The 64,909-nt window shown below is 43.6% G+C and overlaps 1 long non-coding RNA gene across 4 annotated transcripts; it reads left to right on the top strand.

Annotated features, from left to right (window-relative positions):
• The first annotated feature begins 41,763 nt into the window (after nt 1–41,763).
• LOC138917006 (uncharacterized) lies at nt 41,764–58,262 on the top strand. Of its 4 annotated transcripts, none has more exons than XR_011424317.1 (3): nt 41,764–41,939; nt 53,035–53,250; nt 54,770–56,046. It is a non-coding gene; the product is annotated as an uncharacterized lncRNA (long non-coding RNA). The 4 variants fall into 4 exon arrangements; XR_011424316.1 differs by lacking the exon at nt 54,770–56,046 and adding an exon at nt 56,764–58,262 and having other exon boundaries at nt 41,779–41,939; XR_011424319.1 differs by lacking the exon at nt 54,770–56,046 and adding an exon at nt 56,764–57,345 and having other exon boundaries at nt 41,781–41,943.
• Nucleotides 58,263–64,909: the final 6,647 nt, after the last annotated feature.

A 64,909-nucleotide genomic window follows, 5' to 3' on the forward strand; every position in this document is an offset into this window, starting at 1 on the left:
AAGACCCCCCTCACTGTCCAGTGGAGAAACCAGCTGTATTCCATCCTATTCTTCCACCTTCCATGCTTAATTAAACCTTTAGCCCAGAGCTTGGAACCTCTGGCGCATCTATGAAAGATGGTGGGAGGGGGTGAAGTTTTAGGTGAGCAAAGGGCTGGAGGTAGTCAAAACGTCCTCCCTGTCCCCATCTGAAAACTCACTGCCTCCCTCCTAACCATTTACCCATCCCTGATCTCCCATTAGCTGGTCACACTTCACCATCCCCACACCCCCAAACAGACCAGAGGCCAGGCCCCTGTTGCACCCACTTTTTAAGAACGCTTCCTACCCTCCAATTTCATCGAAAAGGATCATATGAAAGTATTAATCCACGAGTAGGCGTGGATCTCTCCAGCACCATTTGAACTGAATTTTGCTGGGAGACAGGGGAAAACGCTCAATATCCCTCTTTTCCCCCTCTGATTTCATTATAAATTGTGAGGATTAAATTAGTATAATTATATCATTTAGGGAAGGTTTTCAGGAAGTTGACATTAAAAGGGAATTGAAGAAGAAGAAAAAATCCTGTCCGTTTTTTATCTATTTAGCAAAAATTTGGAGAGAATAATGCTCTGTACCCAGACTTGCCTGTTATCTCGAATTAGATTCTTTTCAACACCATTTAGAGAGTAGATGACTTCAGTATGAAAAGGGGAAATGTATACCATACAAGTATTCTCGCTATTCTAATCAAAAGAAAGAGAGTTTGGCAAAAGTTTAAAGCGGGGGAGGCAATTTGGTGGTTCTTGGGCTGGATCTGGTCCACAGATGCGGTTCATTTGCTCTGCCTGGTGGGAACTTTTCGAAAATTAGTTGCTGTGGTCGGTTACCCCGATAGCTACTCCCAGTTCCCTTCTCTCTTGCCAATCGTCCACTAGACAGATTGAAAAACGCCAGATATTTTTTCGAATACCACGTCTACTCAGGCAAGGCAAACAAAAGAAAAAAATAAACAAATGGGACTACATCAGACTAAAAAACTTCTGCACAGCAAAAGAAACGATCGACAAAACGAAAAGGCAACCCACCATCTGGGAGAAAATCATATATCTGACAAGGGGTTAATTTCCAAAATATATAAACGACTCAGACAACTCAACAACAAACCAATGAACCCCGATTAAAACATGGGCAAAGGACATTTTTCCAAAGAAGATATACAGATGGCCAACAGACACATGAAAAGATGTTCAACATCGCTAATTATTAGGGAAATGCAAATCAAAACTACAATGAGATATCACGTCATGCCCGTCAGAATGGCTATAATTAACAAGACAGGAAACAACGAGTGTTGGAGAGGATGCGGAGAGAAGGGAACCCTCGTACTCTGCCGGTGGGAGTGCAAACTGGTGCAGCCACTATGGAAAAGAGTATGGAGATTCCTCAAAAAATTAACAATAGATCTATCATACAACCCAGCTATTCCACTGCTGGGCATTTATCCAAAGAACATGAAATCAACAATTCAAAAAGATGTATGCACCTCTATGTTCATTGCAGCATTATTCACGATAGCCAAGATGTGGATGCAACCCAAGTGCCCATTGACAGAAGAATAGATAAAGATGTGGTATATATACACAGTGGAATACTATTCAGCCAGAAAAAAGACAAAATCATGTCATTTGCAACAACATGGATGGACCTTGAGGGTATTATACTGAGCAAAATAAGTCAGACAGAGAAAGACAAATACTGTATGATTTCACTCATATGTGGAAGATAAACAAACAAACACATAGATAAGGAGAACAGATTAGTGGTTACCAGAGGGGAGGAGGTTGAGGGGAGGGTGAAAGGGGTAAAAGGGCTCATGGGTACAGTGATGGATAAAAACTGGACTATTGGTGGTGAACACGATGCAGTCTACACAGAAACTGAAATATAATAATGTACACAGGAAATTTACACAGTGTTGTAAGCCAATATGACTTCAATAAAATAATTTTTTTAAAAGCCAGATAGTTGCATTAATGTGTCATTTCCTGATTTTGATTATTCTACTGTGGTTACGTATAAGAATGAACTTGTACTTGGGAAATACACTCTGAAATGTGTATAAATAAAGAGCATCCTGTTTACAACTTATTTTTAAATAATTCAGAAAAAAAGTAGAGTAATATAAAGCAAGTATGGCAAAATGTTCATGGGAGAATGTGGATGAAAGATACACAAAAGTTCTTTATATTATTCTTGCAACTTTGCTGTGTTTGAAATTATTACAAAATAAAACTACCGAAAAATAAAAATAAGGAAAAATTTTTAAAAGAAAAGGAAAAAAGTCAGGTACTCACTGGCTTAGCCTATCTTGAAGCTAAAGGTGGTCACATGACCAAAGTTTGGCTCATGAGCTGTAAGACAAGAACTGCTGGGCTTTTGTTTAACCTGATAAAAGGGACAGCCTCATGAGGAGCAGCATTCAGGGATGCCATCTCATCCTCTTCTTCACAACTGGAATGCACATGCGATGCTGGAGCTGTGGCAGCTATCTTATGACCATGAGACAACAAGACTAAAAATATACTAAGGGCAAAAAAAGCCAGTATATGAAGGATGTCTGTGTAGAGAGAAAGAGCCTGGTTATTGATGACATGGAAGAATGAGAGCCAGCTCTGTGACTGCTAGTCTCTGGTTTCTTGTGTCCTTATGTTTTAAGCTGTTATTAGTAACTTGCAGCAGAAAGCATTCCTAACACAGTTGCTGTGCTCAACTGTTTTCTTTTAACCTCCCAGCATTTAAACTCCCTAAACAGGTCCTTCTCCCATTTCAAAGAATTCAAAAGGGGCAGCTATTCGCTCTCTCAGTTCCCTGAAAGCCCAGGGTGCTGGGAACATGCAATCCAGTTGCTGCCAACTTAGGCACACACCCAGCATTTTGAACATAGGGGGTGGTTGGAAGATGTCAAAGGCAGTGGGCTTGGTGGGCTGAGGGGCACTACTCAATGTCCTGTGGCAGTGGCGCCAACACCAGCTTTTTACCAGGCTGCTCCCCTGGCATGGTCTGGCTGTGTCCCGGCCTGCTGGGCCTCTTCTGGTTCCTGCCCATTTCCTGAGCCCAGTTCCTTGCCTTCAGGTCAATTTTCCGCACTACCTGATCCACCTTTTCCATCAACCCTTTTTCTGCTCAAGCCAAGCAGAGAGGATTGGGTGAGCAGTCGGTAACCCTGCCTGGCATAATCGCACACATCTAAAAATCAGAAAGTTCACATCAAAGTCCACATTTCTGACTTGTGTGGAAAAATCAGAGGATTATGCAACAGTGGGGCTTAACTCCCGTAGGGAACAATAGGCTGGTGCTGACCAGCAGCCACCGCCGCCACCGGTCCCCTTTAAATGGTGTATTTTGGTTACCTGGCTGGCATCTGCGCTTGTGTCTTCCATTCCTCGCTATCCATATGAAATGTTTTACTTCCTCTATTTACACCTCATCAGAAATACTCAGAAGTAAAGCATCCAGTTAACCCATTTTAATTCTGTGTCAGATTTTTTTGAGATGAGTCAAGTTCAGCGACTGGCTATGAAAGGTCCCAATAAAAATAAACTAAGTGGGTGAATACATGAATATAAAGGCTGAGGCAGCATCTGGAGGCGCTCAGCCTGGAGAAAAGGACGCTAACTCTGTAAATAAGCAAAGAGATATTAGATGAAAGAGGAATATGTGTATTTTGGATTGACCTAAAAGTCAGAACCAGAACCACAGTGTGGAATTTATACAAAAGCAAAATTCCACTTAGACTAAGAAACACGGCAAATAATTGAGCTGCTCATCCTGGAAGGGGCCGGCTGATGAAGCACAGAATAAGACCCCCTGGCTGAAGGTGTTCACGGGAAGACAGAGTGGGTGTTGGGCGGCGATGGAGGAATTTCTGCCCTGTGTGGAGGGCAAGACAAGGCTTCTCGACGCCGAACGTGTGGACGGCGACTCAGTAGGTCTGATGGGGCCTCAGGGTCTGCATTCTTAACAAGTTCTCAGGCGATGCTGATGTTTCTGGTCCACAGGCCACACTGCGAGTAGCGAGGGTTACATTCTCTCTGGGCCCCCTTAGGACTCTGACATTCTTTGAATTGACTGTGGATGTCTGTAAGCTCCAAAACAATAGGGCCCACATCTGCTCAGTCTTTGGTTATATCCCCAATAGCTAGCACACAGTAGGTGCTCATTAAAAAAAAAATCCCTCCTGGCACACAGTAGGTGCTCAAAAAACAGTGTCATTGAGGAATACTGCTTAGCAATAAAAAAAACTAACCGCGAGACAGCAGACAGTCTCAAAAGATTACCTAACGTATGAGCACATCTATACGACATTCTTGACAAGATAGAGCTGTAGTGGCACAGGGCATGTCAGTGTTTGCCAGGAGTTAGGGGTGGGGGAGAATGTAATATAAAGGGAGAGCATAGTGGAGTTTTTTGGGGGGTGATGAAACTGTTCTGATGGTGGTGGTGGTTATAGAAATCTACAAGTGTTAAAATTCATAGATCTGCACACCAAAAAAGATCAATTTTAATATACGATCATTTTTTAAACAAAATAAATATTTTAAAAACAATGCTATTGAAAACAGACATCTTCTGAATCATGTTCATTGAGTACCTACCCTGGGCCAAGCCAGAGCCAGGTACTCAGGATGCAGAGACGAAGACAAACCCCCCTCCCCCATGGTTGTTAAAACTGCTCCACGGAAATACTCATCCAAGAGGCAGACGTGACAAATGGAAGCGCAGAAACCATCTAAGGCTTCATCAGTCTGTAATCACCATTGTTGACGCTGGGAATTAAGAGGAGTACTAATAATATTCTGTGCTCCGGTGGCCCTATTTATTAGCCTGTCCCCACTTAACACTTCCACATGTTTGCCTCTAGACTTTACCTTGTAGGTTGTCAGATCCATCCAAGGGAGAAGCCAATTTGCATAATCCGGTCTAGCGGCCGATTGACAGATGAAACAGATCCAGCCCAGAGCAGAGGGACTCTTGACTCAGAACTTGTAGAAATTCAAATACAGAAATCTAAAATGTAGCCATAGCCACAGCTGACAGTCAGGCACATATTCCTCCAGGGGTTTCTTCCTATGCACACACTAGCGTATGTACCTAAATTATCTGTTTTGCAACAATGCGATCATACTGAATAAACTGTTCCACTACTTGCTTTTTTTCACTTAACAGTAAGGACAGTTTTTCCATCTCAGTAATCGATAGACCTTTTTTTTTTTTTTTTTAGCAAGAGCTGCACAAAGATGCTGTTGTTGAAATGTACCGGAATTTATTAATCTGGTCCCCTACGGATAGATATTGGCATTACTTCCAGTTTTCACTGTAACAAATCCTATCAGTCGGGGTGGGCTAGGTTAGGCTGCTGTAACAAATATTCCAAGTGTTAGTAAATGAAAACAAGAAAGGTTTATTTCTTGCTGGTGACATTTCCGTTGTTGGTCAGCTGAGGCTCTGCCCCACGGTATCCTCATTCCAGGATTCAGGCTGATGGCGCTGCCACTATGTGAAAGTTGCAGGACAGGGTGGCATGGAGAAAAGAGAGGGTGACAAGACACATACTGGCTTAAAGCTTCTGCCAGGAAGTGACACGTTTGACCTACACACATTTTTTGGCCAAAACAAGTCCCATGGTTTTGCTTGAGTTCAAACAGCAGGAAAGTACAACCCTCCCACAGGGTGGGGAGCAGAATATTGGCAAAGAGTCGGTCTACCGTTGGACAGCCTCCCATGCATCTTTAATTCCTTGGGTGGAGGGTTCAGTAGGATAAAGTTCTACAACCAGATTGCTGGTCAAAACGAACGCACACCACTACACGTGCTCACTCGGATTGAACGATGGGTGAATGGACAGCAATGGTGGAAACCAACGTTCTCATTGTTGGAGGGGGAGATCCTAGATAAGCAAGGAGAGAAGGTTACAATGATCCGTGTGGTAATGGATTAGCATTGTAGGCATCAGGAGGAAGTCATGTTTAGCTCAAGATACATTCCGATGGTTCCCTTCGGAATTTTTACTGTTACGGGTATATACACAGGTTCGTATACAGACACTTCTCTTTTCACCGTCTGCTTAGAAGGCCTAGCAAGGACACCTCGGTAGCAATGAGCACATCTAGCTCTCAGACCCAGGTTCTTAATACGGTCGTCCCTCCTTATCCACGGTTTTGCTTTCTGCAGGTTCAGTTACCCATGGTCAACCTCAATCTAAAAATATTAAATGGAAAATTCCAGAAATAAACAATTCATAAGTTTTAAATTGCATGCCATCCTGAATAGTGTGATGAAATCTCCCGCCACCCCGCCCTGTCCAGCCAGGAACGTGAACCACGCCCTTGTCCAGCGTATGCACACTGTATACACACCTGCCCCTTCGTCAGTAGCCGTCTCGGTTCTCAGATCGACTGCTGTGGTATCGCAGTGCTTGTGTTCAAGTCACCCTGATTTTACTTAGTAAGGACCCCAAAGGATGTGAGTAGTGGTGCTGGCAATTAGGATCTGCTAAAGAGAAGCCATAAAGTGCTTCCTTTAAGTGAAACGGTGAAAGTTCTCCATGAAATCAGCAATTCAAAGAGACTTATGCGCCCCTATGTTCACTGCAGCATTATGCACAATAGCCAAGACGTGGATGCAACCCAAGTGCCCATCAACTGATGAATGGATAAAGAAGATGTGGTGTATATATACAATGGAATACTACTCAGCCATAAAAAAGGCAAAATCATGCCATTTGCAACAACATGGATGGGGCTTGACGGTGCTATATCAAGTGAAATACGTCAGACAGAGAAAGACAAATACCAGACGATTTCACTCATATGTGGAAGATAAACAAACACACGGACGAAGAGAACAGATTAGTGGTTACCAAGGGGACGTTGGTGGGGGGAGGAGATAAGGGGTAAACAGGCACATATATGTGGTGACAGATTAAAAACAAGACTATTGGTGGTGAGCATCATGCAGTCTATACAGAAACTGATATATAATAGTGTACACCTGAAATTACACAATATTATTAACCAATATGACCTCAATAAAACAATTGGGAAAAAAAAAAGAAAAGGTGAAAATTCTCAACTTAAAAAGGAAAGAAAAAAAGTCGTATGCTGAGGTTGCTAAGATCTACGGTAACTCTCATTACAGTATATTGGTATAACTGTTCTATTTTATTATTAGTTACTGTCGTTAATCTCTCACTGTGCCTAATTTATAAATTAAACTTTATCATAGGTGTGTATGTATAGGAAAAAAGACGGTATACACAGGGTTCAATACTATGCGTGGTCTCAGGCATCCACTGGGGGTCTTGGAACGTATGCCCCATGGATAAGAGGGGACTATTGTACCATCTCCAATAAAAAGAAACAGGGCTCCTTGGAGAGATGGCTGATCCTAGGACAGAGGCAAGAAATACACAGGAGGAGCCTGGGGGCATCTTATAGTGCCGGAAAGTAAGGAAATGCTCAAAGAAACAAAAACCACAAGGAAAGGGTGTTAAAGAGACATAAGAGCCAAATGAAAGAATCCCAGTGGCCAAAGCGGGAATAATTTGAGCGAGAAAATAAATACGGTAATATTGGATTATAACCCAAAGTGAGAAAACAAACAAAACCTCATGAGTCCATATTGATATAAATAAATCATTTAATAAAAGAATAAATAGAGAGAATAGACATGAGATTCTCCCGGGCAAGAGAATTCTGGAGAATTCTAAACAATTTACATAGATGCTTTGCCCCGAGGAGGCAGAGCATAACGCCACCCTCTGTAAGTATGAGCTGCGTGTACTGACTTCCTTCCGAAGACTACAGTACCAAAAGCGGGGAGGAGGGACCGAATACCCTTCCAGCGGAGAAACCTGAGTCCGACCTCAGCCCAGTGATAAAGGTCAATGTCCACAGTGATGTCATGGTGACAGTAGGCACCCTTGACAAGATATGATGAGGACGACACGTTATCTGTGTGGTCTTCCTCCCCAAAACCCATACCCACAGTGTAATGATGAGAAAAACCTAAGACATACTCAAAGACAAGGGACATTCTACCAACACTGGTCCAGTACCCCTCAAAACTGTCAAGGTCATCAAAAGCAAGGAAAATCTGAGAAACCGTCGCCACCAAGAGAAGCCTAAGGAGACCCTGTCTCTAAATATAATGTGGTAATTCTGGATGAGATCCTGGAACTGAAATAGGTCATTAGGTTAAAAACTAAGACCATCGGAATAAAGTACAGACCTTAGCTAATAATAATATATCAATATTGGTTCATTAATTGTAAGAAACGTATGAAACGACCATAAGATGCTCATAATAGGGAGACCGGGGTGTGTGATATATGAGGACAGTCTGTACTCTCTTCGCAATTTTTCTATAAATCTAAAACTAAAATTAAAAAGTTTATTAAAAAAGAAACATGGGAAGTGGGGGCTGGCCCCGTGGCCGAGTGGTTAAGTTCGCGTGCTCTGCTGCAGGCGTCCCAGTGTTTCGTTGGTTCGAATCCTGGGTGCGGACATGGCACTGCTCGTCAGACCACGCTGAGGCAGCGTCCCACATACCACAACTAGAAGAACCCACAACGAGAAATATACAACTATGTACTGGGGGGCTTTGGGGAGAAAAAGGAAAAAAAAAAAAAAAAAAAGAAACATGGGAAGAGATGGTACGCAGGACACCAGACTAAGCTGGGGTTCAGAACAAGTGGCCAGTTTTAAATGGAGACAGGGCAGTGGATAAGATATTTGGGCCAAGAATTGAGTATAGCTGAATCCAAGTCTTAGAGAGCGTGCCCACACCTCAGCTAGTGGATTCTGCAGCTCAGAGAGAAAACAGCCTCTCAGGTGCATCTCTGTTCCAGAATCCTAGTCTGACTGGTGGCCTGGTGGATTGCGAGACTGAGCAAACAAAAACATAAGAGACATAGTTAAGTTTGAATTTCAAATATACAGTGAATAGTTTTTAGCAGAAGTGCATCCCATGCAATATTTGAGACATGGTTATGCTAGAAGATTGCTGTTTACCTGGAATTTGGGTTAAACTGGGCATCCTATATTTTATCAGGCAACCTGTTCTCGGGCTTCATTCAAAAGCCCACTGGACATTGGTATTTCCACGCAGGAATCCCGTCTGAGTATTTCTTGGAAATTGTATACATTTTTCTGAATCCCTAGAAAAATTAGTCAAGAAATTGGGGAAATGGGAAAAAGCATTATAATTCTCCTGTGAGAGTTAAAGCTTGACAAGCGACATGTTGACATAACTGGTTTGAGAGAATCTTTTTTTTTTTTTTTAAAGATTGGCACCTGAGCTAACAACTGTTGCCAATCTTTTTTTTTTTTTTTCCCTGCTTTATCTCCCCAAGTCCCCCCGGGACATAGTTGTATATCTTAGTTGCAGGTTCCTCCAGTTGTGGCATGTGGGATGCCACCTCAACGTGGCCTGATGAGTGGTGCCATGTCCACACCCAGGATCCGAACCGGGGAAACGCTGGGCCGCCGCAGCGGAGCGCACGAACTTAACCACTCGGCAACGGGGCCGGCCCCAGAGAATCTTCTGACATCCAGGGTTGACCTCATAGTGATTCACAAATGAATGACTAAGGTCATCTGCATGTGGCTTTCAGTATCTGCTTCATTTACAACAAAATTTTTTTAAAAGAGAGAGAAGGAGCGAGAGAAACATTTAAGAGGCGCACTAGTCAAATGCGACATGTAGACTTTGTTTAAATCCAGATTTTGACAAACCAATTCTACACTTTAAATGGGTGAACTTTATGGTATATAAATTATATCTTGATACAGCTGGTTTAAAAAATCCAAAGCAAAAAAAAAATTCAGTGTTCTATTAATTAGTGTAATTATTTTGGAATTTACTCATTATCTGGAAAAATATTTAGGTATTTATTTACATAAGTAATGCATACATGTGGAGAAATGTCCAGCGGCACAGAATAGGGACCAATGGTCTCCCATCAACTGCCCAGCTGCTTTTCTTCTGGAAAGTACCGCAGGTGGCAGTTCCTGTCAGCCGATGAGGTGAAGACGAGGAGTCTGGAACTGGACTGCCTTGATTTGAATGCCAGCTCTGCCACTTACTCGGGCTAGACCCTTTGGCAAGCCTCTAAAGCTCTTTGTGCCTCAGTTTTCTTATCTGTAAAAGGGGGTGTTAACAGAGCACTTACCATTGTCAAGGCAAATAACCAATAACCAATCCAGAGATAAGAGCGAGAAGGTGAGATTTGCTTGCACCAAGCTGAGGACTAAAGCCCAGGAAGACAGTCTCCACAAAGGAGGAAAGGGTTCTGGAGAAACATGGTTTTCAGTTTAGTTTTCTACCTTTCTAGAACAAAGAACAGACCTCACACACACCCAGGATGCATATTCATCAAAGTTTGAAAGAGATAGTTACAGATCAGCAGGTTAACATGGCCCTGAAGTCCGGGAAAGGAAATTTACTGTTAAAGAATTACCAATACTGGCTTTAACGATACTGGCATTGTAGGAAAGGAAGCATCCTTATCTTCAAAGAGTGCGTTCCTCTACTTTGAGATAATGCTAATGCATCTTTATCTTAATGGTTAAAGCAGATGGACAACGTATGTTTGACAAGGCCATACATCAGGCTTCCTGAGTTCAAGTGGAATCAGATTTAAGCCAGAATAGCGACCCACATACCTCAATATGCGAAAATCTCTTATTGCTACATAGATATTTTTTATGAATTAACAGAGTAGAGCTAAGGACTGTGCCTGGCACATGATAAGCCATTCGTATTATTGTCTCTTACTAAATGGACCCCTTCCTGCATTTGGAACAGGTGAGGCAGCTTCCCTGGGCAAAAAAAAATGGTGTTGTACAGCTCAGATATTTACTGTGTGACCCTGAGCGAACATTTCATTTCTCTGAGCCTAAAACTGTATTTACAGGGCCTGGCATGAAGTAGATGTTCAATAAATGCTCTGTTGTGTTATGTATAATTAGAGACATCCTGGGGCATTGCAAGGGTGAGAATCAGTGGTTTAAGCTAGCGATGCCATCTCTGCTCTTGAGACAGACTACAGCAATGGGAGAAACTGAGGCTGGAACTAGGACGTGTGAATCAGCAGGGCTGGTCCCACCTGTGAGTAAGAGGAAACCCAGCCGCCAGAGGCTTCAACATAAGGATTCGGGCAGCAGAGAGCATCCAGGGCCAGTTAGTCCAGTGGCTCGGCAAAGTCATTGAGCCCTTCGGTTTCCTGCTCTGCCATCCCCGTGCCTCCTCCTCTGCTTAGCCTGCTGTGGTCACGAGATGGGTGCCTCAGTTCCAAGCATCGTGGGCAGGCAGGACGACTGCCAGAGGGAGGAACAGGAGCCTTTTCTTCTCTGTGTATCTCTTTCGAAGAGCAAAGAATCTTTCCCAGAAGCCCCCAGCAGACTCCCCTCATGTCCCATTGGCCAGACCAGGACCACATGCCCATTGCTAAGGCTGGGTGACACCACGACGGGCTTAGGCCAACCAGGATTTACCCTGGAGTCACACAGGGAGGGCTGAACACAGGGTAACAACCAGGACACAAGCCACAGTGGGGCAAACATGGTCTTCTCCAGCCTCGTCTTCTGAACACAAGCAAGAACTGAAAGAATGCTTTCATTCATGTTTAATTAGGAAACAAAGTCAATAATCACGTTCCCATCACCACCACGTGCACCCCCAAAGCCAGATTTTCTCTGTAAACTGAGCGATGTAAGGTCTTACCCAAATGCAGAGAGAGGAAAAAATGACCATTTCAAGACCCTTCTGGTCTGAAGAGACCAAGATTCTAAAACCTCATCTGGCTGTGTGACAGCAGACAAGTAACTGCCTTCTCTCTGAGCTCCAATGTCTCTGATCACAAAATAAACATGGTACTGTGTCTAATTCCCCACTTTCTTGAACGCCTTGCTGACTGATATTCCCTTTATTTTTTTTTTGCTGAGGAAGATTCGCCCTGAGCTAACATCTGTTGCCGATCTTCCTCATTTTGCTTGAGAAAGATTTGCCCTAACATCCGTGCCCATCTTCCTCTATTTTGTGTATGAGTTGCCACCACAGCATGGCCACCAATGAGTGGTATATGTTAGTGCCCGGGAACCCAACCCAGGCCAGCAAAGCAGAGCGCATTGATCTTAACCACTAGGCCAAAGGGCCAGCCCTGATATTCCTTTTAAATGTACAAGCGTAATCTTCTTCTAATTAATATTTCATCATCAACATTATTACATTTATTAACAATAACATATGTAATAAATGATAATAAATAATAAATGTCATAAAATATAAACATGTATAAAATGTAATAAATAAAATAAATGTGACAAAAAGCCAATGGATTGAGCATGCAGACTATGAATATAAATCTCAAATTTACAGCAAACCCATCCTTCCTGGCAGCGTGACATTGAACAGGTTAATCAACCACTCTGAGCTTCCATGTCCTTGGCAGTAAAGTAACAGCACGTACCCCCTAGAAGGATGATGTGCGATGAGGCCTGTGCTGTGCTTAAAATGAGTCTGGCACATTACGGACACTCAATAAACCCGAACACTTACATTCGTACGAGAATCAATATTGGCCTCCGTTCTCACATGATTATCCTCTCTCCTGCCATCATGTGGAGATAAGTTAGAACGATCAGGTAAGGACTGGAAGGGACCTGTGGTGGGCAGAATGACGGTCACCCCAAAGATGTCCATGTCCTCATTCCCTGGAACTTGTGAATAAAGGACCTTACCTGACAAAAGGGACTTTGCAGATTTATATTATAGACCTTGAATTGGGGAAGATTAGCCTGCATTATCCAGGTGGGCCCAATCTAATCACACGAGCCTTTAAAATGGGAGAAGAGTGGGTCAGAGAGTGGACATCAAGAAGACCCAACTCACCGTTGCTGCCTCTAAGATGGAGGAAGGGACCCAAGGAAGGTGAGGGCCTCTAGAAGCAGAGAATGGCCCTCAGCTCACAGCCAGCAAGAAAACTGGGGCGTCAGCCCGATAATTGCAAGGGACTGAATTCTGCCCCCAACTCAAATTAGCGGGCAACTGAATCTCGCCAGGCAACTCCAGACAGGAATGCGGCCCTGCAGACACTTGATTTTAGCCGACAGACCCATTTCGGACTTCCAACCTACAGACCTGTAAGGTAATAAATTTATGGGGGTTTATTATGATGATGATGATGACAAAAATCAGGTACCATAAAATTTACCATCTGAAACATTTTTAAGTGTACAGTAAAGTAGCGTTAACTACATGCACATTGTTGTGCAACAGATGTCTAGAACTTTTTCATTTTGCAAAACTGAAACTCTGTACCCATTGACTAACAACTCCCCATTTCCCCCTCCCCCCAGCCTCTGGCAACCATCCTTCTACTTTCTCAGAATTTGGCTACTTTAGGAGTCGGCCCAGTGGCACAGCAGTTAAGTGCACATGTTCTGCTTCAGTGGCCCGGGGTTCACCAGTTCGGATCCCGGGTGCAGTCATGGTACCACTTGGCACGCCATGCTGTGGCAGGCATCCGCATATAAAGTAGAGGCAGATGGGCATGGATAGTGGTTCAGGGCCAGTCTTCCTCAGCAAAAAGAGGAGGATTGGCAGTAGTTAGCTCAGGGCTAATCTTCCTCAAAAAAAAAAAAAAGAATTTGGCTACTTTACATATCTGATGTAAGTGGAAACACTTCTGTGACTGGCTCATTTCACTTAGCAGAATACCCTGAACCTTCCTCCACACTGTCGAATGTAACAGCATAGCCTTTCTTTTTAAGGCTGAATAATATTCCACTGTATGTATACACCACAGTTTGTTTATCCATTCAGTGATCCATCGATGCCTGGGTTGCTTCCATCTTTTAGCTATTGTCAATAATGCTGCGATGAACATGGGTGAGCCACTATCTCTTCCAGATCATGATTTCAATTATTTTGAATACATACCCAGAAGAGGGATTGCTGGATCATATGGTAATTCTATTTTTACTTTTTTGAGGAACCTACGTACTATTTTCCATAGCAACTGTGCCAGAAATTTGTGTTGTTTTAAGCCACTGAATTTGCGATAATTTGTTATGGTGGTAATAGGAAACTAATATTGGACCTTATTGATTTTGCTTTTTTTTTTAACCTTTCTGAAGTATAACATACACACAGAAAAGTGCACCTATTATAAGCACACAGCTTTATAAATTTTCACAATTTGAGCACACCTGTGTAACCAGCACCCAGATCAAGAAACCGAACATTTCAAGCGCTCCACCCCTCACTCAGGCCCGCAGCGTACCTGGAAGGGGAATTTGGGAACCATCTTTTCTGACTCCATTTTACAGAAGGGAGAACCGAGGTCCGGGAAGGTGCAGGCAGTACCGCCATATATTTATTTTTAAAATTTTCACGTTTCAAATAGCAAGTACTCTTCAAAAGTACTTAATAGATGAGATCGTCCCAAGAAATGAAACCATCCCTCTTCTAGGGAAATTCATTTGATGTTTCCATTTTAAAATGTTTTAAAACGATCCCCAAGAAGGTTTTCAACGTGCTGTAAACAGAAAGCGTTCCATAATTGGTGAAATTGTTCGTGAAAATCATTTTTTAAAATGTAAACCCACCCACGATCTAAATTTCGGGGAAGAGGGGAACACGAGCTTTTGAATTCTCAGTTGTGGCCTAGCCTCTTCCGCCACCTGCTGGTTGATTATGGGAACCTCACCACCACATCCTGTGGGCAGTCCTTTATTTCTCCAAATACCTATTTGAACAAGCCATATGTGCCCGACACATCTTATGCCTATAAGGCTCAGGATCTTGCAGCGGAGACAGACATTCATCCACATATAATTAATGTAAAATTACAAGTGTAATAAGTTCATCAGTGACAAGGGATTCCCCAACCTGGCTGTTCATCAGATCCCCTATAAATATCGTTTGGAATAATCTTTAGCAAAAACCCCACTCCCAGAGATTTGTGTCCAGTGGCCTGGGGTGGGGCCCAGGGAATCTATATTTTCCACCAACACCCAATAAGATTGTTGATGCATAGATGAGTTCGGACACCGTAGGTTGGTTTGGGAAGGGTGAGGTATAAGGGGAACTTTGAAAGTTGAATTATGTTTTAAATGCACTAAGAGTAAAAATCTGAGTAAAGCCAAGATTTCGGGTGGAAATCATCAAGGGAGGAGGGCAGTTATAATTGCGGAAAGCTGTAGAGTATTTTGAGGGACACAGAGACAAAGAAGGAAAATTAGATCTTGAAAAACACAGCCCTTTACTGCTTGAAAACCCAACCCCCACCACCGTAAATCACCGCATCATGTATCTTACAAGGGCTCAAAAGGATCGAAACCCCCTGGAAGATGGTCCCATGAGAGGAAGTGAGCTCCAGGATGACATACCTTGGAATTTCCCTACGATACTATATGCCAAAGTCTGGCAAATTCCCCAAGGCCGCTGTAAGCCCCCCATTCAGGCACTCAGCTGCCATTTTCACCACTGTCTGCAACACGTGGGTGCCTGCATGATAGGCCCACCAGCGGCTGCCGAGCTGCGGGAACGCGCTCCGGGACCTCCCTGCCGCAGGGACCGGCCCGCGAGCCAGCCTGAGCCCAGCTGCAGCATCTCAACTTTCTGACCCGGTGATTGGGCCAAGGTGTGGTCATGTGACTCAAAATGAGCCAATCACAGTCCTTCTCTAGCCCTTTGGAAACTGAGGCTAGGCAATATTTACCAAGCGCTTAGCCTGAGGGACTCCCCTTTTAAAGGTTTCCCTCCAGCTTGGGCAATCCACGAACCTATAAAAATAAATCCGCTTTGAATGTCCCCACTTGAGAACAATTATTCGTTAAGCACTTATTAGACGCTAAGCAGTATGCTGTATGCGTTCTCTCTCAACCACCTTACAAGACAAGTAATTTTTTTGTCTCCACTTTTCAACTGAAGGAACCAAGATTTACCAGAAATCAAGCAATTTGCCCAAGGTCAAACAGCCAGGAAGGGCCCACGTTTGGATTCAAGCCTCGATTTCTTTGACTCCAGAGTTCAAGCTCTTAATTAACGGCTAAACTGATTCTCATCTATATGATTATGTTTGAAACATGTCCCTGATTCATTATGATTTCTTCAAAAATTATTTTTAATAGCTGCATCATTTTCATCTTATAGATGTAGTACAGTTTAAGTAATTCCCAATTATTGAATATTTAGGATATTCTCAATATATATCGTTATAAATGGCATTTTGTTCTAAATCTGAATCAGCATATTATAACCTCGTGTGCCCACATTCTGTTTTTGTAAATAAAGTTTTATTGGAACACAGCCACGTGCATTCATTTACATATTGTCTATGGCTGTTCTCACAGTAGAGTTGAGTAGCTGCAAATGAGACCGAATGTGCCACAAAACCTCAAATATTTATGGTTTGGCTGTTTATAGAAAAGGTTTGCCAACTCCTGTCCTAAATATTTGTCTACATGGCTGATTATACCATTAGGAAAAACATTTTGAAAGAGAATCAAGCCAAATTGTCTTCCCAAAAGTTGATTCTGAATGACATTGCCACCAGTGGTAGGTTGGAAGGGTCCCTTGCCCATATCTTCCACCTTTGCCAGCACTGGCTAATAGCCCTTATGCAAATAGATGTCGCAGTATTCCACTGTTCTAGGCACAGCAGTGGCCAGAACACACAAGCCCCTGGCCTCGTGGAGCTCGTCATCCCCTGAAGGGTGAGGAGATATAATAAATTGCTTGACAAGTACATACATCATGTGTTAGGTGGTGCTGGGTGCCATGATGAAAACTAAAGTGGTGAAGAGGATGGTGAGTATGCACAGGGTGCGTTGGGGGGCTGGGCACGCAGGGAACTCCCCACCTGTCACTGATAAGGTGACCTGTGAGCAGAGACCTGAAGGAAGAGCATCCCCGGCGTAGAAAAAAGCAGACGTAATGAACACGGTGTTTTCGTTATTCAGGGGGGAAATAGTTACTTCTGTCTCCCCAGTCGAGTGGTGCAGTGGCGTAGATAACTTCGTACAGCGGAGAAGTCAGAGTCGTTTCTGTTCGACTCTGAAGTCCCTTGTGCTTGTGTGATGGCAGCAGCAGCGGATTGGCTTCCAGACTGGGTCGTGCTCAAGCTAACACGAAAGTTAGTTTTCATTTCCTAAGTCAACAGCAGCTCGCAGTACATTTGGGTGGGGAGCAGCCCGAGGAGCTGGGTACCAAGAAGAGTCATCAGGGGGTTCACATTTTCGGGAGAAGAAGAGGCACGTACCAGTGACTGAGGAGGGCACGTGTTGAGGACCCCCGAGGCAAGGTGTCTTCTTAAACTGTAATGAATTAGGAAGCTCACGGTGATCTGAGGGGCTTCCCTTTCCCCCATCCCTCTCATTCATGTAATCACCAAATCCTGCTCTATCTCCCTCAGAAAGAGCACTTGATTCTGATGCTTCATCTCACTCACTATTGTCACCACTGGATGGAGAGAGCTAGCTGTCCCTAGTAACCAATCTCACCTACCTCCTTCTTGAACACACGGCTATCCAAAATAAAGACTACGTTTCCCAGTCTCCTTTGCTGCTCGTGTGGTCATGTGACTAAGTTTTGACCTATGAAATGTGAGCAGAAGTGATGTGTGCGGTTTCCGGGTTGTGCCCTTCAAGGCGAGGAGCATGCCCTCCACTGTCCCCTGTCGCTCTTCTCTCTGGCTGGAATGTAGATGTGCTGGCAAGAGCTGAAGCAGCCCTCTTGGGTCATAAGGTGGAAGCCATGTGTTGAGAAGGCAAATGAGAAGATGGAAGGTGCCTGGGTCCCCACCTGTCTCAGGCCGCAATTCCAGCCCAAGACCTCCAGCATGGACTGTTCTGTGAGAGAGAAATAATAAGCATCTTGTTCGGAGGTCTCTTTGTTACAGCAGCCCACCCGTCTCCTAACCATCTCGCTCTCTCTCCATTCACTTTGTTATAACCGTCCACAACAGTCCTCATGGATCTCCTGCCACCAGTCCCTCACCTCTCTCTCCATCTTCTGCCGTATCCTTGACGTGCTACACTTCTCCCACACTCAGCTTCTCCCCAGGAGTGTAACTGTCACCACAGCCGCCAAGACAGCCACCCTGGATGGTCATCACCCAGTGCTCACACCCCTGTGTAGTCCTTCCCACACTGAGCAGGGCCGTGAACCAACAGGATATGGAGGAAATGGCAGAGGGCGACCTCCGTGTCTCGGTCGTGGAAGATACGTGTCTTACTCCGTGCTCTGCCTTGAATTTCTCCCTAGGGGAAGGTTACCCTCATGTTGTGAGGACACAGGAGGAACCCTGTGGAAATGTCCCTGCGGTGAGGAACTGAGGCCCAACCAACGGCCATGTGAGCGAGCCTCCCAGAAGGCGGAGTCCTCTCGGCCACATGACAACCTCTGACGAGTCTCCTGAAGCGCTAGGCTGTTGGCCAATGTCCTCGTTCGTGTCATCCTCATTCACCTGTATTCTAGTCGCCTGGGTCGCAGGGGGAACAACCCCCAATCCTGGAGATTCGGGGTTCCAGGCGGGCAAGTGTCGTCGGCAAGGGCTTTTTAATAGGGGACCTGGTGATTGTGCTGCACCCACGGTTCCGATGGTAAAAGGCGACTATTCAGTCCAGGATTCTTCCAGCCGAATTTGAGGCCATCTACTACAGAGAGAATGACACGATTCCACAGTTCCAGAGTCTGTCACCTTCTAACAAGGACAGAAGGTCTGCCAGTGGCAGCGGTGATGGGGCTTGCACTGTGAAGCGGAGCTCTCACTGGAATTTCCGTCACTGCCACAGAGTCCACAGCCCGCAGAGGTGGCCGGGCGCTCAGGTGCTGGCGGGCTGACTGAGAATGCTGGCCCTGGCAGTGAGGGGCCAGAAGATGAGTCAGGCTCCTCAGAACAAAAATGGCCCATGGCATCAGAGGCCAGCACGTCCTCTCCACCTGGCCACTCCCTGGAGGGCCAGGACCCGCCACTGGCTGCTGTCCATGCGTTAGGAGAGGACGAGCTGGCTAGAGAGAGAGGCAGTGCACCTGAGGCAGAGCACCTGAGGCAGTGCACCTGAGGCAGAGTACCTGAGGCAGAGTACCTGAGGCAGTGCACCTGAGGTAATGCACCTGAGGCAGAGTACCTGAGGCAGTGCACCTGAGGCAGAGCACCTAAGGCAGAGCACCTGAGGCAGTGCACCTGAGGCAGAGCACCTGAGGCAGTGCACCTGAGGCAGAGTACCTGAGGCAGTGCACCTGAGGTAATGCACCTGAGGCAGAGTACCTGAGGCAGTGCACCTGAGGCAGAGCACCTGAGGCAGTGCACCTGAGGCAGTGCACCTGAGGCAGAGTACCTGAGGCAGTGCACCTGAGGCAGTGCACCTGAGGCAGAGTACCTGAGGCAGAGTACCTGAGGCAGTGCACCTGAGGTAATGCACCTGAGGCAGAGTACCTGAGGCAGTGCACCTGAGGCAGAGTACCTGAGGCAGTGCACCTGAGGCAGAGTACCTGAGGCAGTGCACCTGAGGTGGTGTACCTAGTAGTTAAGAGCACAGCCTTTGGAGTTAAATCCACAGGCCCAATCCAGCGTGTTACTTGTTTTTGTAAATAAAGTTTTATTGAGACACAGCCACAACTATTAATTTACATATTGTCTACAACAGCTTTTGTGCCAACCACAGAGTCGAGTAACCTGACAGAGACATTCAACCCCAAAAGTTCCTGTTGTTTATTATGTGACCCTTTGTGGAAAAAGGTCGCAGACCCCTGAGGTAGAGCCTTACTAATGAGCCTCCTCCACTCTCATCTGACGCTTTCAGAGATGACAGCTTTTTCATCAGAGGGTTTTTATTAACAATCCACAATCGTCAAACACAGTGTCTGTACTGTCATGCAAGATTGTGCGAAGTTATGCTTTTATAGCCCGGTAACACTGTTAACTTCGAATAGGATTTTTGAGTTTTGCCTTTTAAAAAATAAACCAGTCTCATATCTAACTTAGCAATCTTGTTTTTTGCATTCTTTTCCCCATTAATATATAAACATCATCCCCTAAATACTCTTCAGACCAGCTTTTTTTTGGTTTCTGGCTGGTTCCCTCACCTGATAATGAACAATTATGCATTTACAGTTGCCAACAGCAGGGTTCTCAGACTTTAGTGAATCTAAAAATAGCCCAGGAACTTGATTAAAAACCTAGATTCCAAAGATCCGTCTCCAGAGAGTATGCTTCAGCAGGTCTGGGTGAGTCTTGGGAATCTCCATTTTTAAATAAAGACATCCTCCTCCCCGAGGGGATTCTGAATAGACGGTCTCCAGAGCTCACTGAGAAACCTTGTCCTACAAGACAAGACCTGCGCTCCCTGGTTATCTACCCCCCAACCCCTTTCCCGACCAGTTCCTCCCATCGCTCAGCCACGTGGAGGTGGGAGCCCAGGTGCTTCCCACCTCTGGGCATGTGCAAAGGACATTACCCCTCCCATCCTAGAAAGTTCTTCTGATGTTTACGTCTTCTTGCCTCCTCTGAGATGCCTTCCTGACTTCTCCCAGGCTTGATCGCAGCTTTCTTTGTGGCCCCACAGTACACTCTCTTCTACCTCTTACATGGACCGTATTACACCGCAGGGGTTGATTTGCTGAAGGGTCCATGCCCAAATACACTGTGGATGCCTTAGGGTAGGGACCACGGCTTACGGACCCCTATATCCTCAGCTCCCATCTCAACAACCAGGAGGGGCACTGTGTGCACCTGTGAAAGGAATGGAGAGAGAGGAGGGGCAGTAGCCATGTCACCAACGGCCTCTTCAGCTTGATCATTGCAACAGTAATGTGCCCATTCCATTGGCAGGAATATGCACACAGATATGCAAAGATGCAAGGGTGTCCACTGCAGCCCTGCTGGGAGGGGAGGAGGAGGGGGGGAGGGAGGGGGAGGATGAGAAGAAGAGGGAGAGAGAGAGGAAGATGAAGAGGGAATCTACACATCCATCCATTGATACAGGACTGATTCATAAATTATGGTACATCCATGAAATGCAAGATGATACAGCCATTAGAAAATATGAAGCAGGGGCCGGCCCAGTGCTGTAGCAGTTAAGTTCCAGCGCTCTGCTTCAGCAGCCCGAGGTTCGCCAGTTCAGATCCTGGGCACGGACCTACACACCACTCATCAAGCCATGCTGTGGAAGCATCCCACATAGAAGAACTAGAATGACCTACGACTAGGATATACAACTATAGACTGGGATTTTGAGGGGGGAAAAAAGAGGAAAATTGGCAAGAGATTGGCTCAGGGCCAATCTTCCTCATCAAAAAAAAAAGCACACTTAAAAAAAAAAGAAAGAAAATATGAAGTAGATCTGTGTGTGCTCTCGTGGGAATCTCTCCAACTCATACTGTTCAGAGAAGGGCTTGAAGAGGAAGCAAAGTACCAAACAGTATGTACAATGTGACCCCATTTACGGGGGGGGGAGTGGGGGGGATGCCAACATACTTGACAGGCTTGTATATGCATGGGAAAATTCTGGAGTTCTCTGAAATACATAAGAGATCCCATCTGGGATATCAGAAACTCGTCCAGGAAATTGGCTTTTCACCTTACAATCTTCAAAATTATTTGAAATTACACCCATCATTGTAATTAACTTTATAATTACAATTTTTTAAATCAGTTGACCTAGATAGCTCTTCCTGCACCCCCGGGTGGCACATACTGAGACGGACCTTCCAGTTTAAATGTGACTTCATTTGCCAGTCCACCCCACTGTGGCTGAAGTTGCCCCAGTTCTCGCTTGTGCTGGAGAACGGAGGGCAGTAGCTGAACTTTCCACGCACGGCCACCAGAGGGCGCGCCGAAGTAGCCAAACCCGCTAAGGAACCGGGTAGTCCCCAGGGAACCATCCGGAGCAAAAAGCAGTCTTAATTTCAAAAGGTTGATAGGGGTCCCCACAGAGTGTTCACACTCGGTCTCCTCGTAAGTAAACGAACGTAATTGCAATTTAATTTCTTCCAAATTGCATCAACAATTAAAGAGAAATTACTCCCCTTGTCCTTTTCTGTTTTTTTGCAATATGCTCCTGGTAATTTCAGCAATTTAACCAAGTCCTTTGTGGGGAAGCGATTGGATTTCAATAGCTTTCTCCCTGGAGCTCACCCCTAGGTAGGATCTGCCTGCTCTGCCTAGTTTTAATTTACTGTGGCTCTCCCAACATCTTAATGCATCATTTTGCCTTTGCTGTCCGATGATAAGTAGCCTCCTTTCTCGGAACTGGGCATATAAAAATATGTCTCTCTGTAGCCATCAGGATTCACTGTTTCAAGTTCAAATGGTAGAAATTAGAAAGCTTTGTCTGGCTGGGCCCTCTCTCTCCTCCCTCACAGTGGCTTCTACTGTAATTGCCTTGCTGGTCATTTATTCTTTTAATCTGAGATCTATAAGTCTTTTAGTAAGACCTATTATGTACCAGGGAGGATGGAAATGAATAACACCTGGCCTGCCCATCATTTCTCAGTTCTAGGCGCTGGGGAAGAGGAGTGGAGCAAAAAAAAAATTCTGCCCTGTTCACAATCGCCCAAATATAGAAACACCCAGTGTCTGTTAACAAATGAATGGGTAAACAAAGTGTGGTCTGTCCAAACAATGGAATATTATTCAGCCATGAAAAGGAACGAAGTACTGAAACATGCTACATTGTGAATAAATCTTGAAAATATTATGCTAAGTGAAAGAGGCCAGATACATATTGCATGACTTCATTTATATGAAATGTTCAGAATAGGCAAATCCGTAGAGACACAAAGTGGATGAGTAGTTGCCAGGGCCTGGCTAGAAGGGGTAACCGGGAGGGACCTGCTTAACGGGTGTGGGGTCTGATTTCGAGTGATGGAAATGTTTCAGAGCTAGATAGAGGTGACGGTTACACAATGTTGCGAATGTACTTAAGGCCACTGAATTGTACACTTTACAATGGCTAACTTTCTGTTACGTGAATTTCACATCAATTGAAAAGAAAAATCCCTGCCGTTATAGAGTTTACATCCTACTGGGAGTGGATTGAAAATAAACCAATAGGTAAATAGATAGTATGTCGCATGAGCTTGAAGTCGCGTGGGAGAGATGGACAAGTCACAAATCATTTCATTGTGGCGTAAACAATGCGCTGACAGGCACATGCTAAGGGAAAGAAGAAATTCCAGGTGACAATACTGTCCTGCAGAAGTTTCCAGCAGCCTCAGCCTGCACCCTGGGGTTGAGTCCCAGCCCTGCCTAACTGGCCCTGTGACCTTGGGCAAGTCATGTATCTTTATTCATTCATTCCCATGAGATACATTGAATCTACAGAGGTACTGGAAGCTCCCAGGTCGTTCTGTTCTTTCTGGATGCCTCCACCCCCGTCCATTTTCCAAGTCTTAAATCCTGTTTTAAGCAGTCACAATTTGACAACTGTGTTGAGTGATGTTACTTTGGAACTCAGAGTGCGCTGGGCTTTCGGGGAAGCAGTAGGACCTTTTTATCTTCAAGATGTAGAGAGAAAAAACAGCAAGGGAACTCACTCAGATTTACCCTGAGAATTCTCACCTTCCTGGTTTCTGCTTCTTTATGGGACTTGGGGGCATTGGTTTGAGTGACCTGACCCTCAATCTTGAGCCACAGCTGATGCTCAGAAGCCAATGAAGAACCTTGGGCAGGACCCACTGGAGAGCAATCTCTGGATCTTTAGTGACACTGCAGATGTGCAAGCCCAATTCTACCTGCGATGTTCCTCTCTGGTTTTGGGGGTTTTTTTGGTTTTTTTTTTGTTTTTGTGGAAGATTAGCCCTGAGCTAACATCTGCTGCCAATCCTCCTCTTTTTGCTGAGGAAGACTGGGCCTGAGCTCACATCTGTGCCCGTCTTCCTCTACTTTGTATGTGGGACGCCTGCCACAGCATGGCGTGCCAAGTGGTGCCATGTCCGCACCGGGGATCTGAACCGGTGAACCCCAGTCTGCTGAAGCGGAATTGTGCACTTAACCACTGCGCCACTGGGCTGGCCCCACCTCCCTGGTTTATTCCAGGGGATCAAGTGACACAGTAAACAGTGGCTGCTCCTGGGAAAACTTTGTGATTGTTAAAAGGCACATGGGTAGTTTCTATATATATAATATATATAAAGATCTATATAGGGCCGGCCCACTGGCCAAGTGGTTAAGTTAGCATGCCGAGGCGGACCAGGGTTTGCTGGTTCCAATCCTGGGTGCGGACGTGGCACCACTCACCAAGCCACACTATGGGAGTTGCTTAGTTTTCCTCAGTATCTCCCATGTATACATGTTATAAAGCTTTGTTTAATTTTCTCCTGTTATTCTGTCTCATGTGAGTTTAATTCATTGTCCAGCCAGAAGGACCCAGAGCGGGTAGAGGAAATGTCTCCCTCCCCTACAGTTTCATGACTTGGATGGGATAAAATTTAACTGGCTGGACACTGCTCACTCCTGGAATGCTGCAGCCGAGAGATCCTGGACCCCTGATAAAAGCGGGGAAGAGGGAAGAGTTCTTACCACGTCAGTCTCCTGGATCCCTGCCTGCAGGGTCCAATGGAAGCAAGAGTGGTGAGCTTTTTGCTTTTCTAAATTTAGATTAGCTGGAGAAAATGTTGGTGAGGCTAGCTTCTTGGATTCAGCAACTCTAGGATTTGGTTGAGTACTCACTGGTTCTAGATCCTTTTCCTCCCAGAGATAGTACTTTTCCTTGTCTCTGTATTTTTTGTTGTTTGTCATAAGACACAGGCATCTCTATAAGCCTGTTGTCTGGGCCTTTTGTCTTGTTCTATGTCTTGAGAGCTTGGCTTTGTGACCTTTCTGGTCTCCGCCATTGGAGGATTCATGTACTGGCATGCATCTTGGCAGCCAGTCAAGTAGACTGGGGTTCCAGGACACATTCTCTTTGTCTGGCTATGTCAGCTCTCAGGGGAGTTTGTCATCAGGGGTCCCAATTGCTTTCATAAGGGGACTTTGTCATCTCAACCTTCATTGATTGCTGTGCAATAAACGCCTGTACTTTCTTAGACTATTTTGGGGAATGAACTTTCTATCTCTTTTGGACATGCCTCTTGCATTCATGGTTAAGCTTATTGGTATGAGCTGCTGTTAAGATCCTACAAGTCCATGTGGCCAGATGATGGGTCATTTAAATTGGGAAAACTTCTAAATTGGGGGAAAAAGTTTTTGAAAGTGTTCATCATAGTTTTTATTGGTACCTATGAAAAGTCCAAATTAAAAAGGAAACACACACAAAAAACATAATGAGTAGCCTTAAGACCCTAACTCAGGCTGCAATTGAATTGAGAAAATATAAAAGTGTAAGTGTTGATAAGATTACAAAGGTTGGAACGCATGAGCTTATTTTTTTATAAAGAGGTTATATCAACTTTGTCTGAACACATTTTAAAATGTCTGGCTGGGAATACTTCCCCTATCCAATATTATAAGACCAAGACCTATTGATAAAGTCCTAATGAAAGCTATGATCAGAGAGATAAGAGTTGATGGAATTCAGATGAAATTTGTAGAAAATTGATATATTTACTGGCTTTATGTAAAGTGATTGTATCTCTTTGTCTGATTCTATTATCGATTGTATTGTGTGGATAGACATTGTCTCACTGGGGAATGTCTTCTCTGCCTGATTGTAAGACTTTTAAAGGTGTGATACATTGTCCTGAAAGTTTTAGAAAATATATATCTTTGAGTCACCTCTTAAGTTAAAAATTTCCCTGATATAAAGAAGCAAGTGGAAGGGTGTAGCTGCAAGGGTGAGTCAGCCTCCTTTTTTGTCACTCAGGCCATAATCCAGTTCTTTGGGAAATTGAAAGCAATCGTTTTTGTCTGGAAAATCTCTGCAAAGCCAGAAATGTGGTTCCAGAGGGCAGTTTAAAGTTCATCTGTCTTTTTGCCAATCCCAGGGGCTCCCCTGTTCCTCCCCAAATACTCCCAGATTTTGAGACAAAAGATTGAGACATTAGAAACAGACAAGGCAAATATGCCCCAGAAACTCCATCTTGAAGAAAACTTAACTGATTTCTCTGTGCCTTTATGCTGTAAATTTTCTGCTCCCATCTTCTCTAGGACCTGAGAGCCATTCTTTGAAATGCAAGTGTTTCTCAGAAACTAGTGCATTTTGTATTGCACCTGACTCATAACAAAAATTTAATGTCTCTGTGTCTACCTGTGTGTTTACGTGTGTCTATATGTATGTTATATATGTGTAATGTTTTACCCCTGGATGTTATGACCAAAATCAAGAGCTCTGTTTAATTGATTTAAGTAAGCGCTTACATGTCTTTCAAGTTAACGTAATATGAAATAATCTTCAGTGAATGAAAGTTTGTTTAAGTTTGTTGGTTTGATTAAAAATAGACATGTCTCTAGAGTTATCAGTATTAGATATGATGCAGACGTGTAGCCTGAGTTTACTAGTTAAAAAAAAAAAAAAAAGAGGGGCCAGCCCAGTGGTGCAGCAGTTAAGTGTGCACGTTCCACTTCAACAGCCCGGGGTTTGCCAGCTCAGATCCCAGGTGCGGACATGGCACCACTTGAGAAGCAACAGTGTGGCAGGCATCCCACATATAAACTGGAGGAAGATGGGCACAGATGTTAGCTCAGGGCCAGTCTTCCTCAGCAAAAAGAGGAGGACTGGTGGTAGATATTAGCTCAGGGCTAATCTTCCTCAAAAAAAAAAGCAAAGAAAAGAAGCTCATGTTACCCCTGTTACAAACTTGTCAGCATAATAACTTAGAATGATAGCTAATTTTGTCTAACATCTCATGAAGTTTTTGTGGGCGATCTAAACATAATTGTTGGGAATAAATGGTTTAGATATAAATGAAATAAACGTTTCTAGATAAAATTTTAGCAATAATTATAGTTTACGGCATGTGTATTTAAAATAACTTCCAAAATTTCTTTGCTAACCTGAAACTTTGAAGTTTTGCTAGGTTAATTTAAATGATAAAGTTCATTGAGTATCTAGATCATTTCCAAATAAGATAAGATATTAGATATTAATTATTAAATGTAAGTTTATTTACTTTAGGCTTCTTATTACAGAAAAGCTAAAAGGTGTTTTGGTCTATTGGTAAACATGTTTTGTGTTTTAATAAAAGATTGTACTATAAGATAACATGTTTGTAAAATTATGAAAAAGTATTTATAAACTCACCAAACTACAGAATGCTGATGTAAAAGAAAATTTATAATTGCTTACTTAATTTTTACTTAAAAATTAAGGTTTGTAAGGGTTAAACATTCTAATATGTGATTACAGCTACTAGAAATTAATAAGGAAAACAGTTGTGTTCAAGGAAAGTAAGATGTAAGTTTTTGGTAAAGAAAGTATAAAGAATGGAAATATTTTCTTTGTTTTGTTAAGAAAGATAAATTTGTCCCAAAGTACTAGGAGGAAAGAAGGATGCATGGGACAAATTCCGAATGTAGAAAGAAAGTTATAGAAGGTTTATGAAAGAGAAATTCTGAAAAGAGTTTTGTGCATGGTCAAGTTGGCTAAGATCAAAGTAAACCCAATTAAGTAAATGAGTTGTAATGTCAAAAATAAGCTGGTGCAAAAATTAAAATTTGGTTTTCTCTCTCAAAAGGATAATTTTCTTGAAATTTTATCTGCTCTTGATAATGAGGTTATGAAAGATTTCTTTACTTTTGAGTAAGTCCACCAAAAGACAGATAAGCTATGTTTTTTTTAAAAATAATTTCCTATGTTCAGAAGGACTGAGGTCTCTCTTAAAATTTTTTGACTGTTTCTGTTGTCATTTTGAATATATACCTGAGCATTGTTTCACAGTGAGTATTGTTTCCTATTTGAACAAGTGTTTTAAAACCTTTTGATATTTTTGACAAACTTCTCCCTCAAAAAAAAATTCAAATCCTGGATGAAGGCTTTCTTTTGGCTTGGAAAAAGGAAGAGAATTTCTCTGAGTATTTTCAGAGGGCTCCTGAGACTTCTCAAAGAAATTTGCTCTCTTCCTATAAGGGGAAAAATACTCAAATAATTGGGCTTTCTTGGTCTATTAAATTACATGGGAAGCATTGTCAAATAAGTGATGATAAACTTTCTTAGGTGGTATTATGTGGGTGAATGCTATTGATATAAATGTTTTAAAGTGATATAACACTCCTAAAATTCTGATCTGTCCTGGTTGTCAGCCGTAAATCCAGTTACTGTCTTGAAGTGTTGTATGTCACAGAAGTAGCCAAGTTGCTTTGTCAATTGCCCTTTTGAGTCTTTTGTCATTTGCAAATTGTTGCTGCTTTACTCTGACGCTTTTTGCCTTTGCAAATATGTTTCATTTTCAGAGAAATTCATGGAAAGGATTCTGACACAGGATTCTAGAATACAGCTCTGATAAACTTTCAGGTCATAAAACTGAACTGGATAAGAAATTACAGAAATCTAGTGGAGAAACTGATAATCTCATAAATCTTCTAACAGAAGATTAAGATCAAGAATCAATTATACAAGACTACATGAACTGAAGAGGATGATTATGAACTGATGAGGATGGTTATAATTTTTTATGACTTTTGTTTGAAATATTGTTGATTTTTTGGTGTTTTGTTTTCTCAGATTTAAGAAAATCTTTTTCTCTTTTCTCTTACGCTAACTATGACTGATAGCAACTTGGTGAAATTATACCATTGTGAGCAGAACTGAAACATTTATCTTTTTCTCTATACCTGAATTATCCCTCCAGAATTTGGAAACTCTTAGTGAGTGAGTGAGTATTATTATTTTCATGGCAATATAGTTATTTACATAAGTTCAATAAGAATCTGTTCTCCTTATAACAGGACACAATTGGAAACATTGGTTATCTTACCAGAGCTTTGACTGGAATGTCATATTTGAAAGAAACAGGCATAAACTCAGATTTAACCAGACAGCTTTTGAGAAACAAGGATTGGACTTCATGGAATAAAGTCACTTGGAAATATTGGCCTGGTACCTTGTTTCCTAGCAACCTTACTCAGGTAAGTAAGGAAGGTCATTTATCTGACAGGTGCAGGGACCCACATTGGGGAGGGCCATCTGCTTTACTCAGTCTACCCATTCAAATCTTAATCTCACCAGAAACACCCACACAGACACACCCAGAAAAATGTTTGAGCAAATGTCTCGGCACCACCTGGCCAAATCAAGTTTACAAATGAAATTAACCATCACTGGGGAGAAACCTGGCCAAAGGGAGCTAGGAGATTGGAACTAAATTCTGCTTCAACCACCAGGACTCTCCTGTTGGACTGACATGGTGCTAGATCCTCCGGAGAATGAGCACTTCATTCACCACCCTGCTCGCCAGGTCCCCCTACAGTTGGGGCTGTAATGGTCCTCTACAAGTTGTGCAAAAATGCCGTTGTCCTTGCACCAGCCTTTTGGACCAGAGGGCTGGGGGTGAGCATGGGATGACTGGAAAGGGGAGGTTATGCCTACTGAGATGCACACACCGACTCTGTGGCAACGGAGCAGGAGCACCAGTCAACCCAGGCCCCCGGGGAGGGAGCACCTTGCACTCCAGGAGTGTGGAGAAGGAAAGGACATCAACGATCTCGTGTTTTTCAGAGACACCTCTAGAGCTTTCCTTACAAGGGAAAATACCCTGTTCCCAAACTGCTTCAAATGCCTTACAGGTCACTGTCTATGGGTCTACCATCTCCCGAGGGATGGCTTCATCATGATTTGATCACCGGTCTCCTGAACCTCCCCAGGCAGTCTGCTGGGAACAGCAGGAGGTGGCGCAGCTCCTGGAGCTCCCACACAAAACACCTGTCAACCTCCTGCCTGTCCCCATTCCCACAGCCATTGCTCAGGCCTTCTGCGGGTGGACAAATGCCTCAGCTGGTGGCATGGATGAACAGGACAGGTTGGACTGACTGCCTTTAGGCAGTTCCTCAATTATTCAAATGAACTGTCACCTTTAGGTCTACTAGCTGGCTGGGAGGGCATGTTAGAGCCATTGTCACCCTGGACTCTCTGATTAATGTAGGCTCCACTTGGGAGGCCCCAACAATTGTAAGCAACACTCCCATTCTAGGAGCACCATGTGCACCCCTGGGACTGCACATCTTGTGTGGAAGCCAGGCATTAACTTGTCTCCCTCCTGAAAACACCATGACTTGCAGCATTGCGGTGACCGTAAGATATCTTCAAGTGTTTAAGGAAATGCCACGAATAGACTCGTAGCCTTCAGATGACTGCAGGTGTCTCTCCAGAATGAGGCTATCCTAATAGTCCCAGAATGATCCCCGACTCATTATTTTTTGCCCCCTGTGGGCAGTTCTCCCTGCAATGGAAGTCATCCAGTTGGAAGAAGTGGTATGAAACTTGTCCCTGACTTTAGATGATCCATGACACCACGTTGTCGCTGGAAGACATTCAAGTCAGCCTCAAATCCCTGGCCAGGGTTGTTATGGATGATATAATTGCCCTAGGCTTCTTTTTTGCAGCTACAGGGGAATCTGTGTCATTGCTAGTGCATCCTGCTGTATCTGGACCAATGCCTCAGGCCAGGAGAAAAGGTCAGTACAAAAATTTCAGGAGAGAGCCACCTGGCTTTCTAAGGTTGACCCAGATGGTTTATGAGATTTGTTCAGCTGGCTGAGTCCAGGACCATGAGCGGGGGAATTGCCAAGGTCAATACTGTTGCTTGGAGCCCTGTTGACAGGACTTAATTAAATGCTGTATGAGACAAAGTGAATGGACTTGGTTCTAGCCTACATTGGTTAGATTAATCAAAGCGGCCAATAGAGTGACATACTCGTGAAAGAATATGCCAAAATCCAAGAGAGTATAGAAATAAGGGGTGGACATTTATGGGAGAGAATTCTTCATGAGTCTCCTGTATTGTTGCATGTTTTACAAACAGAGCTTTTCCAGACTGTCTTCTTAAGAATGTTTGAAGCCTTGGAAGATACAGTCTCTCTCTCTCTCTCTGGAGCAAAGGGAAAATGTGCTTACTGTCCAGTACAAGAAGGTAATATCTCCCTCTGGGCAAAGGTCAGAAAGGCTCATTGCCCATCATAAAAGATTCGGGTCCTGAAGCTCAAGCTTCTGTAACACATCCTACTGTGTGTGTAGGCATGACGGGATCCATTGTGTCCCTTTTGCATCACCCTTTTGGGAATTGGGGCTTGGGGAACTGGCACAAATGTTGGCACACTGGCCACCACTATTGCAGTGAGTAATAAAGTCCTTTGTTTCTGGCCTAAGAGTCCTATTCCGTCTGTCCCATTTGTTCCATCTAGAAGTCTTCTTCCATCCGTGAAGCTGTGGCAGGCCAACTTGTTAACTTGCAAGTAGAATAAGATCTCAGACCATTCCAAGTTCTTGACACATACATCTTGCACATCCTCATTGAGAACAAACTATGTTCTAAGTACTACTGTAAATGTTGGGTCTACAGAAGCGAACAAATAAAGTCTCTATCTTTGTGAAACTTATGTTCCAATGGGATGGAATGTGGGAGGGAAAATTGGGGCTTCCTTTATGCACAGCAGATTGGCAGAACATATTTAAAACATTAAAAATGTGCCTACCTCTTGGGGCTGGCCCAGTGGCACAATGGTTAAGGTCACATGTTCTGCTTTGTTGGCCCAGGGTTCGCCAGTTCCAATCCCAGGTGCAGACATGGCACTGGTAGGCATGCCATGCTGTGGTAGGTGTCCCACGTATAAAGTAGAGGAAGATGTTAGCTCAGGGCCAGTCTTCCTCAGCAAAAAGAGGAGGATTGGCAGCAGTTAGCTCAGGGCTAATCTTCCTCAAAAAAAAAAAAAAATGCAGAATGAAAGAAAAAAAAAGTGATTTAAAAAAAAAAAATGTGCCTACCTCTTGAGCAATTATAAGAATTCATCCCAAGGAAAACATCAGGCAAGTACACAAAGAAATGTGCCCAAGGATATTACAGAAGCATTTCCTAAACTTCTCTCATTCAAGCCCCAAGTTCGTGGTCTGCGTTATATCCACATGCCACCGTACTATTTTCTTAGTCTCCTAAATGACTCAGCATATTTAGTGAAGTAAATTTTATTTTAAAATTAAACATTATGTGATTCTCATAAAGGCTAGTTACATTGCTTCTGATAAATATATACTCTATCAGCAAATATATGTAATATACATATACCAATAAATGTATAACTATTTAAATGTTTAAAAATTCATCAACGTACTATCCAAAATCACACTGCATTGCTCCAGTTACACTTATCTGATTTTAGGAAATTACTGCTTTTTAACATAAAAAAACTGGAAACAACAGCAACAGTTAAATAAATTGTCATTTATTTGCATAAATTGAAGGAATGCCAGCAGCCATTACAACTGATGATCTAATGTATATTTATTGTCATGGAAAAACCTTTATGATAAAATATAAGTTGAAAACAAAGCAAGTTCAAAATAATGTTATCCCATTTGAAGACAGAGAAATATGTTATACATGTTACGTATATGTATTTACATATACATATAGAAAATAGTCTAAAAGTATTAATTGTCTGTGGGTGACTGGAGCCATGGGTAAATTTTAATTTATTTTGGTTTAGTTAAAAAGAAACTTAGTTTTTTGTTTTTAAGACTAGAGAGAAGTCATTCATTAAGTTTATATGCTCTGGGGGAAAATATGATGGCTTTTTGATCTAAACACCAATTTTTCTGTGCTATTCATTTTCAGTAGATTGCAAAAAAAACGAATGGAGCCGGAAGGAGCACTCTTGAAAGTTAACAGACTTCAAGTTTGAAATTAACAAACCAAGATGGCTGAAAAATCTACAGGGAGGGAGGGTCCATATCTTCCTATTAGAAGGCTCTCACAAAGTCACAGAACACTCAAGCTTGGACAAGAACTCAAAGTTCTTCTCCTCCCACCTGGACATTGGAAAGATGTAGAAATTGAGACTCACTCATACGGTGGAAACGTCTAAAATCTCACATTTGAGTTAGTGGCAGAAAGACAAGAACCCAGGTGTTTGGGGCCCCAGTCCAGGAGGAAGGGGCGATTTGTCGTGAAAGGAACATGACGTTAGGTTCAAATCTCAATCCTGTTACATCCTTATATCCTGGCTAAGGCAACTCAGGTGTGTTCATTTAATTTTTCTGAGCCAGGATTTCTTGATCATTGGAATGGGAATATTGCTTATCTCCGAGAATTTTTGTGAGATTTCAATGGCATGGCAGACACTGCAAACCGCCTTCTTAATGTCTGTTACTCCTTCTTCTTAAAAGGACCCTGATTTTGTTTGGGGCAGCAATGGGCCCTTGTAAGCAAGCTTATTTCCATGATGCCTAATAATGACTAATAAGCTGAGGGTTTCTGGGAAAGCTTTTGCCTTGTGGAATCAGGCCCTGTCCCTTCCTGCTTCTCACTTGTTCCCGCAGGCAATACCGATGTAGGGCTGGAAGTGCCACAGCCGTGTCGCAATCATGGAAACTTACGCGTGAAGGCAGAATCCAAAATGCTGAAGACGGCAAAGAGAAAAGAGAAAAGACCTGGGTGGCGTTGTCATTGAACAGCTTCGCCAGCCATGAAATGCCTGCTTCTAGACTTCCTACTGGAGAGAAAAATAAACCCTGCTTTGGCAAAGCCACAGAGATATATTGGCAGACTGGTCTCAGTGAGTTCCTGCTCTGCCGTGGAATTGTCCATCCACTTCGTTGGCCTTATGAAGGGCAGGGTGTCCTTCCCCATATCTTGACTTTGGGCTTGGTTAGGTAACTTGCATGGGCTAATGGGATATTGGCCAATGAAATGTAAGCAGAGCCTTTAAATAAATATGCTTGTGCAGCTTGGCTTGCCCTCTTGTGCGTCTGCCATCTCCACGAGAAGAATGTGCCTCAAGAAACCTACTGGTCTCAAAAGAGATGTGGGAAGCAGGACTTAACTAAACTCATGACCTGGCACTAAGCCCAATCTAGAACAGTCAACTCTGCCAATCCACAGATTTATGACCAAGAAAAAGAATATTTGCTATCATATGCCACTGAGATTTGGGGATTGTTTGTTACCTAGCAATAGCTGATGAATACATCCACTATAGTCAAGTATTCTGTTACTTGTACCCAAAAGCATTCTTAACAAATATAATCAAGGTAACACATCAAGAGCGCCTGGTCCATATTAGGTGTTCAATAAATATCAGTTGCTTTCTTCTCACTCTCCCACACAGGATCCTTTCTGGAAAAGGAAGAAATTGAGTGTTTGTTGGCCTTTGGTTTTGGTCTATGGCTCCTTCAATAGGTTTTCCCTTGGAATTCAATCATTTCTGTTGTGTCTATTTTTCTAATATAACATTATTCCAGCCTTCAAAAAAGAAGTTTAAAAAAAGCCTTCAGCAACATGGACTATGGACTTAAAATTCAAAGAACTGAGATTTCTGGCATGGTGTTAATAACCCAAAGATTTATGGAAGCGTTAGTATACCAACTTTTTGCTCAGCCATAAGAAGCAGTGACTTAAACCAGCCGGTGAACTTTCTTTTTATTTTATTTTATTTGTACCTTTTATGTCTGTACTGAGGCTACAATACAAGGTGACTGCTGTGTAATGGTCTCTTGCTGCTAGGAAATGCCCAGGCCAAGCCCGGGAGATTGCTTTCACAGCAGGAGACATTGATCTCATGACGCTGTCCAATTACAGTGACTGCGTGGATTAGACCGCGTGACGGAGGGGGCGGAAGCGCACTTGACTTCAAGATCTTGTTTTGGGGTCAGCTGCCCTTTCAGGGGCTCTGGGGATAGAGTTGTGTGTTTGTGCAAACTGAACTGCTAAATCCAGAGCGGACCACTTAGGATGGTCCGAGGAGCAGCAGCGTCAGCACGACGTCAGCACCTGGGAGCAGGTGACAAGTGCAGAATCTTAGGCCCAGCCCCAGACTTACAGACTCAGAATCTGTATTTTTTTTTTTTAAGATTTTTATTTTTTTCCTTTTTCTCCCCAAAGCCCCCCGGTACATAGTTGTGTATTCTTCGTTGTGGGTCCTTCTAGTTGTGGCATGTGGGATGCTGCCTCAGCGTGGTTTGATGAGCAGTGCCATGTCCGCGCCCACGATTCGAACCAACGAAACACTGGGGCGCCTGCAGCGGAACTCATGGACCTAACCACTCGGCCACGGGGCCAGCCCCTCAGAATCTGCATTTTAACAAGATCTTCGGGGAGTCTTTTTTTTAGTTTTAAAAATTGAGATTGGGGCTGATTATTTTTAAGAAACAGCAGACACAGGGAAGAGCTCTGAAAACATAATAGAAGTTACCCCTTTGTATGGGAAATTTATGTTTATAGAGAAATTTCCATTTGTAAGGGTGCCTTCCTCTCTGAGTCAGGAAGGAGAGGATGACTAAATCTCTAGAAACTCTTATCAGTAGAGAAGGGAAAGACTTAAATCTACATAACACCTTCACCCTTGTTTACGTGCTGGCCTCGTGTTAACAGAAAGGTAAGGTTGGGCCAGCCCAGTGGTGCAGCAGTTAAGTTCACACGCTCTGCTTTGGCGGCCTGGGGTTTGTTGATTTGGATCCGGAGTGCAGACCTACACACCACTTATCAAGCCATGCTGTAGCAGGCGTCTCACATATAAAGTAGAGGAAGATGGGCATGGGTGTTAGCTCAGGGCCAATCTTCCTCAAAAAAAAAAAAAGAAAGAAAGAAAGTTAAGGCTGTTTTTCAGGGGCTGCAGCCAGCCAGGAGTGTGTGCAGAAGAGAAAATTTTGATCTGCCAATCAAAACTCATCCTGCCAGTGCTTCCCACACCAGCCTGTGCTCTCTGAGCCCTTAAACCTTAGCCTCCATTCTGGATCAGGGAGACAGATTGGAGATCCCTTCTCCTGTCTCCTTGCCAATCGACTGTGTCATAGTAAACTGTCTTCCCTCAAAGGCCAGTGTATACAGTATCGGCTTCTGCGTGCACGGGTGGACAGAGAGCCCTTGCACAACAACAATTCCCCACCAACACTTGTTATTTCCTGTTTTTTATTTTCTATTTTTTATAGCAGCCATTCTAATGAGTGTGAGCTTGTGTCTCATTTTGGTTTTGATTTGCATTTCTCTAATGATTAGTGATGCTGAGCGTCTTTTCACGTGCTCATTGACCATTTGTATATCTTCTTTGGAGAAATGTCTATCCAAGTCCTTTGTCTATTTTTCGATTGGGTTGTAATTTGTTGTTGTTGAATTTTGGGAGTTCTCTATATATTCTGGATATTAATCCCTTATCAGACAGATGGTTCGCAAATACTTTCTCCGATTCTGTGAATTGCATTTTCACTCTGTTGATAATGCCTTCTGAAACAAAAATTTTAATTTTCATGAAATCCAATTTGTCTAGGTTTTGTTTTGTTGCCTGTGCCTTCAGTGTTGTGGAAGATCAGAATTGGCTTCAAAATGTGTCTCTTTGGCATGAGGATTATTTTGGGCTGGTTACTTTTAAAAACTGCAGACATGGGAGAAGCTCTGAAAAGTAAAATTTACCCTTTGTAAGAGAAATCTACATTTGTAAAGGAAATCTCTATCTGTAAAGGTTCTCCCTCTCTGTACCAGGAAGAAGGGGGGATGACCTTATCTCTAGAAACTCTTATCAATGTGGAAGGAAAGGACTCAAGTCTGCGTAATAACCTGACTCTTGTTTACTGTACTTGTCTGGTGATCTCCCGTAACTGACTCCCCCCACCCCCAACATCCTCCTTTGTCTTTAGCTGAGGATGCTATTTAAGGTGAGACCCTCTGCCATTTTGGCAAGTTACTCACTTTTCCTGGGTCTCTCCCATGTGTATATGTTATAAAGCTTCGTTTGAGTTTCTCCCGTTATTCTCTCTCATGTGAATTTAATTTGTATCCCAGCCAGAAGGACCTAGAGGGCATAGGATTTGTCTTTCTCCCCTACCCCGTCATATCCAAGAAATCACTGCCAAATCCAATGTCATGAAGATTTGCTCTCTATTTTCTTCTAAGAGTTTTATAGTTTTAGCTCTTACATTTAGATCTTTAATCCATTTTGTGTTAATTTTGTATATGGTGTTAAATAAGGGTCCAACTTCATTCTTGTGCATGTGGCTGTTCCGTTTTCTGAGTCAGTGTAGTGCCAAGTGCTCTGTCCTTACTCCCACTCCTCACCATTCAGTCTCCTTCCTCTGTGCTCCGCTGCCTCATATCTCCTCATGCCACTTATTAAATTGAATTGTAATTGCTTCTTCACTTTTCTGTCTCCTCCACTAAACTCCAAGCTCAGTGAACGTGGGAACCCCACCCGTCACTGAATCTCCAGCTCTCGGCATAAAGTAGTTAATCAGAAAACATGCACCAGTGTGACAGAACAAGAATCGTATTTTATCTTTGTCCCTGGTTCCTGGTACAGAGCTCCTAAAACCTTCAGAATCTCCTGAGTAATGAGTGTCTTCTGTTATTCATCACAAGCTCCTTTTTCACATCTGAGTTTGTGCTAATAAGATGACTTAGGAGGGGGCCCTTGGAGAGGCTCAAGCTAGGGCTGGTCACTGGAAAGATTAAACCCGTGACCAGAGGGTAGGAACTTTCAGCCCCAACTGCTGACCTCCAAGGACAGCGGGGTCGGGGTAGGGGGCTAGAGATTGAGATGTATAAAAACCCTTGAACAGCTAGAGTGGTGATCCTCCAGGTTGGTGAACCCATCAAGATGCTGGGAGGGTGGCACACCTGCTCCGTGCTCCCCTCCTCCCAAACCTTGCTATGCATCTCTTCCATTTGTCTGTTCCAGAGTTTTCTCTTTTATAGTAAATTGGTAAATATAAGTGAATTCTGTAAGCCGTTCTAGCAAATTACTGAACTTGAGGAGGGAGTTGTGGGAGCTCCCGAATTTGTAGCCAGTCAGTCAGAAGTATGGGCGGCCCAGGACTTGTGGCTGGAGTGGGAGCAGTCTTGTGGGACTGAGCCCTGTAACTCGTGGGGTCTGACACTAACTCCGGACAGTGTTAGAATTGAATCAAATTGGACACCCAGTTGGTGTCAGAGAATCAGAAAACCTGTTGGAAGAAACTCCAGGCAGCCATGGATGTAGCACATGTCCAGTAAATAGTAGCTATTCTTATAATCATTATTGCCAGTCCCCTACTCCAACCTTTGCAAACTTCTGCAGAGGTATCTGAGTGTTTTCCATCTGTCTTTTCTTCTGCATAGAATTTAAGCCAATCTAGACATCTATATTTCTGATTAATGAATCAGAGATAATGATCGAAACTGGGGCCAGATCTCAAGATGGCTCTTTGAGTTTTTCTGAAATCGTCTACTTCAACACCTTTGGAAGGAAAATGTACCACAATGATAAAGTCAAAGCAAAGACATTCATATCCATGTAGTGATCAAAGGTCAAGGATAAAGACACATCTTGAAGAATGATTGCCCCAAACTGATTGTTGTGACACAAGCCAGCGTTACACAGCCTGTTACCCCTTTATTCTTCCTACTTGGCACCCATTAACTATTGATTATTATCAGAAATAAAACTCACCTAGTTAAATAAAAATATTTATTCTGATATGAAAAAAAAAAAAACAAATACATCTTGAGGCGTCTGGCCTGGTGGCATAGTGGTTAAGTTTGCACACTCTGCTTTGGCAGCGTGGAGTTCATGAGTTTGAATCTTGGATGTGGACCTACTCACCACTTGTCAAGCCATGCTGTGGCGGAATCCCACATACAAAATAGAGGAAGACTGCCACAGGTGTTAGCTCAGGGACAATCTTCCTCAAGCAAAAAGAGGAAGATTGGCAATGGACGTTAGCTCAGGGGCAATCTTCCTCACTGAAAAAAAAAAAAATTAAAAACACATCTTGAGATTAAAGCAGTCTTCTGAATACTGGGGGGTGGAGGGACATTTGCAGCTAATTTAATTGATTGTTTCCTTCCTGTTCTTGGCTGCTAAAGATTAATGTTGGTTTTGAAGGTAGGATGCAGTGGCTGGGAGAAAATTCAGCATGAAGTTTGCCAGTGACAACTATATAGACGGTAGAGGAATTAATTTGGAGATCCTTGGGGTGGGACTAGAGGAGCAGAGATTTCATTCAACTCAAGGTTGGATTAACATCTTCGGGAGCCTTAAGTCCCCCAAATATTGCAGCATATAACACTGTGTGTCTTCCTGAAGGGGATGCTCTCTCAGGAACAAACCACCTCTGAAGTGTTCTCGCCCCAAAACTATTAGCCTGAATCCAATCAACTCACTTCCTGTTTACCAGAAAGACAGAAAGGGAGTTCACACCAGGAGAAAGCAAGCAGACAAATTCAGAAGGCAGGATATTTTTTAAGACAACTGGACTGATTCTTTTAAAAGTCAATGTCATTCATTTCAGGAAGCTCATTGTTAGTGTAAAGAAACACTACTGATTTTTGTATGTTGATTTTCTATCTTGCAACTTTACTGAATTTATCTATTAATTCTAATAGTTTTTTGCATGGAATCTTTAGGGTTTTCTTCATGTAGGATCATGAGCTGTACACTTAAAAATGGTTAAGATGGAAAAACATATATTTTTTACACAATTTTTTAAAAAGTCAATGTCAAAAAAAAAAAAAGATGGAAAGAGATGAGAGGACTGTTCTGAGTAAAAAAAGATGAAAGAGACAACATGACAAACCAAACATGAATTTTAACGGCATCTGGTTTGAGAAAATGAAGCAGCCATAAAAGGCATTCTGAAGACCATTGAGGAAATTTGAATGTGGACTGGTGAAATGACAGTGGAGGACGTGCTTTAATTAGCCTCAGTTGTCTGTTTGCAAAGGTAGTTAGGTAACCATTACTAAAACCCACACTATATATATAGATAGATAACATCTCTGACACTTGGATAACAGGCGGGGTGCTTACGTTTCTCAGGAATTGAGAGTTGACTTCTTGTCCAGTTCAGGCCAGTTGAGACCACTGACTCATCAACTGGGCCTGTGCAGATGACGGATAGGTGACTCTTCAATGTCAAGGAGTTGAAAACTCCACCCTCAGATAATGGTGATGCCACCATTTTGTGAACATGTGCCCTATGAAGAGCCATGTAGCTCAACTCTGCTTGCACAGATCAGCCATGACGTCACTCCTCCTCTCCTCCAGTCATCTATTCCTGCTCTTATACTGCCCCACCCCTTTATGCCATAAATATCCCTAATCCCCATTTTTCCTGTATGTGGATTTGAGACTGGTTCTCCTGTCTCCTCGCTTGTCTGCCTCATGATTAAACCCTTTCTCTGCTGCAAACTCATGTCTTGGCGATTGGCAGAATCGTGTGGCGTGCCAAACAAACCTAGTTTGGTAACACTGGTATTAGATGACCATATAGATTTATTTCTAGTATTTCCTTAGGTGTAGTAATGGCATCAAGATTGTGCAGGACAATGTCTTTATTCCTACAAGATGCACACTGAAGCATTTAGGGATCAACCGTCCACAATGCCTGCAACTTACACTCGAACGGCTCAGAAAAATAAAATAAGTAAATCAAAATAATAAATAATAGAGAGCAAAAGTGACAAAATGGTAACAGTTGTTGAATCCAGGTAGAAGGTATACTGGTACTCATTGTATCATTTTTCCAACGTTTAGGGATGTCTGAAAGTTTTCATAACAAGGTGATGGAATAAATGATTATGATTCCTCTCTGTCTTTTTTCTGACATAACTCAAAATAGAAACAAAACTAACAGCAAGTGGGGGAGGAACGAATGGGTGAAGCGTGGGGATTTTTAGGGCAGTGAAAGTGTTCTGTGTGATACCGAAATGGTGGGTACATGATTATGTATTAGTCAAAACCCATAGAATTGGACACCACAAAGAGTGAACCCTAATGTTAGCTATGAACTTTAGTTAATAACAATATATCAATACTAAGTCATGAACTGTCACCAAGGTACCACACCAATGCAAATTGTTAATAACAGGGGAAATTTGGGGGGTGAGAAAGTGTATGGAAACTCCCTATACTTTCTGCTCAATTTTTCTGTAAACCTGCTGTTTCTGTAAAACCGCTGAAAAAAATTATCTATTAATTAAAACAACAACAAGGATAGATAAGCTGGAAAAATAATGGTAAAGAAATCAAGAAGAAAAATAAAAGTAAATTAATAATCTGAGAAGTTAACAGTCAGAAATGCACACACTGGGGTACGGGCCACAATTTCAGCTCTGATCTTCATGGGTGCTAGGCAAGGAGGAAAATGTGATTAAAAACATACACTTACTCAACAGAGGTTAAGACGTTTTTTGGGAGGAAGGGAAGAAGTATGAAAGAAGTCTCTCCCATTAGTCCTAAAATAAAGGTAATAAAAGGTTATGTTTGTATCCTCAATAGTCCTGAAATTTATTCAAAATCAAGTTGCATGTGTAAGTTATTATAAGTAAAATTGAAAACATAATAATCGAAAAAAACCCTAGACAGCAAAGGGAATGTATGGAAGTCCCAGAAAGTTCTCGTTTCCTCTATTTCCTCAGAATGATGACTTCATTGCTTTTGCCCAACTATCAAATATCAAATTCTTTCCAAATAATTGGGGACGGGGTTCCCCTTTTTTTTGCTACGAGCCTTAAACTCTGTGGGGTGATCCAGCCCTGATACAGCTCTTTTCTTTAGCAAACGTTTATTTGCTCAACAAATATTGACATCTCGATATCTGCCAAGTGCCAGGCATTATGTTCAGTTCTGAGATGACAAAGGTCAAAAAGTAAAATCTCTGCCCTCAAGGAATTGACACAGTGACGGGAAGAGAGGGGACTGACCAGCAGATCTCACCCGTGGGTAATGAGCCCAGAGAGATCAGGGATCAGGAGAGGTCTGCCACAGCAGCAAGGAGGCTTCCCAGGGGAGGCAGTGACAGTGACTGGCTGAGGCTTGAAGAGGAGCTACCTGCCAAGTAGGTGAGAGGAGGGAGGGCGGGCGGGAGGCGAGCCTGGCAGAGGTTCCGGCGGAGCAGCCGAGAGGGCGGGCAGTGCTGTCACGTGCTAGTGGCTAGAAGGTTGGCTGTACCGGAGTTGAAGCTGGATGGGTGGGCAGGCACCAGGTCTGGGGGCTCCAGAAAGGTTCTTCTCTTAAGGTTAGACTCTAACCTGATGGTGACTGGCAGGCTGCTATGCAGGGGAGTCTCCTGGTCACAAATGGGAAAATGGAAATGTCCCCCGGCTGTTTTGGAGGAGGTCAGACTCAAGGCAGCTAGACCAGTTCTGGGCTATTGCTGCAATGAAGGCCTGACCCAGGAGTGGAGCTGGAGGGAGGGGTGGATTCACTGCGACTTCTGGAATAGAACCACCAGGACTTACTGGCAAATCATAGGTGGGGAGAATGGGAGGGAGGAGGTAGGCTGACTCCCACGTTCCAGGCGGGGCCCTCAGGGCGATCCTGGGTGAGGAAACCAGGCAAAGAGCTGCAGGAGGAAGAGAGGAGGTGACACGTTGAGTCCCAGGGACCTGTGGAGGTCCATATGGAGATGTGAGTCGGCCAGTATGTGAGCGGGTCTGGAGTTCTGGGGCAGGGAGGCTGGGATAAGACATAGAGTGTGCTGTGGTCTTGAGTGACCGGGTGGGGCACAGCAAAAGGACCGCACTGCTCCCTCCTCAGCAGTCTGTGTACACATCATTAACAGTTACCGTCCAGATGCCCTGTGCGTGCCAGGCCCTGGCCAGGGGATGGAGGTCGTGGGCATAAACAGAGACTATCGAATGAGAGCAAGCAAAGGCTATTTTCTCAGAGTTTGCTATAGCAAGGGAGTCCACCCCCATCATTTGCAGTTTGGCAGAGATCCAGGCAGGCAGAGGACTGTAAAGCTTTATAGTGGAGAGAAGGGAAGGATCTGGATGCCCCCTGAGTGGAGGCTGTGGCATGGGGAAGCTGTAGGTGAGCTAACTAGAGGTGGACGTCCTATGTGATTGGTTAGGGGTGCACGTTTGGCTGTCACTGGCTGGTCCTATGTTAGAAGCGGGACAAAAATTAGGGAAGCTGTCAGTTATTAATGAATCCCTGGCCATTTGGGGCTGATTGCTGCAGGGGTTATTGTTTGGCTTCCTGGGCTGGTTGCTGGAGATAGTGGTCTGACTTCCTCCAAGTCTGATTTGGAGATAGCAGGCTGGCTTCCTGGGCTGGTCTGTAGATAACGGGTTGGTTTCCTGAGCTGGTTGCTGCAGACTGTGGGTCAGAGTTCTGTTTTGATATGTGATCTGGCCATTGTCCATCTGTATCTTCAGGCTCTCAAGGTGTAGCTGTGAACATACCAGATACAGGCCTGGCCTTACATTCAAGGAGACGAGACAGGCATTCAGCAAGTAAATAAATGTATCATCAAGACCCTTTCACCCAGGTCTCAGTCCTTTTACTGTCCTTTCAACTAGTCCTGTTTTTTCAAAGACCCTAAGCACTGGCTGAAAGGGTCTTGATGAGAGAACTCTGATGGGTTTTCAAACAAAAACGTGTACATGAGTGTTCGTCGTAGCAGTGTTCACAATAGCCCCAAAGTGGAAGCAACCCAAAGCCTATCACTGGATGGATGAGTAAACAAAATGTGTTATATCCATACAATGGAATATTATTCAGCCACCAAAAGGAATGAAGTACTGGTACCCGCTACAACACAGATGAATCTTGAAGACACGATGCTAAATGGAAGAAGCTGGGCACAAAAAGCCACCTACTCTATGAGTCCACTTAAACAAAATGTCTGGAATAGGTGAATTCATTAGTGGTTGCCAGGGTTAGTGGTTAGGGCTGCATAATATTGCATGACATTGTGAATGGACTTAATGCCACGCAATTGTACACTGTAAAATGGTTAAAATGGTAAATTTTATGTTGTATGTATTTTAAGCGCATAATCAGTGCACTGAAGATTTAATCGGATTAAAAATATATATAGCCAAGTCTCTTATTTGGTCAACTTTGATCAAACAGAGGAAAATTCATTTTTTTGACAACGGGAATATCAGATCCTAGAGAATTACTAAAATTCAAATGGAAAATATAACGTAGTGTCATCAAAAAGACAGCTTTCACTCGGGGGGAATAGTTCACTTTCTACCCAAACTAAGTTACTATTCACGCTAAATGGGTTCTTCTTTCCAAGGCTTTAATACGATCATGAAGCCAATAATTAATCGTGATGAGTAAAAGGTGATTTTTTTTATTTGGCAAATATTGCAGTTTTCACACTTAAAAGATATCTAACGTAGAAAAGTAACTCAATCTGAATTATTGCAAAGTGAGTTTAATGACATAATAATGTAACCTATTTAAGGGAATAGCAATGAATATTTTTTCCTAGAGTTAAAGAACCCTGGTTCGTTTAACATCATTTACTGATAAACACTATCAGTCTCAAAAAGGGTGATCTTCAGTCTTACTCTTCTGTTGGGTACAATTTTTTCTGCTCTAGGCATTAAGCTGTGGGCTGCGCATAGTCACCTAATCCACCCCACCACAGTCCCCCGCAGGGTAAGACTTCTCTGCATTTTATAGAGAGCTGATGTAATTTGCCCAAATTCTCTCAGTTAATAATACATCTGAGGTTCGAACCTAGCTTTCTTTGATTCTAAATCCTATTTTCTTTTTCTTTTTTTTTTTTTTGAGGAAGATTGGCCCTGAGCTAACTACTGCCAATTCTCCTCTTTTTGCTGAGGAAGACTGGCTCTGAGCTAACATCCATGCCCGTCTTCCTCTACTTTATACGTGGGACGCCTACCACAGCATGGCGTGCCAAGTGGTGCCATGTCCACACCCAGGACCCAAATCGGCAAACCCCGGCCGCTGAAGCGGAACGTGTGCACTTAACCGCTGTGCAACCAGACCAGCCCCTAAATCCTAGTCTCTTAATCAACAAACTTATTCTGTCAAGAGCCAGACAGTAAATATTTGAGGTCTTGCTGGCCACGTAGTCTTTGTTGCAAGTACTCAACTCACCAAAGCACCACAGACAACACATAAGCAAATAATCATGGCTGTGATCTGTACTGCAATGTGGGCAACGAAATTTGCATTTCATCTGATTTTTCATGTGTCCTGAAAGATTATTCTTTCACTTTTTTTCAGCAATTTCAAAATGTAAAAACCATTCCTAGCTTGCAGGCCACACAAAAACAGGCAGCAAGCCAGACTTGGCCCAAGGGCTATAGTTCACTGACTCCTACTCTTGATCTCTGCAAGGTCCCCAAATCCAATGTCTACAGTGGACAGGCAGACCATAAAATGAGTGAAACAAGCTGGGTAAGTATTAGGGGTTGGTGGGGACTGTGGCAAATGGGAGAGCCCATGGCTCCCTAAGGAAAGCTCCTATTCAGCTCTTAACTACTGTTGCCACGTGAGAATGTGGGCCCAGTATTGCCAATCCTTCTAGGTATTCAAAGGAGAAAAGCTGGAAATTCAGGTTTGTGTTTGCAATCTCTTTGTTTCAATACTAGCAGTGAATTCAAATTTATGAAGGAAAATACTGTGTATCGAAACACATCTTGGATCAGATATGGCCCACAGGTCTCCTTGTTTCAACCTCTTCACCATAGTTGCATCAATTCTCAACCCTGGCTACTCTTGGGAATCACTTTGAACTCTTAAAAAAAAGAGACATGTCTGGGGGCCGGCCCAGTGGCATACCAGTTAAGTTTGCATGCTTGGCTTCGGTGGCCCAGGGTTCGCAGGTTCAGATCCCAGGCACAGACTGACATACCGCTCATCAGGCTATGCTGTGGTGGTGTCCCACATGCAAAATAGAGGACGATTGGCACAGATGTTAGCTCAGCAACAACCTTCCTCAAGCAAAAAGAAGAAGATTGGCAACAGATGTTAGCTCAGGGCCAATCTTCCTCACCAAAAAAAAAAAAAAAAAAAACCCACAAAAAACAAAAACAAAAAAAACCAGAGACGTCTGGGCCTCACCCGCCAAAATAAGATTTAAATGGTCTACAGTGGAGCATCTGTATATTTTTTAAGCCCCCCAGTTGATTGTCAAGTGTAGGCACTACTGCCTCCTTTGCCCAGTTACGCACACGCATCCCTGGAGTGTTGGACATACATGCTGGAGGGTAGATCTCCAGCTGCTTTCAGTCTAAAAGTCAACTCATTGAACCTGTTCCTGCGCCTACGCCAAAGGTGTTGTATACAAACCTGCCAACCTTTATACAAATAAAGGACTAGAGTCTTTTCTCCTGCTCCTTAGTCCTTCTACTTGTTGGATGCTAACAACACTTCTTGCCATGACTGAGGAGCAAAATCATAATGGCGCTCCCTAGTGAGGTAGGAATGTACCAGGAACCCGCTCTTGGGAAGACGGGTGGCAATTCCGTCTGCACCGTGCCCCACTCTGTCTAGAATCCTGGGGACCTGGAACCCTGGCTGCAGTCACAGGAGCCCCAGCCACAGATGCAGGCTCAGGGGCCTTCGACAGCTTCCCTGGGCTTCACCTTGGCCTACTTGATCTGGCCCAGTGAATCAGTCGGGGCTCAAAGCAGCAACATTCTGGGTTATGGGATAAGAGATTTATTCTAGGAATTAGACCTTATGGAGCAGGAGGAGGAGCCGGGGAAAGGATGGTCCAGGAGGGAAGCTGGAGGATCAAAGAGGCACTGGCCAGGCCATGTGAGCCACCAAGCACATTTGGCCACCAAAATAGGACAGTCAAGGGAAGGCTCTATGGCAAGTTGTCCTTCTACACGGCCGGTGGTGGGACAGGGGCTGCCGCTGGTCCACGGGGTCAGCAGTCAGAAGAGCTGGATGCAGAGCAGAGAGCAAGGACAAGTGGAACCCAGGGATGTCTCTGTGTCTTTTCATCCCTCAGTGTGTCTGACCACCAGGAGCCTCTGTGACGGCTGCTGCTGGTGCACTCACGCTCGCCTCTTTCAGCCAATCTACCAGGGGAGAGGCTTCCAGAAAACACGTTTCTACCTTCACCGAGTTGACACAGTACAAACCACACATCCCTGCCCACCTCTCTCGCCTCTTCCGGCCGTCACCCTCTGTGACGGTTAATTTTATGTGTCCACTTGAGTGGGCCACAGGATGCCCAGATACCTAGATAAATAGGATTCAGAGTGTGTCTGTAGGAGTGTTTCTGGAAGAGATTAGCATTTGAATCAGTAAACTGAGTAAAGTAGACTGCCCTCTGTAATATGGGTGGGCCTCATCTAATCAGTGGAGGGCTTGAATGGAAAAAAGATGAAGGAAGGGAGGATTCTTGATCTCTGCCTGACAGCTTGAGCTGGGATATCGGTCTTCTCCTGAGACTCAGACCATTGGCTCTCCTGGTTCTCAGGCCTTCAGGCTTGAACTGCAACTACACCCTCTATTTTCCTGGGTTTCCAGCAGAGGGTGGGACTTCTCAGCTTCCATAAGCGCATGAGCCAGTTCCTTATAATAAATCTCTTTTGATAAATAGATAGATAGATATAGATAGGTAGATATAGATACATCTTCTATCGGTTCTCTTTGTCTGGAGAACTCCTCCGCCCCTCTCCTCCACCACTCTTCTCTCAGTTCCCTGAAGTTGCCACGTTCCTTCCCACCCCAAGGACCTTTCACTTCCAGCTGAAATGTTCTTCCCTTCACCAACTCCTCTCTAGTTCCTTTTCCTCATCCTCTAGGGCCCAGCTAAAGTCACTGTCCCTGGACTTCCAATCTGAATGATCTCCCTGTTTCTGTTCTCTCATCTGTACCACTTGGGGTTGGATATCTACAACAAAGAGACGAGTCTCAATGAACGGCATGGGGTTATAGATTTACTCGTAGGATCTCTTTCTGGTGCCAGCTCTGAAGCTCTTTGAGGGCTGGGATTGTGTCTATTTTGCTCCCCCTTGTAAACCCTGTAGTAGGTCCCAGAACATACCTATGAAATAAACGAACATAGTTATTTTCAAGGTCAATGTCTGATATAGCGTTTTGGAGAAAAAAAATTGGTCGCTTGCCTAGTACATGGCTTCATCTTGCTATGTAATTTATGGTCTACATATAACAAGACAGAACAAAGAAACAATACTTAAAGTCTCTGCCAGCAGGCAAAAATTAGCCTTACCACCTACCAACCCTGCCTGGTCCCCATAGGCCTGGAAAAACCATTAGAAGCAATTGCTAAAACTTTGTAGCGTAACTAAATAATCCATTCTCAGCAAGAGTTTTGACGGCCAGCGTGCAAGGTCCAGAAGGTTTCTATGGCTTCATGGCCTACATACATTCACAGCTGGACATGCTTCTTTAACATCTGCATCATTTTCTCTGTGAGAATGCTTTATCTGAATAGACTCTGTTGCTTCAAAAAATCTTTTTTCCAGGGACAGCCCCAGTGGCCTAGTGGTTAAGTTTGGCACGCTCTGCTTTGGCAGCCCAGGTTCGGATCCCAGGCATGGACCTACACTAGTCATCTGTTACCGGCCATGCTGTGGTGTGGCGGCCCACATTAAACAAAGGAAAAAGGAGGAAGATTGGCAACAGATGTTAGCTCAGGGCAAATCTTCCTCAGCAAAAAAAAAATATATATTTTTCAAAAAAAATTCCAGCCAGTCATAATCCCAGTAATAACAGAGGTTTCTACTGCAATACATGAACTAACAGACACAAAGAGGTTGGTGGAATCCCCAAGACATTATAGATGCTTAATAAATGTTGGTTTCCTCCCCACATCTCCAAGGCTAGTTTCTTCTAAGGATGAAAAGTGCTACTTAACTCAGATGACTGATTATGAAAATGTTCCTGAAAGAACATAAATAGGTAAATCAAGGAGTTTGCTTTGGGGACGATAAAAATAAATATTTATTTATTTTTTATTTTATTTTATTTTTTTTGAGGAAGATAAGCCCTGAGCTAACATCTGCTGGGAATCCTCCTCTTTTTGCTGAGGAAGACTGGCTCTGAGCTAACACCCCTGCCCATCTTCCTCTACTTTATATGTGGGACGCCTGCCACAGCATGGCTTGATAAGTGGTGCACAGGTGGTGTGTAGGTCTGCACCCAGGATGTGAACCTGCGAACCCCGGTCCACCAAATCAGAAGGTGTGAACTTAACTGTCATGCCGCTGGGCCGGTCCAAAATAAATAAATATTTAAAAAGAGCTGCTGGGCCTTACCTCTGCTCCATCTTGAAGCTTAGTTGTAGATCCATAACATGCTTCTTTCTTTTTTTTTTTTAATGTAAAAAATGAGTTAAAAGCTGGAGAGGGGCTGGCCTGGTGGCACAGCGGTCAAGTGCGCATGTTCCTCTTTGGTGGCCCGGGGTTTGCCGGTTCGGATCCCAGGTGCGGACGTGGGACGGCTTGGCACGCCATGCTGTGGTAGGCATCCCACATATAAAGTAGAGGAAGTGGGCACAGATGTTAGCTCAGGGCCAGTCTTCCTCAGAAAAAAAAGAGGAGGATTGGCAGCAGTTAGCTCAGGGCTAATCTTCCTCAAAAAAAAAAAAAAAATGCTGGAGGAAACATTACGCTGATTCGGAAAAATAACTCTTCGGAATCAGGGGCTCAGTGTTTTCAGGGGCGATTCTGCTTCTTCCAACTGGTTCCCATAAAAGAATTCTTCTTCTTCAACCGCATCACAATGTCCTTATGGTTTTAGCACAGTCCTTCCACCCGACATGTAAGAACCTGGGTAGCGAAGCCATCTCTGTGGACTGGAATCATGGGCTTTTACTGAAGCCAGAGTGGGTCTTCTACCACCATCAGACTTGGCGGGAGATCTCCAGCTTGTCCAGGTGGGGACATTCACCCTCCCCATCAGCACCACCTCTCTGGTGACAAGGCCACCACCCTCTGCTCCAGAGGGGCTACAAGTGGGCTGAACTATGGCACAAGGGGTTGTCCACATGGCGTGGACAAATTGGAGAATTGCTAAGTCTTGTGGCATAAAGTGGGTGCCACAGGCTGGCTATAATTGGTGGACAGTCCTTTCCAGGTGACAAGAGGACAGCCAACATAGCTTCTGGGCACTGGCAATATATGCTTACTTAAGTGCTTGCTGAAGTCAAGATCAATGCCTCCTCTGGGTGACACAGCTGTGTGTCCCCTCTCCTCATCCCCAGCTGACAGGCAGTGGCTCTCAAAGTGTGGTCCCCAGACCAGCAGCATCTTGTTAGAAATGCAAATTCTCAGACCCCACACAGACTAACTGAAACCCCGCAGGGTGGGACCCAGCAATCTCTGTGTTTTAACAAACCCTCCAGGGGACTCCGAGGTACACGGAAGTTTGAGAACTGCTCTAGCGGAGGGCAGCGCTTCTCAAACTGTGCTTCGTACTAGAATCTGCTGGGAAGCTGTGAAAAATCCTAATGCCCAGGCTTCCATCACACTGATGAAGTCAGAATCTGGTGGGGAGACGCAGGCATCAGTAGTTTTTAAAGATCCCCCAGGTGATTCAAACGGGGAGGCGAATTTGAGGACTGGTGGCTGCTCTCCCGCCTCGCAACTCAAGAGTGTGGTCCCCGGACCAGCAGCATCAGCATCACCACGGGGCTTGTTAGAACGGCAGAATCTCAGGCCCCACCCCAGACCTGCTGATTCAGAATCTGCCTTTAACAACATCTCCAGATGGCTCGCAAGCACATTACAGGGTGACAAGCACTGGCGTAGGTGCAATCTGAAGTGTGTCTCTCAAACTTCCTGACTTGTGGATCAATGATTTACTGAACCAGTCCAGAGGTTGCTGCTTTTGTTTTTCTGGTTCTCTGGTAACACTCCTTCTCCCCTCAGCAATGGATGCTCTGGCTGGGGGAGAGGAGAATGACCACAGCGAGGGGAATTAAATTCTGTGAGTGCCTTAAGGGAGCCCCGCAGAGTGAGTAAGGGAGGAAGAAACACTCTAATTAACATTTGGGCATATTCTGGACATATTCCACTCACTATATTATTAGTTGACACATTGTCTCATAGCTCCTCCCATTGGAGGACTCCCCACGAGGCAGCTGTTTCTGACTCTCTCCACCCCACCCTTCAATTTCTTATTTCATTCATTTCTCAACATCTCACCAGATCACTGCTGAGTGACTTAGAAAGTGAAACCAAGGCTCACTCAGAACTGGAATAAATATTAACCTGGACTTACTATCTCCTTGAAGAAGTGGAACAAACTCCAGATAGGCTGGCTTTGTGACCAAAGGGAACAGAAACTTTCTGCCTTGCAATTTTTTTAACTGCCGAGATCTTTTTTTATGAACCCAATCGACATAGTCTTTTTCGCCACCTTGAAAGTGGGATGTGGCTATACGTTCATCTCTGTATACGTGTGTTTGTGTGTAGTTACAGCAAATACGGACTTTCAGTGAAGCCGGTACCTGAGGGTTAGTGTAAATATTCAATAAGAACAGGATTTCCCTTCCACCTTGTTCCCAACACATAGATGCAAAGAAGTTAATCTTGTCAATTTGCTGTTTTCTTATTTAACCTGAAGGGTGACTCTGGGGTCACAAGGATTTATGAACTTGTTTACAGAAGATGAAGAATGCCTTCAAGGAAGTTATGATCGCCAGATAACCCTCCCCCAACTGCCGTAGACCCCAGAAGTCAGATTGCCCAGGGACTTATTGGGAGTGAAAGAAACACCGATTACCCTTTTGTTTCTGCAAGATTCTTCCTGCCAAGCCCCTTAGCTCTATAACGCCCCCAGCTCTCTTCTCTCGTCAAGGGGGATTGGAGAGAACCCATCCTCCCACCTTCTCACTTTGGCCAATTTGAATAAACCTTTCTCCATCTCCCAGCAGATGTCTCAGTGATTGGCTTACTTTGCATCTTGCACACGAACTTGAGATGGACAGGTTCAGTATCACCTGTGCATCCTGGGCAGTGGGGTATGGAAAGAGGCTACAGCTGGGAGTGAGGAGGTCTGGACACCTCAATAGCAAGTCGCCTGCTCTGCTGGGCCTCAGTTTTCTCAATTCTGTAATAAGGAAGTTCGACAGCTGCGGATGCAAATTCAAATACCTTCAGGAGCCCAGGTGGAAATCTAAATGGGGCTAAGGGGTGCCCCTCCTCAGCCCCTCTGTCCCTGTTAACCTGTGGGAATGTGGTCCAGTGTTGCCAGATTTCAAGGGAAGCAAAAAAAAAAATCTGGATTTTTGTTTGCAATTTTCTGACATTTGAATGTTGGGAACTAATATAACTTCTTTTTTTTGGCAGAATTTGGAAACTGCACAAAACACTCCTGAAGCCATAGTTCACCTGGGACCAGCCAGATAATGACCTCTAGACTAAGTGATTTCCCAGGATTCTTTTAGAATTCTGTTTCTGCCCCTTTAATGAATCCGTTGTTTTATATGTAGTTGTAGGTGTGTCTCTAGTTTATTCTTTCAATAAATATTTGAGTACCCACTATAAGCTGGAAACTGTAGTTGATTAAAAAAAAAAAAGAACGAGATGGGGTTTCTACTTTTAGGTGAGCCGATGGGAGAGCTAAGGGAAATGCCCCAATAAATAATAAGGCTTCCTGAATAACTAGACTTCCTGGAAAATCTAAGGAAAGGCAGATCTGGTGCATTAGCAAGACACACAGTCCTTTCAGAGGCTTGGTATTGTCATCTGTACAATGGGAAGAGTAACACCTCCCCGTCAAGCCTGTGCGAAGATTAGAATTCTGTGTATAAAATGCCTGGTACATAGTAGATGCTCAATAAACAACACTATCTAGTGCTACTACTTTTATTATTACATTATAAACTTGAAGTTAGGGTTTGGGTCTGATTAAAATCATGCGATGGCAATCCTTAACTTGTAAGCAGCCGGTTGTGTTCCCAAAGTGTATGCCTCAGAACTTGTTTTCCAGTGGAGATGGCATCCGTTTCTTACTTCCCCAAGGCAAGTCCAGAAACGCCTATGTAAACTACAGGGTGGCCTAAATATTGCACAATTGTGATTTTTTACAAAAATCAGAAAACAGCACCGATGCAATGCAAATACAACAGAAGAAGCTCTTTTGCAATCTTTTTTTTACAAATGATCGAAAGGCTTTTCGCTGCTGTGTGTGGCGCTTGAGATTCTAAGGCAGTTTTGTTTTTTTTCTTTTAGGAAGATTAGCCCTGAGTTAACATCTGCCAATCCTTCTCTTTTTGCTGAGGAAGACTGGCCCTGAGCTGACATCCATGCCCATCTTCCTCTACTTCATACGTGGGACACCTGCCACAGCATGGCTTGCCAAGTAGTGCCACGTTCACACCCGCGATCTGAACCAGTGAACAATGGGCTGTTGAAGCAGAATGTGCAAATCAACCACTGTGCCACCAGGTGGGCCCCATAAGGCAGCTTTAATTAGAAGCCCGGGAGCAAGAGTTGCATACTTGATGGTTCCGAAGGGGTATCTAGGGATGTTTTAAGGGCCTTTAACACAGATGGTTCTAGGTTTTTTCATTTGTCTAATTTTACTTAAAAACTTATAACTTTCTTGTCCTTGAGCCAATTATCTCTAACATTGTTCTCACACTTACCCTTAGAGTACCATCGTTAGGCTGATGACTCTAAAATTTGCATCTTTAGGGCACACTGTTATATATTCAGCTCCCGGGTTGGCATTCGTACTTGGAGATCGCATACACATCTTAGATTCAACAAGGTCAAAACAGAACTCTTGACCCAAATCTGCTCCCTCCCAAGGCTGTCCTACATCATTAAATGGCGTTGCCATATGCTGGGTGCTCAGGTCAAACCCTGGGAAATATTCTTAGTTTTTCTTATTCCCTCAAGTAGACCCGTGTACTTTGGCTCCAATAGCCCATTGCACTTTATGCAAAATATGGTCACTTCTCACCATGTGCCATCTACAGGTCAATTCAAGCCACCATCAAGTCGACTCCGACAGCCTGCCGCCCCATCTCTCTGCCTCTCCCACTGCTGTCCTTACACGGCAGCCAGGGTCTTGAAAGCATGAATGACATCTCTTCCTTGCTCAAAACCCTCCAAAGGCTTTCCATTGCAAGTGGAATAAAACTCAGACCTGTTACCACACCCCACGAGGCTCTATGTGATCTTGCCTCTCTCCATTTTCCCCTCGAGCCAGCCTGCCTTCTATATGTCAACACGCTAGGCTTATAGCAACTCAGGGTCTTGCTTATCTTGATCCCGTGCCAGGAACCTCTTCCAATGACATCTCCCTTCTCATCATTGTCTCTTCCTTAGACAGGACTTTCCTATCCAAGTCTGGCAGAGACTTCTAGTTGTCCTCCAATATCTACTCTTCCCTTTTCCCAAAGAAATGGAACCTCCTATTTTTAGCTGAGTCCGTAATCGGCCAGTCTCCCTTAAACTGGTTATTGCTACTGGCCAATGCAATATAAGAAGAAACATAACATGGCAGTTTCCAGAAACCATTCTTAAAAGATCATTGGCACATACCTTTGCCTTTTATTCATTCTGCTGGCTGGCATGTGACATGATGGCTGGATCTGGAGCAGCCATCTTAGATCATGAGGTAAACTTAGAAATGGAGGCTGTGCACAGCAGAGCAACAGAATAGAAGGAGCCTGAATCACTGAGGATTTCATGGAGTGCAATGACCACAACAGACCTGGGTTACTCGCTTCTGGCCTTCTACTTGAGAGAGAAATAAACTTTTATCTTGTTTAAACCACTGTTATTTTGGATCCTGTTATCAACTTAATTCTAATTGATAGACTAACCTGGCTAAGGCAGCCTTCTTTTATATTTATCTGTATTTTTTTCTTCAAAGTACTTAGCACCTGAAATTACCCTACATATTTACTTATACTTTTATTTCTTTTTTTATTGTCTGTCTTCTCCCTTCTGAAAGGTAAACTCCTTGAGGCCAGGGATTATCTGACATTCACTGCTATATCCCTTCCCCCTGGAATACTGCCCATAATAGGCGCTTCATAAATATTTGTGGGATGAATGGGTGAGTGAACACCTACTACGTGCCAGGGAGGGGAGATACAAAGATGATTAGCATGCTGTTTCCTGAGTCCCTTGCTTGAGAAGCTCACGGTTTCGTGGGGACTGACTTTCTAGTTTGAAGCGGCCATCATCCTCATTGGATTCATCTAGAACAGTGGTTCTCAGCCACGGGCAGTTTTGCCCCCCAAGGGACATTTGTCAATCTCTGGAAACATGTTTGATTGTTACAAGTTGGAAGATGCTCCCAGCATCCAGAGACTGGAGCTCAGGGATGCTGCTAAACATGCTACCATGCAGGGGACAGCCCCCACAACAGAGAATTACTTGGCCCCAAAGGCCAATAGTGCTGAGGTTGAGAAACCATGACCCAGCAAAGGTCAATGCCAATTAGATCTGCCGGGGGCGGGGGGGAACTGTTCGGGCTGCACGTGCCATGGGGCCTCTGTTGTTGTTAGTGAGTGTGCCGGATTAAACCCCAAGTAGAGGTCAGCTGAGTTGTCAAATTCTGCAAAGCTCTCTCATGGAGAGGCCAACCCCAACCATGATCCTTTACTTGTCTCGTGGTCCATGTTCTGAGGACAATGTGAACTTGGAACAGGTAAAATTCTGTCCAGGACTCTAGAAACCAAGCCAGAGAAGCTCTCCAAACAGTATCATCATTGATATGAAGAACTCCAACGTGAATCTCCACTTCACCTGTTTTCCTTGGGAAGGCTGAGAGACCTCACGCTGTGCTGCTCTCTGCTGTTATAAATCTCTTCTCTATTTCTGTTTGGGTGAAAGGAGCGTATCTACTTTCACGGTCCTCCTGCAAAATGTAATTTTCTCTTGCAGATAAACAAATGATAGATGAGGGTAGTCTACCGGACCGGAGATTATGGAGGTGATGGTCCTGGGCCACTTCCTATTTTAACTATTAGGGTTTTTTTTGTTTGGTTTGGGGTTTTTTTAGCTTTCCAATTTGTTAGACACTGATGCGCTTGGTGACCTTGGCAGGACACTTCATCTCCCTGAGCCTCAGTTTCCTCATCAGCAGACTCAGGGAGCTGGATCAGGCCATGGCTTAATGGTCTTCTACTCTAAATAACCACAATGATTCACTTATCACCTGCTACCAGCAGAAAACTGATGGTGACACATGCCTGGGTTTGAAGAAATAAATTTGAAAATAAAGGAAAGACTATGGTGATTTGTAGCATCAATGTTCCCCGCCACACCCCTCCCGATTTTCAAAAATAAAACATCAGCATTAATCTTTGGAACAGCAGTTCCTAAGATATGTTTCTTAGAACATAGCTCCTTAAGATATTAAAATGGGACTCTATGTCAAAAAAGTTGGACAGCAGGGGCTGTCCCCCTGGCCGAGTGGTTAGGTTCGCGCGCTCTGCTGCAAGCGGCCCAGTGTTTCGTTGGTTCGAATCCTGGGCGTGGACATGGCACTGCTCATCAAACCACGCTGAGGCAGCGTCCCACATGCCACAACTAGAAGGACCCACAACGAAGAATATACAACTATGTACTGGGGGGCTTTGGGGAGAAAAAGGAAAAAATAAAATCTTTAAAAAAAAAAAAAAAAGTTGGACAGCATACTAGATCCCCGTCTTGGAGAGTAACAATAAATCATTTTTAACTTTTTTTTTTTTTGCTGAGGAAGATTTGCCTTGAGCTAACATGTGTGCCAATCTTCTTCTATTTTGTATGTGGGTCACCCATGAGTGGTGTAGGTTTGTGCCTGGAAACCAGGCCCTGGGCTGCTGAAGCCAAGCACGCTAGACTTAACCACAGGCCACAGGGCCGGGCCCCACATTTTAACTTTTTATAAACCCAATGTTTCTCACTTATTTGATTAAAGAATCCATTTTCCATTGGATATTTGTTAATATCTTACAGAAGAAGTGTTCCTTGAAACTCATCTTAGGAGACCCTGCTTTGGTAGACAAGGACATTACCCTCAGCTCTACATACTTCAAAAGGGAATATGTTATCTGCTGAAAAGAATTCCAAAGAAGACAGACGACGTGCTTTTCAACATCCCTAGCCTTCAACAGATACACAGGAATTACCCATATATCTGATATCAGGCAACAATAACAACTTGGACACACGATTAATAAAATCCATTTATTGGCCTCTTTTTGATGTTAGACAGCCTATGGGGCAAAGACAGAGAAATTTAAACTTGTGTCTCTTTGCTCAACTTATCGTGTCAATTCCAGTCACTAAGCGAGTCTCTTACAGGGATGTCAAACAGGTTTTTTCTCTCATGACAACTGTGATCAATGGTTAGTGGCTGCCTGGAGCTCTGTGTTGAAGATGATTATAAGACCTTCAACCGGTTTGGAGGGGAAATATGCTGTGATTGATTCTTAATGTCTGTTGTGAGTGCAGTGCTGGGATTGATTGTTGAGGTCTGTTGTGGGTGCAGAATAGCAGAAGGCATAAAATGCTTGTTGTGTGTTTCCTCAGCAAAAACCAGTCTTCTTACAAACTAACCATGTTGTTTTGGTTGGCAAATTAAGACTTAATACACTTAAGTGCCAAAATGAGTGGTTAAGACGAGTCTATAGAGTCAGAAAAAAGGGCTTCCTTCAGGTCTTAAGGTCAAGATAAATTGCATGCAAGAACAGAGTTGGAGCTTGGAGGGTGGGAAGGTGGGGTCTTTTGAGGAGACCCCAGAAGAAATTCTCAGGAGAGACTGCTAATGAGCTGCCAATGCCCCAGGGATCGCTTGTATCTCTAGCGCTGCCCAGATACAGTGTCAGCATCCCTTAGACACTGCTCAGTAAAGGATACATTCTTACCCTTTATCTAGCACATCCCTGTCCAATAAAAATATAATTTGGGCCCCATATATAAGTATTGTACATATAATGTATATTATGTATATAATTATTTGAGCCACATACTTTCTAGCAGCCTCATTTAAAAAAGTAAAGAGAAACAAGTGAAATTAATTTTAACAATATATTTTACTTAACCCAATATAGGTAAAATGTTATCACTTCATATAATCAATATAAAAATTATTAATGAGATATTTTACAAGCTAATTTTGGTAATAAGTCTTTGAAAGCTCGTGTGTACTTTTCTCACAGCATCTCTCAACGAGACTCAGCTACATTTCAAGTGCCCGATAGCCACAAGTGGCTAGTGACTGCCATATTGGATAATGTCAGTCTAAACTACCACTCTCATTCATATATTCTCTCTTCCAAAAAGTTTTAATATGGTTAATTAGGTTTCACCAGTTTTCCCAAACTCTATTCTGATGGACACAACTGGTGCTAGCAATAATTTTTAACCCAAAAGTTATTTCTTTAAATCACATATAAGAAAAATTCATTAATTCATTACTTTAAAAAATAAATTAATTAAATTGAAAAATGAAAGTTAGAGATTGTTATTTTTGTTTCCTGTTAACATTAGGAAGACAGAGTCATTGAGGAGAGAAAAGTAGTAATTCCTACGACTTGTTCTTTCTCTGTCGTTTTACCATTTTTTAAATTGTGATAAAATATACATGGCATAGCATTAATCATTTATATGTACAGTTCTATGGTAATAAGCACATTCACATTGTTGTGCTCCCACCACTACTTCCATCTCCAGAACCTTTTCATCCTCCCATGCTGAAACTTTGCATCCATTAAATAATAACTCCCCAGCTCTCCCCACCCACCGGCCCTTGGCAACTACCATTCTGCTTTCCGTCTCTAGGAATTTGACTACTCTAGGCTCCTCATATGAGTGAAATCACACAGTATTCATCTTTTGTGACTGGCTTATTTCACTTAGCATAATGACATCAAGGTTTACCTATATCGTAGAATGTGTCAGAATTTCCTTCCTTTTTAAGGCTGAATAATATTTCATTGCATTTGTAATACCACATTGTGTTTATCCACTCATCTGTTGATGGACACTTGAGTTGCTTCCATCTTTTAGCTCTTATGAATAATGCTGCTATGAATATGGGTGTACATATATCTCTTTGAGACCGTGCTTTCAATTCTTTTGGGTATATACCCAGAAGTGGGACTGCTGAATCATATTTTAAATTTTAAATTTTTAAATTTTTTCAGGAGCTTCCATACTGTTTTCCATTATGGGCCCCAGCAACGTACAAGAGTTCTAATTTCTCAGGGGCCAGCCTGGTGGCACATTGGTTAAGTTTGCAAGTTCTGGTTCAGTGGCCAGGGGTTCGCTGGTTTGGATCCCGGGTGCGGACATGGCACCGCTTGGCAAGCCATGCTGTGGTAGGCGTCCCACATACAAAGTAGAGGAAGATGGGCACAGAGGTTAGCTCAGGGCCAGGCTTCCTCAGCAAAAAGAGGAGGATTGGCCACAGATGTTAGCTCAGGGCTAATCTCCCTCAAAAAAAAAAAAAAAAAAAGAGTTCTAACTTCTCCACATCCTCACCAACACTTGTTATTTTCTGCTTGTTTGTTGGTTTATGATAGCCATTCTAATGAGTATAAAGTGGTATCTTATTGTGGTTTTGTTCTGAATTTCCCTAATGATTTACGCTCTTGAGCATCTTTTCATGTGCTTATTTGTCACTTTTATACTTTCTTTGGAGGAATGTCTATTCAAGTCCTTTGCCTGTTTTTTCATCAAGCTGTTCATTTTATTTTTGGTGGTTGTTGAGTGGTAGGAGTGCTTTATAGATTCTGGATATTAACACCTTTTTGGACACATGATTTGCAAGTATTTTCTCCCATTCCATGCATTTCCTTTTCACTCTGTTGATGACGTCCTTTGATGCACAAAAGTTAATTTTGAGGTAGTCCAACTTTATCTACTTTTCTTTTATTGCCTATACTTTTGGAACCATATTAAACTGAGTCCTTTTGATAAAGAGATCAGTGCCTTCACAGTCAAAGAACTTTTTCATGTATTCTAGAAGTTAACGCAACAGAGGGACCCTTAATATTTTAATCTACTGATCCTTTCTATAGAGTCTCTGTAAGTGTTTTTTTCTGGAAAATACTGTGAGATCTTTCTAAAGTATGTTATTGATACTCCTAAATAGACTTACTGAAATTTGCTAACTTATGAGTACAACCTCCCCTTCCTTGCTGGACCTGGGCCTGTTTGTCCCCAGAGTCATGCCTCACTCCCCCAGGCTCTGCTCTGTTGCACAGATGCTGGCCCTGACTGCATTTTGCAGGCTCCCATGTAAGCTGTCTCCTGGCTGGGTCAGCCAATGACAGTCACTGGCATGACACTGGATGGCAAGAAGGAGAAGCCAGGGCATTTCTCCCCGTCTCTGTCTCCGCCTCAGGCAGTTGAATCACCTTTGTGGCTCCAGCGCCCAAGGGAAGACCTAGCCAAGGCTCTTGCAACACCACCTTTCGTCCTTCCAGCCCTGGGGGTGGTAGCAGTTTATGCAGGTGTGAATCCTTTGGATTGCCTCACTGTATCAGCCAGCAGTTTTCAGGAAACAGATGGTACACTGCCCCAAGGAAATATGAAGAAAATTTAGTAAAAGGACTATTTACAGAAAGGTGGACAGAGTGTGGGTAAATTAACAAAAGATGTGCAGTACCAGGGCTGATAACATGAGAGGGTCTTTATCACCTTAGGTGCAAAGTTCAAGGGCAGAGAGGGAGTGTTTGCTGGAGCCTGGAAAAGATACCTGGATGAAGACAGGGGTGACAAAAATTGTGGCCTTCAGCAGAAGAATGCAGCCACCTCCAGGCGACCTGTAGAAAGGAAGCTGGAGGAATAAACACCCAGACATCACTCCCCTCCTGCTTTCCCATGCTGTGGTGCGTCCTTTTGGTGGAACCCAACCAGACGACCACGGATAAGGATGCAACACACAGGTCAGCCTCTGGGACCCAGAGCAGGGTGGAGAAGGATGGAGAGCAGATCTGGAGGCACAAATGGAAAGTGGCAGGTACACACACTCGCTGTCCCCTGCTTGGCTTTTCTCAGCAGCTCAGAAACACCACTGAGTCTATGTTTGAAGGATTATTATGGTTTGTATGTAAAAAATAGACTGTGTTATGATTATTATCATTTCTTATTACTTTGCAATAATATGCCTTTAAGAAATATTGTGCTATATCAGGGATGGGCAAGCAATACCTATGGACCAAATATAGTCAGCTGCCCGTTTTTGTAGTTAAAGTTTTATTGAAACACCGCCCACTCATTCGCCGACATTGTCTGCGGCTTCTCTTCTGCTACTGTGGCGGAGTCGAGTAGTTTCAACAAAGACCACACAGCCGGCAAAGCCTAAAATATTTACTCTCTGGCCTTTTACAGAAAAAGGTTGCCAACCCCTGTGTTATGCCCAATACACCAGGCAGGACCGGTTACATAATTTGCAGGTCTTGTTGCAAAACGAAAATGCAGAGCCCCTTGTTCAAAATTCACTAAGTATCTGAAGATGGCAACTGCAGAGCACTGAGGCCAATTTAAGGCCCTTCTAAGTGCAGGGCCATGCAGAACCGCACAGATTACACACCCACACCTGGACATGTAGATAATGCTTTCTAGTCGAATACCATGGCTCATGGTATTTCATTTATTCCACCATTCATGGAGTTTTTTTTTTTTTTTTGAGAAAGATCAGCCCTGAGCTAACATCTGCTGCCAATCCTCCTCTTTTTGCTGAGGAAGACTGGCCCTGAGCTAACATCCATGCCCACCTTCCTCTACTTTATATGTGGGACGCCCACCACAGCAGGGTGGGGAGATTTACCAGGACAGCAGGATTGTTTTAGGAAGTATTTTCACAACATTACACTTCTTCACTGATAGAAAGTTTGGAAATGAGAGAATAGAACCAAGAGACACTAACAATTTCACTACTTTCTTTCCTGGGGTACTTCCCACCCGGCTCTTCAAGATGGACATACGTCAAGAAAAAAAAAATTTAAAGCATGGTTCTCCAAAAAAGATCCAACTGGTCAGAATGACTAGGTGTGTAGAATTTCATGCATCATTTTGGTATATTATGGGATGGTCAGAAAAATGTTCCTCCTTATATGCCCCTCAGGTGGTTTGGGAATGTCTTTGGCATCAGACAGCCGAGTTCTAAACCAGGTTCTGCCACCTCCCAGCTGTGTGGCCTGGGGCAAGTTACTCACCAAACTTTGTGAGTGCAGTTTCTTCCTATGCAAAAATGAGGATTTGATAATATTTACCTCCCGAGCTTGAGGAACGGTGGTGATCAGAAACGAACGTAATTAAAATTCTCGGTAAGTCATCATTCTTATTTTAACAAAGTGGTGGAAGAGGTGGTATCTGCTTTTAAATTGGGGGGCACAGGGCCAGGCTTTGTCATTTATCAGCTTTCTTCCATCCCTGTATTTGCTGGGGATAAATACTTCCCAACCACTTGCTGAGATTTGGAGATTAGGCTTTTTTCTACAATCCTATTATTTTCATATTTCTGTTTCCCTCACCCAAGGTGATGTCATACTCGGCCATCTGCTTCCCCATCATCCAAAAGCCACCTCAAGCCATGCTTTTTCTGAGAATCTTCTTCCGGGGCCCAGCAGGGAGGGTCCCCTGAGAGGTGGCATGCCTGGGGGATGGTCCAAACACTGTGCCAAGCAGTGCCAGAATAAGCCTTCATTTGTCAGCTTGGCATGGGACAAAGGGGTCATTTCAGTTATGACACATAGAGCAGTTCGCTAAAGAGGTCGAATACTTCTGTTTCAGCAAGAAGCTCCGGAGGGAAATATTTATCCCACCCTTACTTGGTTGGCTCTTTAACTTTTTAATGATAATGAATTAAATTTGGACACCTGATTGCTTTTAAGGACCTAGGCTACTCATACAAAATGATAGATTAAGTTGATTGTTGGCTCAAATAAATTATAGGCACAGCATAGAGACAGGCAACCACATGCAGCTTTCAGTTTCAGCTCTGCTGTGTCCTAGCTATGTCACCTTGGGCAAGTCGTGTCCTCTATAAGCCTCTGCTTCATCATCTGTAAAATGATAATGAGAGAAGCAACCAATTTTATGTGGTCATCCAGAGGATTCGATCAGCAATGAGCTAGTTATGTAAAGCCCTTAGCACTGTGTCCGGCGAGTCGCTGTAGCCAACGTTAGCTGTTGTATTATGAATTGTATCATCATCATCATCATCAGATTTGGGTGACTTCCAAGTAGTAACAACAAACACTGGAGTCACCACTGTCCTTTACCCTGGCCTTAACTTTCACCCGTACCCTTTCTCTTCCTACCTCCACCACACATTAATATCCTCTCTCTCCAACCCAATCCTGGTGGGATTTAGTCTGACTTTGGTCAAGATGTTTAAGAAGGCTGGAGTTGCGTTAAAAACCCAGAGAAAGACACTAGAAGCCGTGGATTAAGGCTTAACCGAAGGCTACATTGCTAGGAGCTCCTGCTAAAAGCCAAAGAGAAAGGAAGATGCCCTATTTCCGGCCAAGCAATACTTGTCAATTAGCATTCAAAGCAAAAACTTTTCTCCCACACAATCCACTTCTTCAGAAAGACATTTAGGAGGTAAAGGAAAGGGATATGCACCGGAGGGCTATCTTTTTAAAATGCTAAATGGTATCTGTACAAACATAGATGGCAAGGACTTGCTACTGGAGATTTTATTTACATAATCTGCATTTTATTTACATACATCCTTGACATTGCTTTCGTCTTGGGAAGCAAAGGAACTGGTTCCTTTAGAATCCTTCTGCAAATCCTTGGGCACCTGACGGCCAAGCATAGGGGAATGGCATCCTCCAAGTGTTTTCTCCATTTCATAAGTCACAAGTAGCTCCGCCCGGCTTGGCATCGTCCTCCTCCTGTTTCATTGTTCAGAGAGCGCACGAGCCACTGGGCAGCACGTCTTGTGCCCTGCTTCACAGAAGCTTGGCCCTTGCCTCAAGCTGAGGCAGCCTGAGTGGCGATTTCAAATGTGTCATGAGGTTTCCCAGCCAAATTCCTCCAGCACCAACTTGAAAACTCGCTATAAAAATAGCCCTTACTAAGGGAGCCTGACCTGTGGCAAAGATTTCCTAGCTGGAAGCAGGAATAAGAGGGCAGCTGGCTTTCTCTTTAAAAAATCTTCTCTAATGTCTCTTTGATGTGATTCTGCTTTTAAGGCTGTGTTTTAAGTCGCTCTTGTACTCAAGCCTCCTGTTTGAGAATGTGGTTCCTCGATTCTGGGTACCTAATTGGGCTTAATCCTGCACCACATTTGGGGATTAAAGGAAACAAAAGAGAGAGTCTCATCTTTTGTTGACTCAGGATACAAATTTAAGTATCTCTCTAGGAAATCTGGAAGATGTATCTAGGAAAATCCTGCTGGTTAAGGAGTCTGGGGTTGGTCCGTGTTCAAAGCCTGTTACCAGGACCTTTCAGAAGTTGAGAAAGGGGGCTGGCCTAGTAGCATAGTGGTTAAGTTCACAGCTCTACTTCAGCGGCCCAGGGTTCACGGGCTCGGATCCCAGGCGCAGACCTAGCACCCCTTGTCAAGCCATGCTGTGGTGGCACCCCACATATAAAATAGAGAAAGATTAGCACAGATGTTAGTTTCAGGACAATCTTCCTCGAGCAGGAAGAGGAAGATTGGCAACAAATGTTACCTCAGGGCTACCTTGTTCAGCAAAAAAAAAAAAAAAAAAAAAAAAGTTAAGAAATCCTCAGGTCCACTCCCAGTTTTTCAGTCTCTGAGTACGTATAATAAAAATTTAAGAAACAGCAAACCGGGCACAAAATTTATGATCCATTTTAAGAGTTTCCTTTTTTACAATTGAACACTTTTCACACAAGGGGGAAAAACGTAGAACACAATATAATTACACATTCACCAGGTAATAATATCATTTATGACGAAGTGTTCATGATAGCCTCTGCAGTGTAGGGGCTGATAAGGGGACACACTTTTACAATCCAGACTTCTTTCCTGTCAACCTGCCTCCAGGACTCTGCATAATCTCATTAGGCAATAATGTCAAAGGTCTAAATCTGAGGCCTTTAACGAATGTGGAGTTGGGACCAAATGTCCCTTCTGTGCCTGCCTGTGACAGTCCCTGCCTGCTACCAGCTG

Source organism: Equus caballus, chromosome 13 (genome assembly GCF_041296265.1).
Source record: "Equus caballus isolate H_3958 breed thoroughbred chromosome 13, TB-T2T, whole genome shotgun sequence".
Classification (NCBI taxonomy): Eukaryota; Metazoa; Chordata; class Mammalia; order Perissodactyla; family Equidae; genus Equus; species Equus caballus.